The sequence below is a fragment of the Choloepus didactylus genome, chromosome 8 (genome assembly GCF_015220235.1).
Source record: "Choloepus didactylus isolate mChoDid1 chromosome 8, mChoDid1.pri, whole genome shotgun sequence".
Classification (NCBI taxonomy): domain Eukaryota; kingdom Metazoa; phylum Chordata; class Mammalia; order Pilosa; family Megalonychidae; genus Choloepus; species Choloepus didactylus.
The window spans coordinates 38,688,847-38,760,935 of record NC_051314.1 but is presented as its reverse complement, the minus strand read 5'-3'; the positions used below and the strand labels follow the sequence as shown (position 1 = coordinate 38,760,935).

Below are 72,089 nucleotides of genomic sequence, written 5' to 3'. Positions count from 1 at the left end.
CCTGTTGATGGACATTTGGGTTATTTTTTATTTGGGGCTATTGCAAATAAAACAGCTATGATGATTCATTTTCAAGGCTTTGTGAGGGCATATGTTTTCATTTCTCTTGGGTAAATACTTTGGAGTGGAATAGCTAGGTCATATGGTAGATGTATGTTTAACTTTCTGAGAATTGCCAACATTTTTTCCAAAGTGACTGTAATAGTTCACCTAGTCACCAGAAATATTTGAGAGTTCTAGTTGTTCCATATCATTATTAAAGCTTGTTATTATAAGTCTTTTTAATTTTAGCCATTTATATGGGTATAAATTATTATCTTAATCCAATTTTAACTAGCATTTCCCTGATAACTATAAGTGTTGACCTTACTACATGCTTCTTGGATTGTGTGTGTGTGTGTGTGTGTGTGTAGCATCTGTTCAGAAATTTGGCCCATTTTTGAAGGCTGTTTGCTTCTTAATGAATTTTAAGGGTTGTTTATATATTCTAGGTGAAATTCCTTTGTTAGGTAGTTGTGTTCAAAAATATTCATTGATCTGTAGCTTCTTTTCTTTCCTTAATGGTGTCTTTTGAAGAACAAATGATTTTAATTTTGATAAAGTCCAATTTATTATTTTTTCTATCTTTTCCAAGAAATCATTGCCTATCTCAAGGTCACAAAAACTTTCTCCAATGTTTTCCTCTGGAAATTTTATAGTTTTAGACTTTACATTATATTTGTGATCCATAAATATAAATTTGAGTTACTTACACTAATTTACTTAGTAGTTCTTGGTAGGTGTTTTTTGTTGATTTCTTAGGATTTCCTATTCTTGCCTACTTCACTATATAGGATGTTTGGTACAATGTTTAATTGAAGTGGTAAAATCAGTCATTCTAGCTTTCTTAGGAGAAAGCATTCTGTCTTTCATTATTTTAATAAAGTATCTCATTTAATTGTCCTAAGTAACTGTGATAATTAATTTTATGTGTGAACTTGGCTATGTCATTGTGTCCAGTTGTTTAGTCAAGCAAGCACTGGCATGATTGTTGCTGTGAGGGTATTTTGTAGATGTATTTGCATTGCTAATCAGTTGATTGCATCTACCTGTGACTGACGACATCTACACTCAACAGAAGAATTTGCCCTTAGCAATATAGGGATCTCCTCATCTAATCATAAGGCCTTAAAAGCCAGAACTAAGGATTTCAAAAATCGGAAAGAAGAATCTCTGCCTCAACTTCAGTCAGCCAGCTCCCCCTATGAAATTCAAACTCAACTTCAGCATCACCATTTTTAGGGTTTCCAGCTTGTGGCCTGCCCTATGGAGTTTGTACTTGCCAGCCCCATGGTCGTTAGAGCCAATTCCTTATAATAAATCTATCTCTCTCTCTCCATATATATATATGGATATATACATATATATATGTATATATCCTGTCACATATCCTGTCAATATACACATATCCTGTCAATTCTGTTTCTGTGGAGAACCCTGACTAATACATTAACTTATGAGGTAGGTTCTTTTATAATTATTACTCTCCATTTTATAGCTTAGGAGCCTTAAAGTGAACTGATTTGCCTAATGTCACATAGCTTGTGAACACCAAAACAAACACTATCCCAGGTCAATTTACTTGTCTATCAAAACACTTTATTTGTCTTTATTCCAGTTTGTTAATGTTGCCATTATACAAAACATCAGAAATGGATTGGCTTTTATAAAGGGGGTTTACTTGATTACAAAGTTACAGTCAAGGCCGTAAAGTGTCCAAGGTAAGGCATCAACAATAGGGTACTTTCACTGGAGGACAGCCATTGGCATCTGGAAAACCTGTTAGCTGGGAAGGCACGTGGCTGGCATCTGCTTGCTCCCAGGTTGCGTTTCAAAATGGCGTTCTTTAAAATGTTGCTCTTGGGGCATTTTGTCCTCTGTTAGCTGTAGCTCCTCTTCAAAATGTCACTCTCAATTACTCTCCAAAATGTTATTCTTAGCTGCTCAGTGCTCTTCTGTCTGTGAACTCCTTTATACAACTCCAATGATCCAATTAACACCCACCCTGAATGGGCAGGGTAACACCTCCATGGAAGTTATCCAATCAAACATTTTACTCAGTTGATTGAGTCACATCTCCATGGAAACACTCAAAGAATTCCAATCTAATCAACACTAATACATCTTCCACCACAAGACTGCCTCAAAGAACATGGAGTTTTGGGGGACATAATACATCCAAACCGGCACAGACTTATTCTTTGTCTCTTTTTCCTACCATAATATAACCTGGTTGCAACACTGTTTGCAAAACTGCAATGAAATTATAGCAGTGAATACATTTGTAAACCAAAATACAAAAGCACAATGGCATTACTATTGTTATTGCTATTACTGCTACTGAGAGAAAATTCAGAGAATGGACATAATCCTCAAATCGGCTTTCAATTTGCAAGAGTCTAAAAAGACAATGGTTAAGAAACTCTAGCCTACTTAAAGACTATTGTTGCATTATTATAAGATTTTTACCTGTGGCTGACTAGGACCTAAAACATCTTTTGTGAGAAAGGAATTTAAAAGTGAATCCTAGATATTTGGGGGAAATGTAGGTTTTAGGAATGTGCCAGTGACTTTTAGACCTGGGTGAATCATACTCTACCTTCACAGATACATTTTTCTGCACTGACTCTACTTTTCAGAAATCTATTAATTCTATTTATATTCATATTAGGTAAATGCACCATATATATATATATATATATATATATATATATATATATATATACCAACAAACATTGCTGATGTTAGCAAGAAGTACCCTCAAAAAATAATAATCCATTTATCAGTTCAGTTGGCATGAGAAAGATCTGTTTCAAAATAACCTCAGACAGAAACATCTGGTCCCATAAGCTTTGTTTATCATCTCCTAGTTCTCAGTGAAACTTTCTCCTACAGTTTGTAGGTGGCCTGGTATTTCTTACAATGTTCCAGATGGTTTTTCCTGCAGGCAGAGATAACCACAGGAAATTTCTTTAATGTTATAATTCTTAATCATAAATCGGAACATAGTACTTTTGACTTTCATTTCCTCTCAGAACCTTCTCAGATATTGTCTATTCATTTTTAAAGTTTATTGCAATATAATCTTTTTTCACCTCCCCAAGTTAATTACAAGAGGGAAGAAAACATACCTTTTTTGATTATACTTTCTCAAGAGCTATCATAGTTCCTGTTATATATAAATCTTCAGTAAATATGTGAATTGAAGGAATAAATGAATGAATGGTCAAATTAATTAGTTGTACATACATTTCGTATATGAGCATGCCAAGATTGCAAGAGGAGCCCCTCCAACACACATACCTGGTTTTGTCAAAAAAAAGAGGAAAAAGAAAGTTATTTTATGATAATTTAAAATATTTTTCATGTATATCAATGCCAGATCAAGTGACTATACATATTCTTTACAAATTAGTGATTAATGTAAGTAATTACAGAATTGTCTGCAGCTGTTCTATGCAAGAAAAAATGAAAAAAATAATGGCGTCAGTTTTGGAATTTATATTGCTTCTATGGTTTGCTAGTTAAATAGGTTAGTACAGTGACTGAGGTCCATTGAGACCGCCTTCAGTTTCAAGGATATGTTTTCTTTATGATACAGGACTGTTTATTTATAGCTATCAAACCACCAGTGATTTATCAACCCACATTCAAAGCAGGCACCAAGCTGCATGTTTTTAAATGTGAGCTCTAGAGAGAAATAGAAACTAAACTTTTTCACACAATTTTAAACTCTTAAGAGAAAACATAGGGATTTTTAAAAAACAGTAAAATCCTTTCTGGAGAGGTTTTTCTTTCTTGGTGTTGCTTAAGCAAGGACTGTTTTGGAAATGCTGACAGGATCATAGCAAAGGCATCCAGAGGGAAACATATAATATGTTTGTTTATCTTAGAAACCACAAGAACATTGCAAAAGGCCAGAATTTGGCTCTGTAAAATGTTCTGCTAACATGGACAGTAGGATTGCTTGGTTTGGATAAAGTCAAGTCATTTTTCTGTTGATAAAGAAGGACCAAAATCTATATTCTGGCATGTCCCAAATTTATGTCTAGAGCTCCACCCTCTCCCCTGAATTCCAGACTTTAGAGCCAGTGACTCCTCTACATGGAAGTCAAATGGGCAACAAAAATGAACGTATTCAAAACTGCACTTTTGGTTTCTAACCCCTCCACCTCACTCCCCTCACAGTTGTTCCCATTTCACTGAAGGCAGCTCTCTCCTCACAGGGGCACAGAGCAAAACCCCCTGAGCCACCTTTGTCTCTGATCGGTCTCTCACTTGCCAAATCTAATCCCTCGGTGTTTTAGTCTGCTAGGCTGCTGAAATGCAGTATACCAGAAATGGGCTGGCTTTTAGCAATGGGAATTTATTAATGTAGAGCTTACAGTTTCAAGGCTGAGAAAAATGTCTAAATCAAGGCATCATCAGGCAATGCTTTCTCCCCGAAGATTGGCTGCCAGTGATCCTGGACTCTTCTGTCACATGGCAAGGCACAGGGCGGCATCTGCTGGTCTTTCTCTTCCCTTCTGGGTTTGTTGCTTTCAGCTTCTTGCTTCAATGGCTTTCTCTGCTTCTGTTGCTTGCTCTCTGTGTCTTTCTCTATGTATTCATCCCATTTATAAAGGACTCCAGTTAGAGGATTGAGACCCACCCTGGGCCATGCCTCATCTGGACTAACCTAATCAAAAAATTCCACCTACAGTAGGTATACAACCCACAGACTATAAGAGCATAATTTTCAGAGTCCCATAAAGCCTCTAAACCACACTCAGCCATCCCTGTCCTCTTTTGCTTTGCAACACATCCATAATCTGACCCCTTTTTTACCAACTTCTCTGCTACTCTCCCGGTCAAAGTCAACATCATCTCTTTCCTGATTATTGCAATAGCATACCCTATCTATCTCCTTTCTGGGCCCATCCCTGTCCCTCTAAAGTCAATGCAGACAGAAGGATTCTTTCAGAGCAAGTCTCAGAGAGTCATTCATCTGCAGAGAACCCCTCAATGACTTTGTGTCTTATGCAGAGTAAAAGCTAGCCTTTGAAATTGCCTGCACTAGGAGAAAATCTAAGTGACCTTGGGATTGGTGGTGACTTTGGTGATACAATGCTAAAATCATGATCCATGATAGAAAAACATTGATAAATAGGCTACATTAAAGTTAAAAACATGTGCTCTGCAAAAGATACACTAAATAGAATGAAAAGACAAGCCACAGACAGGGAGAAAATATCTTCAAAATATGTATCTGATAAGGGATTTGTATCCAGAATACACAAGGAAATCTTAAAATTCAACAAAAGAGAACAAACAACCCGAGGGCAAAATGGGCAAAAGATATGAACAACACCTCGTGAAAGAAGATATACAGATGGCAAGTAAGCATATGAAGAGATGCTCAACATCACATGTCATTAGGGAATTGCAATTTAAACCACAATGAGATACCACTACATACCTATTAGAATGGCAAAATCCAAAATGTTAACAACCCCAAATGTTGACAAGGATGTGAAGCAACAGGAGCTCTTATTTATTGCTAGAGGGAATGAACAATGGTACAGCCACATTGCAAGACAGTCTGGCAGTTCTTACAAAGTTAAACATAGGCTTGCCATATGCTCCATCAATTGCACAACTAGGTATTTACACAAATGAGTTGAAAACTTCTGTCCGCACAAAAACTTCCACATAAATGTTTATAGCAGCATTATTTATAATTGTCAAAACTTGGAAGCAACCAAGTTGTCCTCAATAAGTCAATGGATAAGCAAATTGTGTGACATCCATACAATGGAATATTACTCAATGATAAAAAGAAATGAGCAAACAATCTACAAAAAGGCATGGAGGAAACTTAAATGCATATTGCTGAGTGATAGAAGCCAGTCTGAAAAAGCTGCATACTGCATGAATCTGACGGTCTGATATTCTGGAAAAGACAAAACTGTAGCGATAGTAAAAAGACCAATGGTTGTTGTATTAGTTAGGGTTCTCTAGGGAAACAGAATCAACAAGAGACATCTACAAATATAAGATTTATAAAAGTGTCTCACACAATTGTAGGGATGCACAAGTCCAAATTCTGTAGGGCAGGCAGCAAATTGGCAACTCCAATGAAGATGTTCGATGAACTTCTCAAGCAGCAAATGAGCATCTTCGATGAACATGTTCAATGAACTCCTCAGGAAACAAACTGGCAACCTTGATGAACTCCTCAGGAAATGCTTCACTGATTAGCCGAAGAAGAAGTGAAGGTCCTCTATCTGTCTCACTTAAAAGTCTTCAACTGATTGGATTAAATCCAGCTGACTGCATTCTCTCATTGTGGAAGACACGTCCTTGGTTGATGTCATCAGTCACAGCTGCAGCCAATTGACTGATGATTTAATAAATCAGCCCATTGGTTTATTAACCAGACACAAATGTCCTTGCAGCAGCAGTTAGGCCAGTGGTTGTTTGGCCAGACACCTGGGTACCATCATCTGGCAAAGTTGACAGATCAACTAACCATCACAGTCAATACCTTGTCAACTTGGCAGTTATACACATCACCTTAAACCATACTTTATTTCCAAGTAGAGAACAATAACAGACATATATTTCACCTAATACTCCACTGTCCTGCGTACAACTGGAAGTATAATAAATCTCTCCAGAATAGTGTGCAAGTCCTTGGGTGACATAACTCTTAAAATTGATTTCCTTTACCTTAAATACTACAAAATGAACAATACAGCTTATGTCATGTGATAAGGGGATAGGACAGAGAAGAAAGCAAAGATATTTGCTTTAGAGAAAAGTAAAAAGATACTCATAACAAAACAAGGAGGAAATATTCATGCCATCATACTCCTCGTTTCTGTAACTGGTCACATGGCCATAGTTCATATTTATCACTACCTTCTTCCACTACCCATTCCATGTTCCCTTAACCCTCAGCAAGCACTTCAGCTGGCCATGGTTCTTTGCCTGGTGGGGTGACCCAAACCTTCATTCCTGAAGTTTCTTGGCCATTGGTAGTCCTGCCTGGATTGGGTTGTTGCAGTTTTTCACTGTCTTTAATCACAGGGCATGGTAGTACTAAGAGACACCCTAAGGGATCTCCTGTATTCCAGGAAAACTCTTCTTTACATCCATTGTGTAGTTGCAGGGCTATTTCCCCTTGATAGTCAGGATCAACCACCGCAGCCATTATAGTAATCCCCTTCTTTGCCTGTTGATTTAGAGGCATAAGAAGCCCAAAGTGGCCAGGTGGCAGTCTTAACTTCCAGTCCAATGGTGGAAGCACTCCTCCTTTTGGAACAAAGACTCATAGACAAGCAGAGCTTAAGCTTGCAGGGACAGAAATCAAAAATTTTCCTAGTGGATTACCAGGAGTGACAGTGAGTGGTGCCACTCCTGTTTCCACCCTTGATTTCTGGACCTGTGAATCCTGGCTATGGGAGAAACAGCACCATAGAGTGGATGCTGATTCAGAGCACACACAGCCTCCTGGAGAACACTGCTCCAGCCCTACAAGGTATTGTCACCTAGTCTGTGCTGTAATTAAGTCTTCAACAGGCCATTACACCATTCTATCAACCCAGCTGCCTCTTGATGATGGGGAACATGGTGAGACCAGAGAATTCCATGAGCAGGTGCCCACTCTGTCACTTCATTTGCTGTGAAGTAGGTTCCTTGGTCAGAGGCAATGCTGTGTGGAATACCATGACAGTGGATAAGGCATTCTGCAAGTCCACGGATTGTAGTTTTGGCAAAAGTATGTTGGGCAGGGAAGGCAAACCCATATCTGGAGTGCATGTCTATTCCAGTAAGAACAAATAGTTGCCCCTTCCGTGATGGGAGTTGTCCAATGTAATCAACCTGCCACCAGGTAGCAGGCTGATCACCTCGGGGAATGGTGCCATATCGGAGACCAAGTGTGGGTCTCTGCTGCTGGCAGATTGGGCACTCAGCAGTGGCTATGGCCAGATCAGCCTTGGCGAGTGGAAGTCCATGTTGCTGAGCCCATGCATAACCTCCATCCCTACCAGCATGACCACTTTGCTCATGAGCCCTTTGGGAAATGACAGGAGTGGCTGGGGAAAGAGGCTGATTGGTAGCCACCAAATGGGTCATTTTATCCACTTGATTATTAAAATCTTTTGCTGTTGAAATCACCCTCTGGTGAGCATTTACATGGGGCACAATTATCATCATGTTTTTTGCCCACTTAGAAAGGTCTATCCATATACCTCTTCCCCAGACTTCTTTGTCACCAATTTTCCAGTCATGTCCCTTCCAAGTCCCTGACCATCCAGCCAAACCAGTAGCAACACCCCATGAATCAGTATACGAATGCATCTTTGGTCAGGTCTCCTTCCAAGAAAAGTGAACAACCAGGAGCACTGCTCGCAGTTACGCCCACTGGGAGGATTTCCCCTCACCACTGTCCTTCAGGGACATCCCAGAAAGGGGCTGCAGTGCTGCAGCTGTCCACTTTCAGGTGGTGCCTGCATATCATGCAGAACCATATGTAAACCAGGCCTGAGTTTTCTCTTCCTCAGTCAGCTGATTGTAAGGAACTCCCCAAGATGCCATAGATGTGGGCTGGGAAAGAGAAGGTAAGGCGGAAGGAGTGGGGGCCATGGACACTTGGGCCACTTCCTCATGCAACTTACTTGTGCCTTCAGGACCTGCTTGAGCTCTATCTCATATATACCATTTACATTTTATGATGGAGTGCTGCTTTGTATGCCCAACTTTATGGCTTGGCAGGTTGGACAACACCCAGCTCATGATAGGTAACTCAGGTCTCATGGTAACTTGGTGGCCCATGGTTAAGCATTTTGTCTCTACTAAGGCCCAGCAGCAGGCTAACAGCCATTTCTCAAATGGAGAGTAGTTATCTGCAGAGGATGGTAAAGCTTTACTCCAAAATCCTAAGGGCCTGCATTGTGATTCTCCTATAGGAGCCTGCCAAAGGCCCCAAACAGGATCTCTTTTTTGCCACTGACACTTATAGAACTATTGGATCAGCTGGATCATATGGTCCAAGTATCAAAGCAGCTTGCATAGCATCCTGAACCTTTCACAGAGCCTCATCTTGTTCCGGTTCCCACTAAGAACTAGAAGCTTTTCTGGTTACTCGGTAAATGGGCCAGAGTAGCAAACCCAAATGAGGAATATGTTGTCTCCAAAATCCAAAGAGGCCAACTAAGTGCTGTGCCTCTTTTTTGGTCATAGGAGGAGCCAGATGCAACAGCTTATCCTTCACCATAGATGGGATATCTCGACGTGCCCCACACCACTGGACACCTAGAAATTTTACTGAGGTGGAAGGCCCCTGTATTTTTGTTGGATTTATCTCCCATCCTCTGCCACGCAAATACCTTACCAACAAATCTAGAGTAGTTGATACCTCTTGCTCACTACATCCAATAAACATGATATCATCAATGTAATGGACCAGTGTGATGTCTTGTGGGAGGGAGAAATAATCAAGATCCCTGCAGACAATATTATGACATAGGGCTGGAGAGTTGCTATAACCCTGAGGTAGCACAGTGAATGTAAACTGCTGGCCTTGCCAGCTGAATGCAAACTGTTTCTGGTGGTCCTTACTGATAGCTATTGAGAAAAAAGCATTTGCCAAATCAATAGCTGCATTCCAGGCACCAGGGGATGTGTTGATTTGCTCAAGCAATGATACCACCTCTGGAACAGCAGCTGCAATTGGAGTCACCACCTGGTTAAGCTTACGATAATCCACAGTCATCCTCCAATACCCATCTGTTTTCTGCACAGGCCAAATAGGAGAGTTGAATGGGGATGTGGTGGGAATCATCACTTGTGCATCCTTCAAGTACTTAAGAGTGGCATTAATCTCTACAATCCATCCAGAAATCCAGTATTGCTTCTGTTTTACTATTTTTCTAGGCAAGAGCAGTTCTTGTGGCTTCTATTTGGCCTTTCCCACCATAGTAGCTGCCACTCCATGAGTTGGGGAACCAACGTGAGTATTCTGCCAGTTGCTGAGTATATCTATTCCAATTATGCTTTCTGGAACTGGAGAAATAACCACAGAATGGGTCAGGGGACCCACTGGATCCACTGTGAGATGAACCTGAGCTAAAACTCCATTGATCACCAGACCACCATAAGCCCCAACTCTGACTGGTGGACCAGAGTGATGTTTTGGGTCTCCTGAAATTAATGTCAGTTCTGAATCAGTGTCTAATAATTCCAGAAATATCTGATCATTTCCTTTTCCTCAATGCACAGTTACCCTGGTAAAAGGCCATAAGTCCCCTTGGGGAAGGCTGGGAGGAAGATTAACAGTATAAATTTTTGGCAGTGTAACAGGGTCCTTCCCCAAGGGTAGCTGGCCTTCCCCTCATTTGGGGGCTCTGGATCTGTAAACTATCTCAAGTCTGGGAATTGATTAAGGGGCCATGACTCTCTGTTTTTGTAATTCAAGGTAGACTTTTGTTAACTTGAGCTAGAATTCTTCTGCTTATACAGCTCATACAAGAATTTAATAGACTTCCCATCTGTTTTACTGCTAGGTACTCCATGATCTACTAGCCAATGCCATAAGTCTCTGTGAGTCAGATTATTTTGATTGCTGCCTTGAGCCTGTTTCCCATTATGGTGGCCATACCCACCTTGTCTTTGATGATTAACTGCTACCACATGGCTTCTGCTGACTCGGGAGCTGATTATCCCCATTGTGTTTAAGGATTCCAGCTCAGTGATAGCAGTTCCCATGGTAATATCTGATCTACAGAGAAGGGCAACTACAGAACTCTTCAGGGATGATGGAGCTAGTCCTACAAATTTATTCCTGACAGTCCAGGGAAAAGCTGTGTCCTGTGGACATTCCAGGGGTGTGTGAGCAGGTCTTCCATGATAAATCCACTCTAACATTCCAATCTCTGAGCCTTTGAATCCCCTCCTCTACATTATGCCAGGGCTGTTCTGGCATTTCAGCCTCAGGTAGTGCCAGTCACCTTTTGATCCATGTTTCAGCCAAGCACCCAAACAAACTGTTAATGCCCTTTCTAACCCCTCAAGTTACAACACTGAATGCAGAATCTCTGCTTAGTAGGCCCACATCACTAAATTCAGCCTTATCCAACTTTATATTCCTTCCACCGTTATCCCGCACCCTTAATATCCATTCCCACACATATTCCCCTGATTTCTGTCTGTGTAGGTTGGAAAACTCACACAGTTCTTTTGGAGTCACACTTTGTACCTCACCCTTCAGGGCCTGTTGGGATTTTAGTCTAGTTATAGGTCTTGAAACAAAGACTAGTAGTGGGACTGGGCCATTAAAAGAATTAGAAGTATCCCTCAAGCCATTTACCTCACAACATTCTGTTGCAGTTTCATCTTGTGAAACAGGATTAATCTCTCCAGACAAAGGAGTGAGGACTGCTTCCTGAGGGAAGGTTATTACACATTGAATTAGAAGTATCCCTCAAGCCATTTACCTCACAACATTCTGTTGCAGTTTCATCTTGTGAAACAGGATTAATCTCTCCAGACAGAGGAGTGAGGACTGCTTCCTGAGGGAAGGTTATTACAGATTTGCCAGTCACTGAAGGGTTAATCTCTTTAGGTGGAGTTTGGATGGCAGGCTCCTCAGGGCAGACTAGAGGTTGCGAAGTTGTTTCCTTAGGGCAAACTGGAGGTGGGGGGAGTGGGATGTTTCCTCAGGACAGACCACTACAGGTATATCTAACAAAGACTCAGCAGAATCCAGGGTTCCAGGGTCCTCACTGCCATTATTATCAATCCATATATCCCCATCCCAAGTTTCAGGATCCCATTATTTTCCAATTGATGCCTTTACCTTAACAGCAGACACCACGTGATGTTGAGATTTTAGTTTACGTTGTAAATCTATTAGTCACACAATGAGACTCTGGGTCTGGTGTTCAGAAATCTCAAGTCTGTGGCCACAGGAAATAAGATTTTCTTTTAGGGCACACATAGAAACGTTTACATCTGTCATTCAGTGCTTAAATTTTAAATTGGAAGCCTTTAGCTCTTCCCTTTCTCTTATAAATTTATCCAGCATATCTAAGAGCAATCAGCCAATATCATTATACCTCTTAACTCTACAAAACTCTGTTAAAGTGTCAAAGACACTGTCACCCAGAGCTTTGCTTCATACAAGAGTATGATTAGGAGAATCAAATGGTGCTATTTTGTGTATCTCCATTGCCAACTCATGCTGTGGACTGTCAGTGCCATCTTGATTATTGGAAATGGAGTCATTAGTGCCTTTGAATCTAATCAGAGTAGAAAACCAATTGTAAAGCCCATTTTAAGATTCTGTTTCTCAAGAACCACTCCTGGTACCAAGTTATATTTGTTAGGGTTCTCTAGGGAAACAGAATCAACAAGAGATATCTATAAAAATAGGATTCATAAAAGTGTCTCATGCAACTGTGGGGATACACAAGTCCAAATTCCATAGGGCAGGCAGCAAACTGGCAACTCCAATGAAGATGTTCGATGAACTCCTCAGGCAGCGAATGAGCATCTTTGATGAACATGTTCGATGAACTCCTCAGGAACTGACAAATTTTATGAAATCCTCAGGAAACATTTTGCTGGTTAGCCGAAGAAGAAGTAAAGGTCCTCTATCTGTCTCACTTACAAGTCTTCAACTGATTGGATTAAATCCAGCTGACTGCATTCCCCTATTGTGGAAGATATGCCCTTCATTGATGTAATCAGTCACAATTGCAGCCAACTGACTGATGATTTAATAAACCAGCCACAAATGTTCTTGCAGTAATGTTTAGGCCAGTGGTTGCTTGACCAGACACCTGGGTACCATCACCTGGCCAAGTTGACACATGAACCTAACCATCACAGTTGTCAAGAAAAGGGGAGAGGAGAAAAAAGTGATAAACAGGTGGAGCATGGGGCATTTTTAGGACAGAAAGTATCCTGTATGGCACGATGCTAGTGGATACATGACATTAAGCATTTGCCAAGACTCCACACAAATTGTACAACACAAATGATGAACCCTAATGTAAACATGAATTTTAGTGAACAATAATGTATCAATGTTGGTTCATCAATTGTAACAAATATACCACACTAATTAAAGATGTTAATACGAGGAGATACTGGGTCTGGTAGGGGTAGAGGGGGTACATGGCAACTCTCTATACTTCTGAAACATTTTTCAGAATTCTAAGATTGTTCTAAACAATAAAGTCCATTAAATAGAAAACAAAGCAAAACAAACAAACAAAACTAGGATTTGACTCCCATGACCTCTGCAAGTTCATATCTTATCCTACCTCCCCTTGCTCACTCCACTCTGTTCTGATTTGCTGTCTGCTGTTACTGGAACCTGCCATGCATCTTCCCAATTTAGGGCTTATTTTCTTGCTTGCTCTTTCCCTTCTTTCAAACCTCTGTTCAAATATTACTTGATCAAAAGGACTTTGTCTGACCATCCCAGATAAAGTAGTATATCTTATTCTCTCACATTCTCTATTACTCAATCTTGCTTCACTTTCCTTCATCTCATTTATCATCACCCTGAATATCTCCTCCCAATGCACTGTCCACTGCATGTGGTGGAATGTTGTTCACTGCTATATCTCAGACGTTAGAGAACAGCTGGGCATGATAGGTTGATAGGTATTTGCTGAGTAAGTATAGTAATTATATGCTAATAAACATATTAGGCCAGGACAGGAAGGTTGGACTATTTAGATACTTTACATAGTATATTATTTCCCTGTAGCTGCTATAACAAATTACCACAAACTTAGTGGCTGAAAACAACACAAATTTGTTATCCTGCAGTGCTGGAGATCAGAACTCTGAAATGGGTCTCATGGGAGCTAAAAAGCAAGGTGTCAGGGGAGATGCATTCCTTTTAGAGGCTCTAGGAGAATGTGTTTTCTTGCCTTTTCTAGGTACTAGAGGCTGCCAACAGCCCTTGGCTTTGGCTGCCAGCCATCAGTCGCACCACTCTGACCTCTGCTCTGTCATCACACCTCCTTGCCTGACTCTCTTATTTCCCTCTTCCTCTGTAAGAGGCCATGTCATCACATTCTGGCAACCAGGATAATGCAGGGTAATCGCCCCATCTCAAAATCCTCAATTTAATCTCATCTGAGAAGTCCCTTTGCTATAGAAGGTAACCTACTCATAGGTTCTGGGGATTAATACATGGATGTCTTGAGGGAGGGAACATTATTCTGTCTACCACAATTACATTTTTAGATTTACTTGTGACTCTGTGCTTGCTTTTGATATCCTGGAAGCTTTATCAGTGCCCTTGAAGCCCACATTGGATAAGTGGCCTGGGAAGAAAGTGTCCTGGTCATCAATGGCTAACATGTTGTTGGGAGTCTTATATACAAGGGATATCTCACCCAGGACTTTCCTGGTTATCTTATATTGGAGGCATATGGGTCTTCCTCTTTTATTTCAAAATTGTTTAACCCCTATTTGAAAGTTATTTTACTGTACTGGATGTTTGTGCTTGTATTTGCTTTTAATAAATTTAGTGTTTTCCCTTGTCTGATTTTTCCACTATTATGCTTTTTAATGTAAAACTGATAGTCTGTCACAGAACTGTGACTTGCAATATTTGTGACAAATGGTGCACTGGTATATATAAACAGATCCACTAAAAGAAATGCCTTAGCAATAAGTGTAGGAGTTCAAAAATGAGCAGCAAAGAGTGAAATCACTGTAGAATTGATTCAGCACCACGTAACACCAGTGCAGCAGGACATGCCAGTGTTTAATGATTCTGTGCACATTGAGGGGCAGGCTTTGACCAGGCTTGGCTGGAACTTTGGATAAATAAGCAACAGATGGGTACAAAATTTTCAGTTTACTTGCGAGATTAAGTGTTTCCTCATTTGCAATGGAAGATAAGGCAAAAATAACTGCAGTTGCAGCAAAACAATACAATGAAGGGGCTTCTTGGAATAACATTATGGAGAAGGGGGAAGGAAAAAGGAAAAAGATAATGGTAATGACAGCAAAATGAGGAACTTCTAGAAGAAAAACAGAGACCAAGGCATGCCTGACTTGAATGATGAGAATGGCATAGTGATATTAATTGCTAGATCAAGAGATTGAAGAGGATTGCCTTAAGAGAAAATAACTGTGTTCTAGAAAATCTGGGTCATTTGATTCTGCCCTTTAGACAGAAAGTGGTAGAGCTTAGGATAGTACAAACGTGTGCAGCGAATTTGCCTAGGTATGATGAGTCAGAGGGGAAGTCACTCTTTCCAACCTTTATGTAAACCACACATTTTTTAAAGTATTAATTAAGAATAATAAACATCTTTATAAAGAAAAAAAATTGTGGGTCTCTTATGGGGACTAACCAGTGAGAGACAAGAGGCAGACATGGTCCAATGGCAATTGAGAGGACTCTCTGATGTCTTGCTACCCCAAGTGTGGACTAAGGATCAGGACCACGAGCTTTCCCCAGGAGCTTGTTTGAAATGCAGAATCTCAGTCCCCACCCCAAACCTGCAATATCAGAAATCCCCCTGAGATGATTGCAGCCCAAGCTAAGAGGCCTGGGGAATTAAAAAGCAACAGCAACCAACTTTCCATGTGGTGGGTTCTGGCTGAAGAACTATACCCTATGTTCACTCATTTAATTCACACATTAACATATCAGGTATACGCTATTGTTTTCCCCATTTTACAGATAAGGAAACAAGGCACCGAAAGGTTAAGTAACTTCTCTAAGCCATGCAAATAGTCAGTGTTAGAGCCAAGGAAATGAGCTGCATTTATCCTTATTTCAAGGGAAAACTATATAAGAAAGGGGAGGTTGTGTTGATATTTAAGGGAGGAGTATTGAAGAATTAGGCCCCTCTCCCCTTTTGATCCTTTACCAAAACTGGAAATAGTTTTGCTGCTGGAAAAGCTGTTTTTGAGTATCTGTCTTGTGGATGAAAGGCCAAATGGTGTCCCCCCACCCAAGCTGTAGATTAAATATCAGGGTAACTGCGGCATTCCCCCTGTAAGAGGAAGGCTGCAGCAGGGTGGAAGCAGGAGTACAGAAGAGATGGGTGCATCATTTGTGGTCTGGCTCTGAAATAAGTTGCCGCCAATGGACTTTGAACACATGAATGTCTCCCAATAGAGGTAAAGTTACTTGTAGTCATGAGAGTGGAATCTGTTGCAAGATGTAACAGAATAAAAGAAAAATTAGGTTTCATCCTTCCTATTCAGCAAACTGTGAACTTCATATTTTTAGGGATGGCAGGACTATGGAATGAGGAGAAAAAGTGGTTTCCTCTAATGTTATCATTAGCCCTGCATGTATCAGATGTAAATGGCTTCAGTAAGCCCTCCTCTATGCCAACCTAAAAGAGATGCACCCAAGGGCATCTCTGGGCCTTTGAGCTTCCTCTCTGCCTTGAACAGCACCCCCTCTAATCTAGCTCTCTGTTGAACTCTTTTATTTCAATCAAAACCCTCCTCAACCATCACCTCCTTAGTGAAGTCTTCCATGTTCCTCTGCTCTCATTCTGCTACCCTTGGCAGAACTGATCATCCCTCTTCTGATCCAGTGCTGTAACTTGCATTTATTTCTATGATGAAATGTAGCCTACTGTATTTCAATTATTTGGTTACATGACCATGTTCACTGTTAAACTGGGATCACCTTAAAGGCAAAGTGATATCTTATTTATCTTGATATCCCCAATGCCTAGCATAGGCCTAGTAAATATTTTTTGCCTGGAGAAAAAACTACTCTGTACCATGACAATCATATTTAAACTCATTGAGAGTATATAGAATTGAGCTGTCCAGTATGGTGTCAACACAATCACATCTTTAATCACAACTTCATTACCTGTGGTTATTAAAAATGTAAATTAATTAAAATTAAATAAAATCATAAATTTAATGCCCCAGTTGCCTTTGCCACATTTCTAGTGCTCTATAGTCATGTGACTATACTGGTATCACAGAAATAGGAAATTTTCATGATTGAACAGTGTTGTTGTAGAATGCTTTTAATTTGCTATGAACAAATACATTCCTTTTGAAATGTAATGGCACTAATTCAGGCTAGTGGGAATTCTCATTATTTTATGGCCCTGAAGCATATTTCAGATTAAACTTTCTGGGAGATGCTGTGGAGGTTCAGTGTGCTCACAGGCAAATTATTTAACATCTCTGGAGCTCCATTACCTCAAATGTAAGGGCTATAATCCTTACTCTGAATTTTCTCTATCTTAATTTTCTCATCTTTGAAATGGGAATGATAATACATTCCTATGGGATTTTGGGGAAAATAAAAAACATAATTCAAAATCACCTAGCACAAAACTGACAATTTATATACACTTAACATCTAGAAATAAATTTCAGTTGGTGTTGCAGTCCTTTCCAACTTTCTACCAAGGGTTATTTCATGTATTCAGTACACTTAGCACTGGTATACTGAATGAATGAGTGCATGAATGAATGGAGTTTGCTTAGCGAATAAATATCCGCATCCAGTTGTTGCCCAATACCAGATGATGAGTCAATATCACTAACGTGATCACTTCTTGAAAGTCCAGCATGTAAGTAAATGGCTCACTCAAAGGCTTTGTACATTTCAGGAAGTTAACTGCAGCAGCTTAGAACTTGCTGTGTTCTGATTCTCATGATTATCATGTTTATCCAGGTATTATTTCTGTTTACTGCCAAATTTATGTATAAAACACAACTGATTTCTGGTTAATATTCACAGTGCATAAACTTTCTGCTTACATTTTGATTTTTAATACTAACCTTACTTTTTTTAACTCATTAAACTGTGCTTCAGTCACATATATAAAATAGCCTGGCAATTCATCAATGAAAACCAGATTCAGCAAAACATTTGACAAAGTTTCATCAATTTTTTTTTCATTTATTAGCACCTCTGACAAATGCAGAAAAGTCTAAAAGAACCTATAATTAGGGTTCAGAAAAAGAGCATTTAGGGTGACACTTGGTGTGAATATCATGCTTGTCTGTGGCTGGTAGAATTTACTCAATAATCCTACAGTTATAATTATAGTGGCTGTGCTAGTTATTTCTCTCTTCTCTGCCCTGCACCAGGAGGAGCCCTCATTTCTCTGTCTTCCTTGCAGGTTGTCTACTTGTGTTTGATCAGTGGGAGGTGTATGTAGGGGATCTGGAAGTAGAAGGAAAGTGGGCTCCCTGCTTCAGTACCTCCCCTCTGGCAGAAGATGCATCCTTCCAGCAACCTGACTCCCTGGGGATAGGCATCTGCCATGGTTGCCCTTCCACTGGGTTCCTTCCCTCTTCCTTTAGCCCTGCAAGTGGAAAAGGCTTTCCATCATATCCATCACCATAGCTCATTTAATCCTGTAAACTGTGTCCACACTCTAGAGCAGTCCCTTCATGAAATTATCTTCATTTAAAACCTCTTGAGTAAATTCTCTTTCCTGCTAGACTCTGACTTGTACAAAGACTAAGGGAGAAAACTCTGGTGCCTGATACTTGATATTTGACTGCGGGGATGTTACTTAATTTCTCCTAGCCTCACTTTACTTTTCTGCAAAATGGGAATAGTAACAGTATTTAATCTATAGGGTTGTAGAGTTAGAATGTGATAATTAAGAGAACATCACACCATTCACTAGAAATTTTAAGATAATATGCTTTTATGTTATGAATAGAGTAAATAAGAGGAAACCGTAAGGGAAAACAGTCTGAAAATGAAACAAAAGAAGACAAATCTGGAAGAACTGCAAAGAATCTCAGCTAGAACTCTAATCAAACTGCAAAAGATTCATTTAATTGTAGGGCTATTTTGCATTCCCCTTTAGGTTAAACTAGTTGAATTTTTTTTTTCAGTATTTGTAACCATAAAATACCCAAAATTGTGAGAGAAACAAATTGTCTTCCCATGTTTTCTTATTAGATGTTGATAGTATACATAAGCTCTTTGATCAATATTTCCTTTCTCTAAATCAGCCTATCCCAAAGATTCTTTAAGGGTCTATGTTGACAGTTGTTTCTAAACCCCAGCAAAAAATTTCTAAACTTCATGGTCTAATTAAAGGCAATAATTATTTCCACTACATCTAGTGACAATTGAAATGTTCAAGAAGGAAGCCTGATTATACACTTGATGGTTTTAAAACTGATTTAGTCATTGTAAAGATCAGCACCCTATGCCAATCATAAAAAAAAAAAGGTTGGTTTGTTTCAGTGGCTGAGAGATTCCAAATAGAGTTGAGAGTTCACTCTGGTGGGCATTCTTATGCACTATATAGGTAACCCTTTTTACATTTTAATGCATTGGAATAGCTAGAAGTAAATACCTGAAACTATCAAACTGCAACCCAGTAGCCTTGACTCTTGAAGATGATTGTATAGCAATGTAGCTTATAAGGGGTGATTGTGAAAGCCTTGTGGATCATACTCCCTTTATCCAGTGTATGGATGGATGAGTATAAAAATGGGATGAAAAACTAAATGAAAAATATGGTGGGGGGGGGGATGATTTGTGTGTTCTTTTTTACTTTTATTTTTTATTCCTATTTTCACTTTTTAAGGTACAAGGAAAATATTCAAAAAATAGATTGGGGTGATGAATGCACAACTGTATGATGGTACTGTGAACAACTGATTGTACACTTTGGATGACTGTATGGTACATAAATATATATCAACAAAACTGAATTTTAAAAAAAAAAAGAGATTTGCTTGGTTCTTCATGCACTTAACGTTGAACATAGAGAATATAAGTTACAATACTCAAAAGTCAAAGGACAGTGGTAGAAGAAATGACCAAGGACTTGAAAAGATGTATTGTTTTTGACAAGAAAGTAGTGCCCACTCTTCAGAAAACTGAGTTTGGGAAAAACTTACAATCAAGCTTTTATGCAATAGTAATTTTGAATGTACTTTTGAATTTATTTTTTTCCAAAATAATGACATAGCAAAAATTTAATATAGCTTGTATTGAATTAACACATTCAAATGAGGCTTTACCAGTAATAAGGGGGATTAATACAGAGCTAGCATTTAATGTTTGACTCTATGTGAAAGGAGTTAACTGCCCTATAAATTACAAAAGATTGATATTCTTTTAATTCCTTCTAAAACTTAAAAATGAAACAGTTTTAACAAATTGTTGACATATACACATTCACTCCAAGTTATACATTTTAGTGATATAAGAATATTTGTAGTAGCTCAGTTAATATCAACAAAGCTCCAAAAAAGGATTCTGAAAATGGCAGGCAAAATAATTTTTTATTAGGCAATTATTTAAACTGCATATTTGGCTTTATGCATAAGTCATGTGGGGAAAACATCCACATTGCAGTTAGGTTTCCAGTATCTAGCTTTCCTTTTTTCTTTAGCAATGACATTAATGGGATTTTGCCAGGTTATAAAATTTAGGGCTCTCTTGGGAGTTATTTGTAGTTTCCGAGTTGAATGGCAGAGCGCACATAGACACATCGGAAGGTGGCTGGCTGGATCTCCCAGTACTGTACTGGGTTGCTGAAAAGGCTCACACCTGAGTAAGAAGCCTTTTTGGTGTTGTATCCAGGTGGGCAGAAGTCATTAGTTCCAACTGCAGAGATGTTATTGTTATGAAGGTAGACAACCTGCAATACAGAATGACTGAGAATGATTATTTCTCTCTACATATATTGAGACCCTTCATGTAAATCCTTTACTTTTTAAAGTGAATGACATCTTCGTCTTTCCAGATACTCAGGCTAAAAACTTTGTCATTACCCTTGACCCCTCCTTTCTCTCACACTCTATAGCCAACCATTAACAAATCCTGCTGGCTCATCCTTCAAAAAGTAACTAGAATTTGTCTCTTTTCCCCGTGTCCACTACATGGACTACTGCCTGGGGAAATATAGTCATGATTCATATGTCTAATAAAGGACTTGTACACAGCATATAGAGAGAAGAAATCTTACAACTCAACAATAAGACAAATAACTCAATTTTAAAAATGACCAAAAGATTTGAAAGAGTATTTCACCAAAGAAGATGTACAAACGAGCACATGAAGAAATAGTCAATATCATCAGTCATTAGGGAAATGGAAATTAAAAGCACAAGATACCTCTACACACAGATAAGAGTGGCTTTAATAAAAGAAACAGAGGATAAGTGTTGGTGAGGATGTGGAGAAACTAAAAACATCGTGCGCTGCTGGTGAGAATGTAAAATGATATATTCCGTTTGATGGTTCCTTAAAAATTGAACATAAATTTGCTCTATGACTCTGCAGTTCCACTCCATTTATCAGTTCAAGTAAAATGAAAACATATTCACCCCAAGACTCATATGTAAATGTTCCTAACAGCATTATTCATAACAGATAAAAACAGGAAATAGTCAAATGTCCATCAACTGCTGAACAAATATCCATAGCCACACAATGGAATACTATTTACCAATAATAATGGAACAAACTACTGATACATACTACAATATAGATGAACCTCAAAATCATTAGGCTAGGTAAAAACATAAAAGACACATACTGTATGATCCATTTATATATAATATTCAGGAAAGTGAATTATATAGGGACAGAGAGCAGATTAACAATGCCCTGTGGGTGGAAAAGTGAGTGAATATTGACTATGAATGGGCAAGAAGGATGTTTTTGGAATGAAAAAAATGCTTAAAACTGGATTACAGTGAGGTTTGTACAACCATGTAATTTTACTAGAAAGCATTGAATGATACATCTAAAATTTTTTAAAAAAAATAAAGGAAAATAGAGTAAATGAGATCTCTTGGAGCCTCTGGAAAGGAAGGTAAAATGGATATCTGGGTAGTCAACTAGAGATGGAAAATGACCAAATGTTCAAGGCCCAGGGCCAAATGAAAATGTGGGGCCTCTTGATAAAAAAAATTATTAAGTACTTAAAGGCAGTGACAACAGAGCATTAAACCAAGCATGAGGCACTTCCAGACTTGGGAACCTGTGCAAATGTCTATGAGGTTTGCAGACATTCAGTGTACATTACAGAATAGCAGGTTTCATACTTTTTCTCTATGATCCACAATAAGAAACATAGTACGTATTGAGGCTCAGTATATATGTACTTATGCATATGAAACTAAAATTTTATGAAATAGCTACACTTACTCTGTCCTTTCTTTTCCTTCTTCTAGTTCCTCATCTCTCCCTCCCTTTCCTTTTACCTCCCTTCCTCTCCCTCCCTCTCTCCCCCTATACTATGCTAACCTACCCTATCCTACTCCATTCCATTCTTTAAATATTGTCAATGAACCTAGTAAACTGATTTTATGAACCAACTAATCTGTCCTGACTGACAATTAAATAACACTGATCAAGAGGCTGGAAGTGATTATACTGAGATCATAAAAGCAACAACAACCTTTGAGAGTGACAATAGCTTGTTTCATGAGGTCTTCAAAGCATCTTGATTTTACTTGTCTTTGAAATCTGCCTACTCCCCACTCTACCACCAAAACCAAAACACTCACTGGAAAAAACCAGATTCAAATAAAATGAACTTTAAATTTCATCTTCACTCATATAATTCAGAAACTAATGGAATCAAGCTAATGTAAATTTTGTTATGTCAATTCAATTTGGAGCTCTAGTCACAGAGAGAAGATCTCTCTGTAGAAAAGAGATCAGGAATTTATTGACGTTGACAGCAGAATTAAAGACGGTTCTAACTTGAACCCCATGCAAAGGAGCTTAGATACTAAATAACCAAAAGAGCCATATAATAAAATGATTTTACCCATAAGACAGCATCAAGAAATAGTTTTTGAATCACCAAGGTAAAATTAAGTAATTATGTCCATTTCCAAAAAAACAAAATCTTAATATGACCTTTTAAATAAACGTGAAAAATTAGATAAGGATAAAGAAATAATAACATTTATGGACAATCATGTTATTTATTTTTTTAAAATTGAATAATTTGAATAACTTTTTATTTCCTCAAATAATAATGGGACTCATTGTTATTAATGAAATTATTATCACTATTTAAACTAATAAACATATATTAGACATTTTAGATTTACAGATTTCAAAGCTCTATTACCACTGTGGACCACTGAATCAAATTTTATACATATTAATCTATTATTCCTTGATAATTTCTATAAAATTGATTCAGCCACACTAATCATTCCTATTTGCGCTAAATGCATCTGCTGAAACTAAAAGTTTAAACTGCTATTTTATTCCAAAGCAATGTATCATACATAATTGAGATCCTCTTGTCTAACTTTATTTACTATTTATGTTGATTTATGACTTGAAGCTCCATAAAAGACATTACATTTTGGTATCAAGGATTACAGTAAATTAAAGCCAATAATCTTCATTTTAAAAAGATTAATAATTTAAACCTGTTTTTAACAAAACCAAAATTATTATTTATGTGGAAACATCAAAAAAAGCTTTCTTCAAAAAGATTCTTAAGCAGTTTCCTACCTCCTGGTATCCCAGCAGGGAGGGTTTGCCCTTTGGATATTCTGCACCCTATTTGGGAACACCTTATTACCTGGATATACTTGTGATCCGCCAACCCACCAGGCACTTTGATAAGCTTGTTGTTGTCCAAGTGAAGCTCCCGCAAGTGAGGTGCGTTGGACAGAGAGCCATTGTCGACAGCAGAAATGTGGTTGAAACTCAGTCCCAATCTGCAACAGAAAATATCATTAATCCACACACCACACTTGGATGCCTTTATTACAAGTAATGTGTGAATGATCAAGCCAATATACAAAGTGCATTTTGTTTTAATTTTGCACATAGTTTGGTGTGCCTGAAGTGCTTTGTCCAACCTGCATCCAGATGGAGCCCATTTGTTCTTAAAGTCTCAGCTCAGTGGTTTTCTCTGCAACTCCTCAGACACTAGCAAACAGGATAGGTGTCCCTCCTAATTGCTTGTAGAGCATCCAGTTGTCATCCCTCATGTAGAACTTAAGGGACTCTGTCTTAAAGGCCTGTGTATGTGTGTGCCTCTCCATGGTGAATGTTTCTTGAGAATAGTGGCTATCTTGTGGTATATCTGGTACTAACATAGTGCTAGACATGCTCAATAAATTGCTGTGGAATTTATTCTCATGTATAATGAACATAATAAATACATTGGAGAGAGAACTAAAAGAAATAGTACTATTATTTTGACTCACTTTGAAATCAAGCAATTGTCAATATCATTCAGCAGAGGAGCATATACTGTTTTCTCTCTATTAGTTCCTGATCACCAAATGGAATAATTGCCCTGCAACAAGGTTAGGGCTTCAGTGGATGCTGCTTTCTTCTTTTCACAGTTTTGATTTTTGGCACCAACATACTTCTCATGTTCCAAAATCAGTGAGGAGCAAACAACATAAGGATTTGATGGTTTAATAGACATTTCTCTTGATTTGATTCCAAAAAGAATGTCCTAGATAAATTCAGGAATTGGAAAAGTTTGCCGGGCCAATGAGGCAATCTGCTCTAATTTAATGAGTAGAATTCAAAAATCCACTTGGGGAGAAATCTGAATTGCTATTGGCTTTTTCGAAGTCTATTAGCTCTTCATGCTTCTCTGATACAAAACATATGGCATTAATAGCGTGGTGGAGAATGTCAAAACCTCCATAACACTTTCTGGGTAAAATGAACTTTTTGTTTTCTAAAAAGGCACACATACTTTGAATGATTTACAATATTTTAGAACTTTAGAATATTGTTCATCCTTACATCATCATCATCATTATTTGTATTCTAAGGACAGTTTTACACAATAAACAATGCAACTTATCCGCCCATATTTTTCTATAGCTAGAGGGACATAATAAACAAAGAAAGGTAGGTGATACATAATACCATTGTTGTCAAAAATATTTTCTACATTAGAGACTCTAATTAAAATAGTTCTAGATTAAGGGTTTCTTATTATTTGAGACACCAGAGGAATATGTTATAGTTAGAATTGAATGTTTACATCACCTTCAGCCCTCACTATCCCCTGGATCATTGGAAAATATTAACACCAGGGGTAAAGCTGCATTATACTTCCATCTGGTCTTGGGTATTTTTCAAAGATACAAAGATATACCTTGTATTTATTTATATACCATGAAATTTATATACAAAAAGAAGATATGCCAATTTGGCTCAATACTCTGCCTCTCTGTAGGAACATTCCACAATATGTGTGGGTCAAGAGCAGGATGTTCCTTGAAGGCAAATGAAAAAGTTTTGCCAGCATTCTTCTCTTATTACTTAATCAGACTGCAACTCTAGAAAGATTGAAGTTACGCTGGAAAATAGGATAGGCATTAATGATCATTTATAAAGGAAAAAAAAAAAAAAGTTAAGAAGGGCCAGAAAAGAAAGAAAAGCATTTCTTTTGTTGACCTACAATAAATGTTCAGTGACATTTTATTTTAAACTCTGCAGAAAACAGGGGGTTAGAGAATCTCATCACAACTATTCTAATACTGTACTGTGGGATTGCCGATATTTCCACATCTCTAATTTAGCTTTAACTTTAACACATTCTCAAGTTCTGGATATGTATTAAAATTTACCTAACTTTCAGTTTGATGTTAGAATATATTGAATGAATATAATGGTCTAATCAAGCACCTTGTACATAAGATATAGCCTAATTAATCTAGATACAATATGGTATTCATAAAATATGAGGCTTTTGGAGGTTATGAGTTGTATGCTATTTCATTGAATTTTTTTAAAGAAATAATTGGAGAATCTTGATAATTGAGGTTGTTAGAAACAACTACAACAAAATAAAGGTGTTACAGTTAAAAATCAGTCATCATGTTTTGAATTCTGAGCATGTAGACATTACTATACCTAGCAATTGTAGAGATAAAATGCCATAAAAGGTATTATTACTTAGCCAAATTATTCAGTCCTTTCAGGCTACTTGAATCAACTTTGGTGATTTTGTTGCCATCAAGATGTAGTTCAGTAAGGGAAACAGGAAGACCTGGAATACGGAAATACAAGATGCTAATAAACACTTGAATTACGGAGTGTAGAGTATCCTAATGAGGACAAACACCATTAATTTTTTAAAAGACATGTTGCAAGGAATCCATTTGGCTTTCCATCTTTTTCCTCTATCCCTTCTATAATAATATATGTTTTTTGAAGTAGTGAGAGCCCTTGGTACTTTTCCCCAGATTGATTTCAACAAAAACCCGAACCCATGTTTATCATGTAGTAGATTTTTGTCCTAGAAATTGCTAGGATAAAATTGTAGAACTGACACTCAAACTCTGACACTCATTAGGCCCCTTCCTAATGTTAATGGGCTTAAACTGCCATAAATCAAAGATTTAAAAAAAACTCTGAAATGGGGAGATGAGCACTTGAACTATAATAGAGCGGCTTCTTATAAATTAAACCTACAGATATACATAACCAGGAAATTTAATAATGAGCATCATTAATAACTTAACACTGATATACTGTGCAGGCTGTAGCCCTTAATTGACTTTTCCATGGATACATCAAATGCCTTTGCCGCATGGATGTGTGAAAATAGCTAAAACTTACTTAGAACTTCTAAATCAAGACACTTGTTTAAAAAGGAGTGCAGAGGCCTATACTCAAGTGATCTGCCATATGTAGAAAACCTGAGGAGATAATTTTAAACCAAAGTACCCACTAAATCTCTGGAGAGTACTTCTGGAATGCTATGATTTCCAAAGATTTAGTAATGTAAACATAAAAGTTTAAATATTTTATTTTCATTTCCTCCTGCCATCTGAGGATGAATCATGTTTTTATACAGCTTCTTAAGCAGCATATTGTTCCACTTACAGGAACTGCAAAAACTACAAAGAAAATAGTAAATTGGTTACATGCTCAAAATTTTGGCTATTGTCCATAAAGACAAAAATCTGAAAAATCACATGTTAACTTTTGGCCTGACATTTTCATTAAATCCCACCAAATTCTATTGATAATAGCTAATGTTAAAGTTTAGTACATTGTTTATTTGAAATGGTTATTAGTTTCTTTATGACTATTTTGGGGAGATGGTAGGGAAAGGAACTTCTATTTGTTGTGTGTCTGTAATGTGCCAGATACGAAGCTTGGCACATTTCGTAACTTAGCTCATTTAATTTTCTCCATGTATAAATTATTCATCATTAACCCCATTAACCCCCTTCATGGATGAGGAAACAGTGATTGATTCAAAGCAGTTACAAATTTTGTAGGTTATCTGGCTCCTTAACAAGGACTATAATATGCAGATGGCCAAAGGAAGTTAAAATAGCATGCTCTTAACTGGAGTAAATGGGAAAAAAAAATTGCATTATTCTTATAAATAAATCTTTGAAACTCACAGTCACTCTGAAAATTAGGGATTTCAGCCACTTGATTCTCTAAGAATAAATAACGGTGAACTCTTCTAATACTCCCATGAATAAAATAACAAGTATCTAACAAAGCAAATTGAATGTGTATTCTTTCTTCCCTGGGACTGCGAAAAGTTTAAATAACAATAACAGTGACAATAGTGCCTCTGTTTCACTGGTTATCGTCACATCCATCAGCTTTTCCTAAGGCTTCTAAGCGTCTCCCATTATGACGGGTCATTTTCCCAAAGGGAAAGTCATAGCCAAGTGGAAGTGCGATTATGAATGAACACTTTCCAAAGGACAGAAAGAGCCAAGCAAGTTGATAAAGAGACTTTGCCACTGTAGCATTTAGCTAAAGAACATGTACTCTAGTTATTTCTTTTTCTTTTATTTTCTTTTTTAAGTTTAATATATTGAAAGCTTACCTTGGGCCTATGTATATTTACATAAGTCTTACATTTATTAATCTTCAAAAAATTCTAGAAGATGGGTATTAATAATACCTCCATTTTATAGATTACAAAACAAACAAACAAACAAACAACAACAACCAAAACTGAGGTTTAGGATATGTTGAATAATTAGCCTAAAGTTGCAGAGCAACTAAATGGCTGAGTCGGACCTCCCCTCCAGATTGTTCTACTGGACGGTGTTACACAACCTTGTGATGGTTAATTTTACATGACAATTATGGTGTCCAGATGTTGTTGCCAGGTATTTTGTAGGTGTGATTAACATCTACAACCAGTTTACTCCAGATAAAGATGACTACCCCGGATAATGTGTGTGGGCCTAATCTGATCAGTCAAGGGCCTTAAGAGTAAAAAACTGAGAAAGTCTGTATCAAGACTACGGAATTGAGACCCCTCCGAGTTTCCAGCCCACCAGACTCCCATATGGATTTCGGACTTGACAGCCCCTGCAATCAGGTGAGTCAATTCCTTAAAATGAGTATCTTCATATCCATCTATCTATCTACCTATCTATCTATCTACCTACCTATTGCATATTATGTATATATATACATGCATGTATATATGTATATACATGTATATATGCATGTGTGTGTGTTTAGGTATAAATAACACATAAATCCTGTTAGTTCTGTTTCTCTGGAGAACCCAGACTAATTCACATTTCTCCTCTATACTCTATTGCCTTTCTGTTTTCATGAGTGATGGGAAAGAGCATGTGGAAACTAACACTCCCTAGGAGTTGAGTGATATTCAGGCATATGGGGGCTAGCCCAGGAAAGATGGTCTCATATGCTAGATAGGCGTAAAAATACTAAGGATGGAGGACTTGGGAAGGCAGCAGAGTGAAATGGCTAAACACATGAGCTCTGATATCAGCCCAGCATGATCCCAGTTCTGCCACTTTCTAGCTCTGAGACCTTGAGCATAATTTATTTCATCTCTTTAAACCTCATTTTTCTCACTCATAAAACAGGGGATGATGAAACCTACTATATAGGGAAGTTTTGGGAATCATATAAAAGAATCCATGAAAAGCATTTAATACATACCTATCTCTCAGTAAGTCTCAATAATTGTAAATGCTATGATTTGTACATTATTAACTGGTAGTTAATAAAAGCAAGCTAGAGATGATGACAAAGAGAACCTAGGATGGAAAGAAGACATAAAGAAATATAGGAAAACAGATTACTAAATGATGAAGTTGTTACCAAAGGATATTGTGATGGATGGATTAAAGGAGACAGCAAAATCAAACGCCGTGCTTAAGGCAAGTAATCTAGCAGCAGGAAGTAATGCGTGGAAAAGAAAAGCTTTAAACTGCAGCTCCTTCACCTCCTATAGCTAGAAGGATTTAGGGAAGAGATTTTGTATTTGATTGTGTGTCATCATCTATGAAATATACAGAAAGTAATACAACTTACCCCTTATCCTTTCATATATATATGAAATATATACATACATATTTTTATATATTAGGTATACATACATATGAAATCACTGTACTGGGGATAATGAAAGATCATTTGTTATAACATGCAAAAATTGGAGACAACATGAAAGTGCTTTATAAACTAGAAATCAATTTCTATCCATCTATCATCTATCTATCTATCTATCTATCTATCTATCTATCTATCTATCTATCTACCTATCTATCACTGCCAGTCATTGCTATCAAAAATTAGGGCATCAAAAGCATGCTCTGTAGCCAAAAGACCATGTAGGGAGCAAGGAGTGGTAAGAAAGCATTCTCTGAAAGATGTACTCTCAGGAGTTGATGTTTTTATGGAAGTACAATAAAGGATAGTTGGTGTTTTCTGTGGGCAAGTACCAATTGCCTACCTTTTGTATTCCATCCAAGAACAACATATCTAAGTGGAGAAAAGGACAGATTAAGGAGAACTAGAGAATGTAGAGGGGGCTCTGTGAGACTGAAAAATCTGGGACAGGGAAAATGTGCAAGTGAGAGGAATTGTATAGGATTCATGTATTTCATGCTTCTTAAAGATTTTTTTTTTTTTTTTAATGTGCATTGCCTGGGTATCTTTTAGCAATGTGAACCTACCCCCAAGACAGCACTTAAACTTCATGGTGATTGCCATTTCCTCGTCTGCTTTGCTTTAGACTATAACTCCTTGAAGGCAGGCTTGTATCTTATTCACTGGTCTATGTCCAGCAGGCACTGCCTTAGCATAGTGAGTGTTCAACACATTTCTAATGAATAATAGGAGGTAATATTAATCCACTATTCATCTACATGCCAGATAATTCTCTAATTAATTCTTTAAATTAAAAAAAAAATGAGGTGCATATTAACTTACTCCCACTTTACAGATAAAGAAATTGAGGCACAGAAGTTGAATAACTTGCTCAAGATCCTGGAGCTAATTAGTGGCAATCTGAAATAAAGTAAAATGAATCCTAAACACCCAACTATCACCATTAAATAAAAATGAATCCTAAACACCCAACTATCACCATTAAATAAGAGTGGTAGTAAATAAGCTACTGCAGATCTTCTCCTTCAGTTAGCAATGACTGGACTGTCCTAAGGTGAAAAGGAATTCACTAAGGGATTGGTGACCCAAAATAAAAATTGGCTCAATCTCAGAAGTACTTTTCATGTATCTTTTTTTTTTTTGGCAAAGTAGCACTAAAGCACTCTATTTTTTAAACATCTGTACTTTTTTCTTTGTAATATCATGATTCTATCACATAAACCTTGTTCACCTTAAGTTACATCTCAGAAGGGACTTGTAAGTGAAGGAGTCCAGCCCCTCTACAGTAAGCCTGGATCACCTGGTCACTCAGGCTTGGCAGAAACACTTTCAGGGATAGAGAGTTTACTGGAAATAAAGTTGGCCACTTGAGCCACAATCCAAATTTTGCAAACAATTTTTTTAAATGTCAAAGCCTTTGGATTTAGATTTTTGAAGTTCTTTGAGAGTTTTCTATCACCTTGAGGGATGGAGGTTATGTTGGTGTCAGCAATGCGGATGTAGGAGAGCTTCTTCATTCCTTGAAAGGCTCCATTTTCAATTCCTGAGCTCTTCAGCGGGTTGGTGCCCAGTTCTATGAATTCAGTAAGTGCAAGAGTTTAGAAGGGCATTTTAGGATATTAAAAATCAAAATAATATGTGTCTCAGCAAGGCATTTACCAGAAATTTGGATTAATAACAACTTGAATGAAAAATGCAAGAGAAATTAAGGGTCGTGTTCCTTGGAGCAAGGCAAAATGGGTAAAAATTCCCTTGTGAAAGCCAAAAACAAAAGCAAAACAAGGAAAGAGCAGTAGCAAAATCAATAACAGCAAATTCTTTAAAGTGCATTAACAGATTTGCCCAGAAATCAACAAAAGCAAGTGCTCCCAAGTCATACTTTTGCTGGGGTTGTTACTTACCTAAGAGGCAGTAAAATGCCATTAAAGAATTTGCATCTAATATTTTGTAAGCCAATTATAAAACTACAATTTTTTTTACCACAAGTATAGCAAGACATAATATATTTTTAAAGCAGAAGACCTATAGAGGTTTAGAACACAACAAATCCTCACAATGGAAAATTATCCCCAATGACTCTAAGCACTACTTAATTCCATCTTGAACCTTTGGCTTGTGTTAGGATAATTCAACCCTAGAACTTTCTCCCTGTTCTCGCATCCTCAAGGGTAAGAAAAAAAATGTTGCTCTAAGGCATGGAATCAAAATTCTATTTCTCTTGCACTTGCTGCTGTAATTCATATAGGCTTAATATATATAGGCTATAGCTAATTTACTTTTTGCAGCATAAGACTTACTTGAAATTTCTTAAGGTGAACCTTGAATACTGGTCTTAAGAGTTATAAGAATATTTGTACCTATGACGATCATCTGGTTCAGTCCACTGAAAACAGATTTCCGTACTTTGGTGATCTCGTTCTCATGGACACGCAGCTCCTGAAGAGTTTTGGGCATTTTTTCTGGCAATTCCTTCAGCTGATTCTTAGACATATAAAGTCGTTCCAATTTCACCAAAGGTGTGAATGCTCCAGGGCTGATTTTGCTAATTTTGTTGTTGACAAGAATCAATGTCTGAAGATGGCAAACAAAAACAACAACACTTTAAATCACAAATGTTCCACATACATAGAACAAGCACCTAGTATATTCATTGCATTCATGAGCCTAGCAGAGAAGACTGGAATATTGCAAGAAATCTGAAAAATAATAAGCAGATGTGATTCATCTACATAAGAAGTTTATAATATTACAAGAAGTTTATAATATGAGAACCTGAGTGTTTGGAGTAAAGGAGAGGGAAAGGCGATGTGATACATAAATATGTACACATACATACATACACATTCATACCTACATATAAATACATATATTTTATAGATATGTGTGTGTTTGTAGGCATATGTGTATATTTTTTAAAACAAAAAATGCTCCTGAAGATAGAAATTATTAGAGTATCTCAAGTTATCTGAGAAGAATCCAGGGTCAGAAGCATCCTTTCCACAATCAGCTTCTTTCCAACCTAAAATTCTATCTTCACTGACTGGTGTCATATATTCCACTACAAAAGAGTGGTACTAATTTATACTATCACCTGTAATGCAAGAGAGTCAAGTTTCCCTGCAGCCTTGCAAAAGTTAGATATCGTATGTTTCAAAAAGTTTACAAAGTGACATCAATTACATTGTTGCTCATTGCTTTACTCTGCATTTCCTTGTCACTTTAAATGTTATACAAATGTAAGGTTTTTTGTTGTTTCCTATCAATCACAATATTTTTTAGGGAGAAGAGATTTCCTAATAACAATATATTTTATTTTTATTACATTTTGATGTATTATAATAATTGGATTAGAGAATACAGATCCATTCAGATGCAGAAAGTTAATATTTTTCGTCAGAGTTTTTTTGTTTGTTTGTTTGCCTTTTTTACCTATAAAGTTTGTATGGTTTTTTATGGTCAAATATGTTAATATTTTTGGTATTTTTAAAATTTTTGTTTCTGAGTTCTCTGAATATAGAAAGTTATCTCTGATTTATTTTTGTTATTATACATGTAGCTGTTGCTAAACCTATTTTGGGGCTACCTCATTCTGTTTCAATGATCTATATGTCTGTTCTTGGACAAGAACCATACTGTTTTTATCATCTTTAAGTTATTTTACAAATGAATCCTAAGAAATTGTGGTTAAGTTTATCAACGTCCACAAGAAACTTGCATTTTCAGGTGTAGTGGACTTTTTTCATATATGAGAATGCAGAGGGGTAAAAGAGAACTGGAGTAATTGAGAAGTGAGAACTTCCAGTCTTGGGAATGCAGGAATGTTTTCTGAGGGCAACAGTACATCCTGACGTATTATATGATTTGACTAATTAAAATTTCTTATTATAAGTCACATAATCTTTTAACTAATCCTAAAAGATGCATTGGTTAATTTATACAAAATCCTAATAGATTCCAACAAATATTAAAAACAGTTCAAAAACTTGCATGGCTTAATGCCATAGAAAATTGACATTAACAAGCAAAAATGTCAGAGAAATCAGAGGAGCCAGAGGAGAGAAGGGTGAGGAAACTTGTATCAATACCAGACATCCAAAATGGTGGATGCTTAATGACAAACACAAAGTAGGCCTCAGTTCCATCCATGGAGGAAAATTCTGAAAGCTGAATATAATTGAATATATTAAACATAGTCTGAACATCTGCTTTATCTATGTTAAATGATAAAACAAGACTGCTTTAATAATAGGCACATTTTTCCCCAAAGCTACTTATGTAGGGCTTAAACTGTGCCTGGTAATTTTCTAAGGGCTTTTACAGTTACTATCATGTTTACAGGCAATTGTTAGTATTCAGATTTGAACCAGACTGCTCCTGAGTTTAAATCTCAGCCCCGGCTCTTTTATTGGTGTGTGACTATGAGCAATAACAACCTCTCTGTGCCTGCTTTTTCTCCTCTGTGTTGGGGGGATACTAAAAGTGTCTGCTCATAAGAGTAGTTATAAAGATTAACAAGGTTAATGTATGTAAAGTACTAAGAACAGTGCCTAGTGTATAAAAATTTCTAAACAAGTTCTTGCTATCTTTCAGACTTTGAAAAGTTTTGCTGATTTTTAATTTTAAAAGAACCTTCTTTATCAGATTTATGGTGCTATATTCAAGGGAACATATTGAATATTGACAATACCATGCTTCTTTTTTTCCATTATTTTATAGAATAATCACATAGTTTTCCTACCCTATGTAAGCATAAAACAACTACTCTTGTGCCACATGTATCACTCACCAGGAACCACACAGTTGTAAACTGATAAAATTATTGGAGGGGAAAAAGGGACTCTTTTTTTTCTTTATATCCATACTATTTTAATCCTTGCTAAATTTCATTTCTCCCCTTCCTTCTCTTTCATTTCTGGCTTTTCCTAGTTGAAATTATAATGTTGATTTGCATGATAACCCATGAATGAAAGAGTAAGACATAATAGCTGTTTATCATCCTCTGAACTGTTGGAAGCTCTAATAAACTCTCTATTCTGGTGTATTCTTTGAAGTAGAAATACAGAGAAGACCAAGACGATGACGGACTAAAAATTCTTAGATGGAGACTTGGATAAAGGAAGAACACATTATTACATATGCCAGATTTAACAAGAATATTCCAGGAACTAGGTTTCTCTTATTTAAGGAAATAAAAGCTTCAAAACAAATTATTCAGATTATACTTAAATATGCAGGAACTTAGAATTAAAGTAATAGGATTTTCCTTCATTAAAAGGTAGCTTTGTGATCAACTTATGAAAATATAAGGACGCTTTTAAAAATATTTTCTTTACTGAAACCAATATTATTCACTTTTTATTATCACTTCTTTAATCTTATACCAATGATGGTATCACCATCAGCTCTCTTCTGGTGAAATATTAGCATGAAAGTAAACATGAAAGAGAGGAGGAAAGTACCGGCTGGAGACCAGTATCTCATGAGTGGAGATCGATCTCATTGGTCAAAGATTTGAGACCTTTAGCTCAAGCCTTATCTTCCATTGTTTTCAAATCTGTTTCTTTCACTCTAACAAGCTTGTACCCTTATTTTTCTGTTACCTGTTTTTTTTCCCATCTTTGCTTTCCTCTTGCACAGAAAGCCCCTATTTCTTCTCTCTGCCTTGCAAAATTCTAATTCTGCAAGTCACTTTTGTTCCCTATTCTCAAAACACTAACACGTAACCTTAAGTACTGCAATTTCTGATTTTTCCCTTACTTTACACACCTAACACTTACTACTTACATCATATTGCTCTTATATTATGTTCATGCTCCCAACTTTAAGAATGCATTTTTATGACATTTATTAAAAGAGCTATGAACTCTTATCTCCACAGATAGGTCACTCATTACTGGGACATTCTCTCCATTTCTGAAAGTTCTAATTCTTTAAAAGCTATTATTTTTTTAATGTTGAACTCAAATATGTTTCCTGAAAACTTCCACTTGCTCAGACAATTCTGACATTTTGGTATTGAAGCAAATAAATATAATCCTTCTAGTGACCCACATCTCCCTCAATTATGCCTGTGGGACAGGATTTCCATATCCTTTATCCCCGGGATCATACTTCTCTGGATATTCAAAGATAAAAATCCTTCTTAAAATGCATTGCCCAGGACCAGACTGAATACTTAAGGAGTTGCCTGACCCCAGTAGAAGACAGTCACAGGAGACTTTTATATTCTTTCCTTTTGGCATTGAAATCTGGCTTACTTAGGCTAAATGTGCTCTGATATTTTGGGGGAAAAAACCACATCACATCCTCCCACAGGTAGAGAACTAACTGTACCGGGTAAAAAAATTTATGAGGATTTGGATGCCCTTAAGTGAAGAGACAATGCATTTTCTCTTACAGAAGGCTCCCACAAGGCTTAACCCTAATGATTGGGTTGGTCATTGTCCATTTATAGCAAACTCTTCCCTCAACTAAGGTCATTTTCATTCTTTGCTTTTCTCTGTGTCCTGAGAAGCTGAGCTCTGGGGATGGCATCACCCAGACACTCACGTCCTCCAGCTTCCAGCTAGTTTTTGCCAGAGGAGACACATCCAGGAAATCAGGAGGTAGAAAACAGCCCCTCAGCTGGCTCTAAGACCCACTAGTTCCTTCAAACCTAGGGGCAATAACAGCTTTGGTGCTTCATGATGCCTTGTTGCTTCCCAGACCCCTTTGTAAATAGTCCCCTAAGCAAATTTTCTTCCCTGAAACCCTACTGAGAGTGCATGTGCTTTCTGCTGGAACCCTTACTGGTAGACTGTGAGTGTTACATCTTAATACAGTAGACACTTAAAGAAGCAGCATGCATAATCTTTAATTTAAAGCAAGATACATATAAATAATATATTATTGAAGATGGAATTATATTCACTAAATAAAATATGGGATGATTATTCCTTGTCCTCTTGGTACCAATCTTTGAGCCATTAGGAGATCCTTTGTACCTCTCAGAAAATGAATGAAAAAAAGAAAAAAAAGAAAAGCAGCAAAAAACTAAATAAAATGAGGTAACACTAAGAGCAATCCACTTTGCTTTTTGTTCTACTATTGAAGTACTATCTAATGGGTAAGATAAAGATTTATAGTCATAAAACAAGAGAAAAATAAGATACAAATATTTTATAAAGTAAATACTAAAGATTTATGGGTATGTGAGAAAATTGGGTGACTTTTTTAGGGGTTAATGATTATGATGCTCTGTTCCTGCATCACCTGCAAAAAAGAGAAATTAATGAAGATTCATCTCTGTGCTTATTTATTACTCTAAAATACTCTTGATCTCACCTAGGTTTTGTTTTGAAAAATGCTTTGAGTCATACCTTGTTTGAGCTCAAAATAAATAAGCAACTAACTAAACAAATCAGATCCTTACATGAAGGTTCTTCAGGTTCTTAAAGTCTCCATCTTTGATTTCGGTTATTTTGTTGTTTTGTAGGTCCAGCAGTGTTGTGTCAGGGGGAAGGTCCTTTGGCACTTTGTCCAGACCTAACATGGGAGTAAAAGGAATATGAAGTCAGTTGAAAATGGACACAAGACTACAAAATTGCAAAGGATGTATTTACAAAGAAATCAATGTTGCAATGATAGTTTTGCCAGTAACTCATTTTTCTCCTTCTAAGAATTATCTCAGTTGTAATTTAAAATATTTGCTTTATCTTTTCCAAAGAGTTCAAATGATTTTTTTTCTTTAATCATAAACCAAAATATTTTCTCCAAATAATTTACTCTTCTGCATAAGGGGAGAATTTGTATTTCTTTAGGATCTCAAATCTCTCAGCACACTACATTTTTCTGCATTGTTCTCGTATTAAAGAGTAATTCCTTTGATTAGTGTTAAATATGAGTGATTTGTAAATTGATACATTTCTCTTATAACTATTCTGTCAATGGAGAAAAGCTCTAACAAAATCTTTAAAGATCTTTTTTGTTACAAGTCTACACTTACAGCTAAATTTAAATGAGCACATAACCAAATTATTGTGTCAACAGCTTGGAAATTTATCCAAGCTTTTTGCTGAAAAATTCTTTCCATTTTAACCAGAATTACAAAATATTATCAATTTTAGTTATTTGTATGACCAATAGATATATGACTAATTAGAATACAGCAAACTAGATTTGTTAGCATAATTTTTTTAGACTTTATATTTAGGTCTAACTCAGTTACTGTTTGTAGTTTATAAATGTAAACATGTTAATAATCAAATGGTCAGTGGTAATAAAGAATGTTTCCATATAGTCATCCAACTAGATGTAAAAGGAAGGACCATTTTTATTCAAAATATATGGCATTTTGAATAAGTCATCATTATGAATGCTCACAGAGAAAATATTAAATGTACAGCTTTTTGCCTTTCTTCCATTGGCTTTGTTTCATATTGACACAAAGTGAAACAAAAGTTTGCTTTTCTATTAACTCAAGTTATTGTTATCATTTCTATATTTTAATATTGTATAACATAAATCAAAAATGTTTTTCAACCTTTGGTGGAAGCAATTTCTCCATTATATCTGAAACCTGAAGTAGTGAAGATCTTTCTTTCATTCATTCAACAAAACTTTTTGAGTACCTCCAAAGGCACCATCAATTTATTAGAAATGGGATACAGCAGGGAATAAAATTTAAATTCTTCATGGAAAATATAACCCAATCTACAGTTTTCAATTATAAAGAAAATTATAATGGCATGCACTTGTTATTTGGGGAATATTCTTTCAGATTTTGAGTCTCATATAAGCATATGCTGATAAACTATCATGGTGCCACATTTCCCATCTTAATTTCTTTCATGAAAATTATAGAAAATATTATATATATGATCCCTTATTTCTGAGTTCTTTCAAAAGAATTTTGTTCTATTCCCAATTACATTGCTCTGTTTATAATGGAAAAAAAATCTGTTACCCATTCAGTGACTAGCTATTTAAAAATTTGTATATCAAAATGTAGGCTGTTTGACCATGTATAAATATATTCCAAGAATGCACTACCGAAACAATTCACAGAGAAATAACAAGATGAAGTATTTTCAATGATAAACAGCAAACCATCATAACAGCTATCTTGTAGGAGAATTTTTAACTATACTATAAAATCATCATCACTGCCATTTTCAGAAATGTCAATTTACTAATTGCATGTAATTAGGAGTGATGGACTTCTGCCAAATCTTTGATAATTAGTGTCCTCCAACCAAGAAAAGACACATTTCCTTTCTTCTACTTTTAAATATTTCACGTTTTAAAAACTGATTATGATAGCAGTTGCCAGGTTATGGTTTGATTAGTTTGGTTTGACCTTAGTAAGAAACTACCTTGCTCAAAATAAAAAGTAAAAAAATTTACTTTTCTCAGGAATCAGGGTAACTAAGCTAGTCAAATCCTCTCCTTTTACAGGTAAAGTAACTGAAACCCAAAGAAGTTAAATTACTTACCCTAGGTACACCTCCTGGATAAATTAGAGCAAGGACCATCATGGTTTGAGACATCATTCCAGAACTATCTGATGTGTCATTTATGCATTTAAACATTGTGCATATGTTTTAAGGATACTGATCTTCACTTCCCCTTGAACACACCATGCTCTTTCCCAGATACTCATTTTTGTTCATTCAATATGTGTTATGGAGTGCTCTGACTGCTTACTCCCTTCTACTTCCATTCTAACAATATGTTAAAGTTAATCCATAATTCTCATCTCCTCTTTAATGCTGTTCCTGATCATCCCAATAAAAGTGATCTCCCACCTCCAAACCCCTTATGTACTACATGTTTATAAGATTGTGGTACATTGTTTAGTATGTTAGTCAACACCATTATCTGCACCTGAAAATTATCTGCACCTTTTGTCTGATATGTGTCTGAGGAAGACTAACTTTCCTCATATGGAATATGCTTCTCCTGGGAAGGATCAATTATATGCCTCTAAATGGAAAAACAAATCCCCACTCATGGATTAGTATTGACAGGAACAAACAAACAAACAATTGATCCTGAATCTGAATAAGCTTCTAAATCTAACTCCTGGTTTACAAGAAACAGAGAGGTCAAAAGAATGTGCTACAGTTTATTGAAGAAAAGGCAATGAACAAAATTCCAATCGCTGCAACAAATAAATTCTAAGGGAATATGAAAGGCTATAGGTGAAACTAAAGTGTAATAAGAGATTTAGGAGGTATTTTAACCAATTGCAATGTGTGTTCCTTATTTGAATGATTCACACAAACTGCAAAATAAAACATTTATGACATTTGTAAGATTATTGGAAATGTGTACTTGTAAGGGTATTTGATGACATTAATAAATTAGTTATTTTAGACATGATGATGGTTAGTATGATTATGTTTTTTAAGAGTTTTTATCTTTCAGAGAAACATGCTGATATATTGTTGGATGAAATGATATAATATCTGGAATTTGCTTCCAAATAATATGGAAGAGGGGAGGTGGGTGGGAATAAATAGGTAAATATTGACATTGCTTCTTAATTGTTGAAGCTGGGTGGTAGATACACAAGATTCCCGTATCATATCCTGTAGATTTTGTATATTTAAATTTTTCCATAAGTTTTTTTTTTTTTTTTAATAAAACAGTCATTTGAAGTTCAGTCCTACTTCTACTTGATCCTTAAAATCACTGAACAGTTGCTGTAAGTGCTCCGCACCTGTTTCCTTACATCTTTCAGAATTGCGTGAGTGGTCAATAAATTCTAACATAAAAAACTCTAATATAGGGCAGTGCAAGACCTTGGTTACAAGGACTAAAGAAAACAGTGCAGCTGTGATTATCTTGCTGATTATTAGTCCATATGTCTGTGAGGAGTGATAGTATTTTTTCTGTTCAATATAATATATACAATGTGCATTATCCTGGATACTGAAGTTTGATTCACAGGCATGACACACAGAGATTTGTCATCTAAAACTGTTGGCCCTGGGCTAGGTTTTCTTAGTCAATTTCTGGTCTTGTTGCATTCGTCCTTATTTCCAAGCTTTGGAGAGCCTGCCTACCAAGCTCCACTATTGGATGGGAGCCACTCCGGTGAGAACATGCTCCCTGACAAATAATTAGATCCCCAAAGCTGTTCCTGGTCAATCTAACCCTATTTTAATGGTGGCAAGTGCTACACTCTTTTGCAAATCTGTAAAATATCAGTCTTTCTTTACCTTATGATTTTGTTTTTTGGTTTGTTTATTTTTGGTCAACAGTATCATCTTTAGAGTCAGAATGACTTGAGTAAAAACCAGCTTGGCCACTAAGTAGAGCTGATTCCAACCTGCAACTTAGTATCCCTCTGCTTCTATTTCCTCATCTGAAAATGCTGAGCATGTTGTGAACTGAGGTAGAAGTGTACTAAAGCTAAGGATTATTTGGTGGTGATTAAAATATTTGTTTCTATTAAACATTGCTTATTTGGAATAAAATTAATTTTCAAAGAGTATTAAAGCAGGCAGTAGTCTATGGAAACAATCTACCTTAATTTGTTTTAATCTTAAGCTTTCAAATAAACAAAGTTAACAGATTTTGATCTTAACTATATATTATTAACTATATATTATTTTATTAACTACATTATTTTATTAACTATATATGACTATTAACTGTATGTGATTTAACTAAATTTTTCTTATTGATACTGATGAATTTTATTGCTGATCATAAAAATGACATATAGAATCATAGAAAAATAATATATTAACCATTTTTGATGAGATATCAATTAGCCATGTAAAATTTGCTTCAAAGAAGATGCTCTATGGTGGAAACAAAGTCACAGAGATGTGACTCAATGCCTTTCTTACCATCTTAAGTAGAAGGTTTGAGTAACTATGAAGTTAACTTGTAAGTTATTTAGAATATAATTGATTTTAACAGTTAAATAGTTTGTCATCATTAAACAATGACCTTCATAGGGACATGTAATATCTGTGCAGCTTCTATATGTTATATAATTTATGCTTTTACTTTACATTAGAAATGCATATAAATCTGAATAAGTGTGTAGATAACGGAATTTTCCAAAGATGGCATTAAATATATTTTCCATCCCATATGCTGGTTTCATAATCCAATCTTGTCTCTCCTGCACTGAGAGGTGGAGCACAATTTCTCTCCTTCCTAATGTGGGCTGGCCTTATGATGCCTCTATGAACTAGTAGAATGTGGCAGAAATGGCACAGTCATGACTTTTTAGGATAGTTCAGAAAAGGTTATGCAGCTTTCACCTGATTCTTTAGGGATGCTTGCTGGGAGGTGGGGTGTGGAGAAGCCCAGAGTCATGTTAGTCTGTTTACCCTGAGACCACCATACTGGAGAGGCCACATGCAGCATTCCAGATGACAGTGGAGCAGAGATTGCAGATGACAGCAGTATAAACTGCTGACATGTACATGAACTCCCATGAGTGCTAGCACAGGCTAGTCTTCCCATGACTACAAACCCAGCTGACATCTGACCACAGATGCATGAGAGATTCCAAATGAGAACAGTCCTTCTGAGCCATTCCCAAATTTCCTGACCCTCAAATCAGGAGCAAAAGAAAATTATTTTTTAACCCATCAAGTTTGGGGTAATATTTAGCAGCAATTGTAACAGGAACAAAATGATGTACTAAATTTAATTATTCTTCAATTTGCAACCTCTCATATACATCTAAATTTTTTAATTATAATGCAATATTTTCAAGGCTAGAATGAATTATTTCTTCACTTTCCCAAATTCTGTAAAAGGAGTGCCATTTTCTTTAAAATACGGTTATTTATTAAAGTAAATAAAACTCTTTAAAAATATTTTCAGAAAGTCATTTCTGAAATAAAGGCTAATTAGAAATGTACTTTTTCTTCTGATTGTCCTAGTGATGAACAACATTGTTCTGCTTGCAAATGTCAGCAATCTGATAAATTTCATGTTGAGAAAAGGCCAGGTCATGCTAAAACATCAAGCTTTTTTTTTACCCTGTGACAGGGGTCCAAACTCCAAGATCTATTATAGCTGATTTCCAACAATGTTCTCTGTAATTCTGCCTTCAACATAATAAAGAGAATGGTGATCTACTTCCATTTTTGGCATGTGACTAAAATAATATTTAGAAGCCTCAAGCCCACCAAAAAAACCTTTCTGCTCAAGGTTGGCATGTTTCCTTTTTAAAAGTCGCAACTTTGACTGTGATGGAAGTTAAATTGGGCTTCAAAAATGGAAGACTCTGCCTTTAATTCCATCATCTTTCCTAACTCAAGGAAGGTTTAAGCATCCTAGTTCTATAGTTGGCCTCAGAGGAAAGAAGCAAGTGTGCACAGCAGCTCAATGACTTTTAATTCCCAGTCAGCCATGTTTGCTCCCAGTTTCCAGCTTGATGGGATCAATAATATTGTAGAATTATGACCTCATTTAATCAACAAGCCATGCGTACATTCACTTATTCACTTATCAAGCATTTGTTGATGTTTGAGGACCTACAAAATATAACACATGTTGTTGGGCAGAGGATCTAGAAAGATAATTATCTCCACCTCACCCTCCTGGTAGAGAAAGCAGATGTGTAAATAGGCAATTTAAAGATTTTGAGGTAAATAGAGTAAACAAGGCAACTGCAGATAAGGGCGAAAGCACAGAAGTAGACAAATTGCAGAAGTTGCCTCAAAACCATCTGCAGACTAAGTCAAAGCTTCATTGAACCTTGAGGGTTATGGTTTGGTTGCTACAGGACTTTCTTTTTATTGACTGGATTACAAACTGGTGTAGTTCTTTGTTATCTTTATTTTCAAGGAAATGTATAGTCTTCTTGCTACTCTTTTTAAGGAGAAAAGTTAAGATTAAAATATTTCATGATTTTCCTCTTTCACCCAGGGAATTGATATTCCAGCTAAACTTCCCATCCTGTCCCCTGAGCCAGGGACGATCTCCAAAGGAGAATGCATCACAGCTGTAGACTCAAGCATGGCAAAATGCCTTGATCTCAAACAGCTGCCTTTCTCTTCCTCCTGGGACTGAGAAGGAAAGAAGGGATATATAAGTTCTGTCAGGACAAGGAGACAGACACTTCCTTTGGCCTTCTTTGAGTCCTTCCTTTCTCCTCCCATCTTTATTCTTTGAGTCAGGAGCCTTGGCTATCTGGGTCACATTTGAGCCTTACTTGCATCATCTGAGGATCTGCCATCCCCACTTCTACCCAGTGCTAATTCAGGCAACATAATGTGCATAACAAGAAAAGAATAGCAAACTTTTCCTCCAATCCCCAACCTCCTTCCTTTACCAGCTCTTAGAACTGGGCCTTTGATGCAGCTGAACTCTGAATGAGAATCGCCCTATGCACCCACTGCTGGATAGCCAGGCATAAACTATGAAGAAACTGAACTTCTGGCATTCTGTCTACAAAACAGCCCTGATTCATTCTGCTTGGTGGATTTCATGGAAAATGTCCCTTGTTTTAGGTTTTCTGTTGGAAACCCAGTTGCCCTACAACAAATTTTTCACCAGTTCAAGTAAAATGATTAAGGAGAATAAAGGAAGCAACCCAAGAGTCCATCCCACAGATGACTAGATAAACAAAATGTGGTATTTACATGCAATGGAATATTATTCAGCCTCAAAAAAGGAATGAAGTTCTGATACATGCTTCAACATGAATGAACTCTGAAGACATCATGTTGAGTGAAATAAGTCAGATACAAAAGGATAAATATTACATGATCTCACTTATATGAAATAATTAGAATATGCCAAATTTTTAGTCAGAAACTAGAAAACAGGTTACCAGAGTCCAGGATTGGGATAAGGAATGGATAATTAACTCTTAATTGGTACAGAGTTTCTGTTTAAGATAATGGAAAAGTTTTGGTAATGGATGAGTTTTTAAAATTAGAATATCCTTTGTATTATGAAGCAAATGTTAGGAAACGTTAGTTATTTATAATGCTTACACATGGCAAAATAAAATTTTCCCATCTTCTGTAGCCTTCAACAGAGGTCTAAGTATGCTATTTGTGAATCAAAATATTCTATTATTATAAAATAGCTATATGTTTCATTATTCTCAACTCAACTAAACCAATTGTGTTCAAAGGAATATTGTTATGGAGAACACCAAATTGCTTGATAATTGTGTGTAATTTTCTGACTTGTGACTATTTTTAAAATTGGAGAGATGTGGCCCTCTTTGAGAGAGGGGGGAAGAGGTGCTATTTTGTATCCAGCTTGACAGCCTACACACTAATCAGAGAATCTCAAATTTGAAAGAAAGATAAAAGAAAATATCTGAAATAGCCTCACATTGTTAGCTCACTTTGTCTGAAATGGTAAAATAAATAAACAGCTACTGTGATAAGCATTTTTTCATGTTTTCTATTTCTACCCTATGAAATAAGATATATTCCCATTTATCAAACGGGAATTTCAAAGTACAGCTAGTAAGAGGTAAAGCAGGATTTGAGTTCAAAGGTGTTTAACTGCATAACCCAAGTTCAATCACTATTATATAATTTGAAAAGGTATTTTAAGTCTTTTGAAATTTGTTTTTAAGAAACTTGAAAATGATGCTGAGGCTTATTTGACCTATCAGTGCAAAGCTGTGTGGGTACCATAAGCAGCTGAAATCTGCATTTGATCCAAACATGAATCACTCAACCAAAGGATACACAAGGAAACAAAACTGTCTTTCTTTGGATCCTAAGCACATGCAAGAGAGCATCCAATCTCAATATTAATATTAGGACATTTTTTAAGGATTTGACAAGAATGAGCTGCACTCTGAGTTTATTTTAGCTAATGCATAGAATTCTAAATCTGCTAATTCTGCATTTACTTTAATATTGTTACTTCTTATCAATGCTATGGTTAAAAATAAATTGTTTTATGTTTTAAGAAGATAAAGAAAGAAGATATTGGTCTTATAAAATTCTGCTTCAAATGAGAATAATCAGCTTATAAAATTGCAATCTAAATTGCACCGAGTTCAGCAAAACAACTGAGTTACTATCTATGGAGAGTTCATTACTTGGACAGGCGAGGACATATATTTACTTTCTCAATCCCCTACACCCCAGAAAAATGCATTATAATACTACACTGATTAAGTTAGAACTGGGGACTAGAACAATAAGTGTGTCTTTAGAAGGCCTCAAATTTTCTTGTGGAGTAACTACTTCTTAGTTTTGAACGGACATTTAAGATTTGCTGTTTTTTTTTAACTTTGTCAGAAATACTTCTCAGTGGCAAAAATAATCATTTTAATTTAAATATTATAAATATATAGAATAATAAATATATATTTATTATATTAAATAATATAAATATTATATAATTCTTATATTAATTTTCTTATCTAGTTGGATAATAAGATGTCCAAGGACTATTGTCCTTTCAACACTGTAGTTCCTCTCCTCTCATTAAAAGCTCTGGCAAGGATAATCCTTAAGAAAACATTAGCCTTTGATACAAACAAGCATTAACATTTCTCTTTCCAAAGTGCACTGCATTTTTCTTTATTATAACAATTCAAGAATCACACTCACTAAAGAACATAAAACCAAGAATAAAATAAACTGCATTGCTTTTACTGTACATTAGGTACTCCATTTCTCCTTCCCTGCTTTTTTCCTACCTTTCTTTATCCTTTACTCCATATAATCATTATAAAGAAAAAAATGTATTGAGCTATATTATGAGCCAAGTATTTCACATATATGATATGACCTCAGAGACTGACTGTGGCTTTTCTGCAGATAAAGATTTCAAGGCTCAGAACAGCTTGCCAAGATGGGAAGGTGAACAAGAGTTAGGTAATGAATGGAAAATGTGAGTGGAGTTTTTGTTGTTGTTAAAGACAAGTGGATTGCTCTTTCTTTAAGAAATGTATTTTCTGCTTTAGAATTATCTGATTAAAATTGTTGACATTTAGATATGTACCTTAGAATTAATTAAAACTAACAGTAAACAGGAGGAGCCCATTGCTCATTGGAACTCAGTTCTGCTAGTTAAATATGGTTCTTAAAAAGAAATAATTATTACAAACTTGGCTACTTTCTTACTATATAAAAGTCAGTGAACCTATGTGTAACAAAGTAACAATACTTTGGGCTCTTAGAAAACATATAGCTATAGAAAACCTTGTCATCCAAAAACAAAACAACAACAACAAAACCATACAATGGAGTCCCGGGTCAATGCATTTGATGTCTCCTAAGGTGACATTTTTCTGTTTAGTTTTGAGCAATAAGCTTGTGCCTTTTTCCTGAGAGAGATTTGTAAAAGTTTCCCATAATGCTTTCATCAGAGTCAAACTTTATGAACTATTTATCGTACAAAGTCAAACTATATTTACGGAGAAAATAAAACTTCACTGAATGACTGGCCAACTCTTCCGCCCTGAAAATATTAACCCTGACTGATGATTATATGCCACGATATTATTGATGAACCCTTTAAATCTTGTTCTCAGAGGCAAAGTGAGACGTAACTCGCATCACATTTCTTTAGAACTTGGCCATTTTAGTAACTTCAGAGAAAGTACACAAATAGTATACCTGTCAAATGCTTCAGATTTTTTTGACCCCATTATTTTTCTGCCCAATACTTAACAAAGGTTTCTGGAGAATCTGATGGTAACCTAATTTCCCTCATAGAGACTATACAATTCAAAAGACAATAACCTTACTACTCTTAATATAAGAGTAATATTATAATTATCTTATATTTATATTTATATTTATATTTAAATAATTATATTTATCTTCCTCACCCCTCAGGACCTCAGAGTCTGTCCCATTGTGGGCAATCAATATATTTGTTGAATGAATGAATACATCCATTAAAATAATCCTGCCACCTTTGAAAGCCTTCCTAATATACTTTTTGTTGAGGTTTTAAGTGTCTACACAACATATGTCAGCATTGAAGAAGCTATCTTAAATATCTGGTTTTCAGTTGTTACTATATAACATGCTTTATGTGGTCCTAGGTTCATGTCCGTAGTTTATTCCAACTGTAGAAGTTGGTAGCAATTATCACAATTTTCTCTGCAAAATACTGCTAGAAAGTATGTTCTAAGGCAACATGGGGCTTCTGGCAGGCGTGCCCTGCTATCTTATGGAATTGCTTCCATAAGGGAATACATGGCAGCAAAATCATCCTCTGAGGTTGTTTTTTTTAATTGTTATTGTCTCCAGTAAGAAAATTTACCAAAATAGAAAAAGAAAAATGAAAAAAAAGTATGTGATTCAGCTGTCAGATAAACCAAATTCATTCCCCTTTGGCCTATCTCCACTCCCCTTTGGCCTATCCAAAAGGGGATATTTATCTTTTGGGTGTATTGCTCTTAGATTTACCAAGCCAAATGTTTCCTAAAAGATGATAAATCAAACAGTATTTCAAGTGCAAGGCTAAAGATATATACTCCATGATTATATTGAATATTTAGATCCTAACTTAATTGTAAAAATTTACTTTGAAACTTTCTAAAAAATATAAACAGATGAATTACAAAGTGCCAAAGGTAAAGATAAAACTAAGAGCCAGGGATTAAGAGATTATTTTGGTGCCTGAGAGATAAATTGTTGTTGTAAAACGTTACTTGCTTTTCTCCTGATAACTGCATACGTTACAATTTAGAAATGTTCAAACTCTGTTATCAGGGCTAAGTCAAGAATAGAAAGACTGTCCAGGTTTTCTGAGTATCTAATGCTCCCGAAAACAAATCATAGAATTAAACCACCTCTCTGGAATCATAGAACATAAGATCTTCTTTTGTTCAAAAGTTTATTTTTCATATGGGGGACCATGAAGCCCAGAAAAATAAGTGATTTGTCCAAGATTGCAAAGTGATGGTGCTCTGACTTAAAAAAGAAAGAAGAAAACAAAGACTCCTAACCTCAAAGCTCCTTCTTTTTCTACCCAATTCTGCTTCCTTTACTCCTCATTAGGTGGCACTGTCACTTGCATTTGGAATTGCAGAGATTAAAAGTGAAAATGAGAACCTCTCAGAGAATTCATTCTCATGAATAACATAAACAAGGTAGGTAAACAGAACCTGCAACCCACTCACCCAAGTCAGAGCACTGGACAACTCGAATATGGCATTGACAGCGGAAGGGGCACACTGGTCCCAGGGGCTCTAATTCATGGACATCAGGAAGTTGCACATCTGGGCCTATCCCAGAAGCTTCATCTTCTAGCATAAAGTCAAATAAGCCTCTCTGCTGAAATGGTCCTGCCCAGGAAACTTGTGCAAGCAGGAGAAAGATGATAGTTGCCTTCATGATTTGCCTTATCTATCTTCACAACCAGGGAACCTAGAAAACAAAGGAAAGGTTTAGGAAGAATGCTGTTGCTGAGCTCATGTGCTATTTCTTGCATAATGTCTCACAGAAGAATGAGCATAGAGGAAAGTGTAAAAAAGTTTCCATTTATTATTAGGAAACAGATTAAAATGTATTTGAAAGGCAATATGGTACATTATAGACTTATTTTCACAGGTGTTTTCTTCTGATGAGAAAATTGAATATCATTTAAATCTGCTTGTTTGCATGCTGGCTCTGATTAAAATGAAATACTTTTTGCACCATTTGCAAAATTGCCATGATAGTAAACCATGTTGGACTTTTCAGTGCTCACTCAAAATAAGCCATGCCACAGCCAAGTGAAGTTTTGTCTGTACACATGAGTGGTTTCCAATTTCTCCTTCAGAAATATCTTTGGAAGCCAATCTCATCTCTCCATTCCATTGTAATTACTTTGGTCCAAAATCTTCGCATTACTCCCTAAACCACTACAAGAGCTTCCAACTGGATCTTCCACTCTCTTGCCTCAATCATGTTCTAAAAAATAAATTCATCTTCTACTGAAAACCATTTGTTGCTTTCCCATGGCTCGCCAATAAGTTACACAGTTCCTTGTACTACCTGTAAGTCCATTCACACTTTGGGTCAATTTTTGTTTCTAGCCATATTTCTCCCCATCTTCTCTTCACCCCCAATCCCTGCCTCAACCATGACACTCAAAACTAATTGTCATTTAAGATACCTACCTTGTAAGAGTGTTGTAGAGAGTAAAGGTGATAATGGGCTTCCCTTCTGTCCTTCCTGGCTCATCCACACAGGAATGCTGCTTTCTCCCTCTTGTGTGCTCCCAAAGCACTTGATCTTACCACTTTTAAAGAACTTATCACATTATATTGTAATTTGTTTTGAATGCTTGGTCTGTCCCCCTAAGTAGAGGATGTACTCCTTCAGGGCGTGTCTTATTATTCTTTGCCCTGTACCAAGGCCTTGCAAAATATTTGCACGCAAATGACTCAGTTGACCATCAATTTATTAGCAATAGCAATTATCCAAGTTGTTCTAAGCCACCAATCAATCAGTTTTTTTTAGAACATAAAATAATGCTTTTTTGTTTTTTCACTAATTTCTGGTACAATAAAGTTATCTAATTGAAAACTTCAATTTGGTATAAGCAAGATTCATTTTTAAAATGGAATAGTTAATTTCCCAAACAGAGCAAAAGATCTTTTTAATAAACCAATTAACCCATATGGGGTGAACCCAACTGATTTTTATAGTTTTATAGTTCTTATAACATATTATCTGGTTTTACCAATAGGACTATTGGGGGGAAAAAAAAGGACAAAACATCTGAAGATCTGAAGTACAGATTTGCCGAATCCATACAATATTTATTTTTTCAACAGCATATATATATATATTGCTTATATAAATATTGCTGAGTTGGTTTAGTTGGCTAAAGCGAATAGTTAATTTTTAAAATAAATTTGAATGACAACAAGCAGTTGATCATGTAAAGAGCCTGCAGTCTATTTTTGAGCTGATATATTTTTAAATCTCATTGAAACTGTTCTAAGTATTCCCAAAATATACTGCAGACATGACTTGCCTTTAGGCTCCTTATCTTTATTTTGGATCTGTGTACTTACAAGAATTCATGTTAAAGTTGCACATATACAACTAGAATTAAATAATTTTTTGAGGTATTGGCTGTTAGTAACACATAGAAAAAATAAATAAATATATGGATGTCCTAACCTTAATGCATCTTTGGAAATTTTTGCCTAGTTCCAGTACAGAGGAAGCAATTGATTTTAAATTTTTTTACGTTTTTGTTCTTAGTTTATATTTATTAATATGGTATGTATAAGGTAGCATATATACAACTCAGACTTATGTCTTTTCATTTATAAAATACCATAAAGATTATTATTCACTCTGCCACTTTAAATTCAATATCAAGTTTTTTTCTAGGAGCCTATTGCCACTCAGTTACTTTATTGTCCTTTTAAAGGAGACCCTATTGTTTTGGCAGCATTGGATTGGATCCAAGGGAGTGGTTTTTCTGTCTGTTTCACATTAAAATGCAGTGTTTATGGTTTACCACAAGTTTGCTAGCCTTGCATATTTAATCTCTTACAATTTTGGAAGAAAAACAAAACAAAGTAATTGCAGATTTAATAAATAGCAAAAGGAGTTAATTCAGATGCTGCTTTTTGGTCTTTTCTCCAGAGCAGAAAATGCCTGGTTGTTTGACTAACAACTCATAAAAGGAAATGTTGAACATTAATTCAGAGAAATATTGTAATTTACATTTGTTTACTTTTGTTAAAATCCTGCAAGTTCTTTACATAATGTGTTTTGATAAAACTGATTGCAGAAAGCAGTTTAGAGATTCAATTACTTATATCACTTTCATTTGTTAGTGTGTGTGTGTGTGTGTGTGTGTGTGTGTGTGTGTGTGTGTGTGTGTATTTTAACCCTGAAAGTCCTGGGGATAGAATGGTATGTCCAGAAACTTCATACAAATTACTCCATGGAATAACTTCTTGGAAATTAGTGACACGATACTTGCAGATCAGCATCTTAAAACAATTAATGACTTAGTCATTTCCTTCTTTCCTTAATAAATCAAAAAAATAAACAACGAACAGCAGTTGTTCATGTAAAAACCAAGATGTCTATTTTTGAGATGATTCACTTTTTAAATTTCATTGAAACTGTTTTAAAAAATTCTCAGAATACAGACTTTTTCCTAAATGCTAATTGCTAATATAATTCTGCTACTCTACTAAAGCCACTGCCATGATTTACCAATGTTTTATTTAAAATAATAATTTCTGGCTCCAAAAACTCTTTCAGCCCATTAAATTAACTATGTCGCCGAGATCAATGCTTGTATGATGTCATTTATGCCTTTGGGGTGAATTTCAAAGTTGAAATTCAACCCTCAGGTGATAAATAAAGCTATAAATAGAGAGCAAAATTTAAACCCACCAGCACAGGGTGAATAAAAAATGTCAATAGAATAAAAATAATTAAGGTATATTTTTTAAAAAGAGCACCATTTTCCATAAGTCGGAGCTGCTAAAAGAGGCATTTGGCTCTTTTTCTGGCCAAAACAGCAAGAAGAAAAAGCCACAGGTATTTCATCACTGAGAGTCCTCTTAACTGGTGGTCATCATGTTACCTTATCTTGAAATTAGAAAGAAAAATAACCCACATCCTCATTTTATAATGAATGCATTTTATAATAAAATTCCATTTGCATCAAAAATACCACAAGGGATATTTTTCTGTACATTTAAGAATTCATGCTGCTAAGTTTGAGAGTATTGCAGGTCTCCAATAGTCAGCACAAATATTTCCAATGTTTATTTTCACTTTTCTTGCAATGATTTCTTTTTCTTTTCTAGGGTTGCAGAAATATACATTAGACCTCTATGGCTAATCACCAGAGTTCACTTCTCTGCAGTGTGGAAAGTTCTCAAAGTATACAAAAGTTCAGGAGAGAAGAAGTCATTAAATACACAATCCAAATACAAATGGTATGCTAGTCGAGAATACTTTTCTGTTAACGTTTCCTAAAGACTAAACATTTCATTAGTACAAATATAAAACAAGTCAACATAGATAGTCATGGTGTTGGTTACAGCTTTTTAATACATACTTTGCAAGAATATAAGAGAAAGAACTAAAAAAATGCATTCAACCATTTTACTAAATATTTAACTTCCGTTTAGAAGCAATATCTTTTTTAAAATGCTACGTAAAGATTATTAAAAGTTTAGTACTATCATTTCTTCCGTTCTTCTCACCAAATAATTCCTTTTCCTCTTAACTTGACCGAAGTTTTATTGGTTTGTAGAATAGTTCAGGACAATTACTGAAAGCCATACCTTTGAATCCGGGATTTGCCACAGGAGCCCTCAAAGCTGAGATGTAATTACACTAAATATTCATCCCAAGCAAAAGAGTTTGCAGGTGTAGAAAGGAGGAGGGGGTAGGAGCTGCTCTGTGACTGTCACTAGGTTGAAAACCTCCTGCTTCTACTCCATCGCACAGTTAAAAAATAAAGGTTTCCCTCAATGAACACAATCCCGCTGACACCCACATTAGATCATATGGTAATGATATGTCTCTTGTATTGTAGCCAGAAACTTTATCGGTCTTTTTCTCTCCCCATTTACTTTATAATCCTTTTGCATCTGTTTACAATTCTAAACTGTTTATGTAGTAAAGCCGAGCAACTTGACTTGAAATTTGTCTTTTGTCGTTTCCTTTGCCCAAAAATATTTTAACTAGAGGGTCTGTTTCCCCACCCCCATCCCTACGCCGCTATCCACCCTTACTTGCCTTGTTTATAAGGAACATTTATCATACTCTCCAAAGGACAATTTTTCGTGCTTTCAGGATGTGTAAGTTCAGCAAAAGGAATGAAATTAACCTCGTAGTTATTTTAAATGAGGTCTGTGAAAATAAATATGTAGCCTTCTGTGAAAATACTTGGGTTCTTACTTGCCTTGGAATTTTTATGCAAATTCAAGCACTATGCTATGGAGTTTTCCTGTGTATTTTGAATGTATTTCTAAGGCATCCTGGAAGAAAGCCATAACTTTATATGAAAAGTATGTCACTTATTACTTTCATTACTCATAGTTTAAAATCTTTCCTGTTGCCTGCCAGCTTTTATTTTTGTTTCAATAAAACATGCAAATAGTAGATGTTGGTCACAATTTAATTTAGCCTGTATTTGAAAAATGTGATTTTCATAGACTTTACTTTTATTTAATCTGGAGTTTCGAAAAGGCAGTGGATTCTAAGACTCTTTCCAAATTTCAGTAAATGGGGGTGGGGGGTGGGGGGTGGAGAAAATGCAAATACAAGGAAATGTATTTATTTAGCCTCTGGAAAGCTTTTCTGAGTTTTTGTAATTCCCTTGCTAGATGTTAGCTCTCTCTGTGTAAGTCCCTATGTTTTGACTTGTATCTTTATGCTCTAGCCCCTAGGCTGTTCCCAGCTGGAAACTTGAAATCATCTGTGAAAAATGAGAGAATAACTCCCCTTTATATCCCCCAACCTCTCTCCTTCCCCTCCTCTCACACTCTAACTCTATATTCTACAGCAAATATTCTATTGCTTTGATAAAATTGAAGGAATTAAATTCTTGAGTGGGTATTTAATGGAGGGGGAGGTGTGTTACAACAGTGTAATGTGCTTTTTTCCCAATTCCAGTCTCCCCAATTTTAATATCTTACCCCACTCTCCCTCTCCCTAACATTTAATAACCACGTATCCAGTTATTCTAATGGTTTATAAAAGGGCAAATATTATTTTGCTGGATACTGGTGCAAAGTCCCTGATCATCTCACCGGGAATTAATTAGTTTCCTCCTCTGCACACCTATTGCATGGCTTTTATCTCTTTTTTATGACACAGAATCCCTTCTACCTTGTATTATAGTAATTCATATATGTGCTCTACTCCAAGTGAGATAGCCTACTGTGCTCGTATTTGTAGAGTCTCTGCACCCAGCATAGTTCATGATAGATAGTAAATGCTCAAGAAACTTTTGATGGATGATTAGATGAAAAAAATCAAAGCATCAGTTATGGATCTTACCTTGGGTGACAGTTTTGCCCAGCCTGGTTTAGCTCCTTATTTTAACTTAAACCTATTGAAATATATGTTGCAAATAATGGCAATAAATGTTACCTGAAAAAAGAAGGAAGGCAGAGGGGGATTAAAAAAGAAAGTTGAAGGAGGCTAGGAGGAGAAGGGAGAGAAGTAAGAGGAGAAGCAGGAAAAAGTAGAGAAGATGACGTTACCTTGATACATAGACCATTTTACATTTATAAATCATAACCATTTTGATTAAGGTTCACATCCTGATTTTTCTCCCATAGTAGCCCTTATGAACTCTGGCAATTTAACATTTCTGATTCTCAGTTTCCATATCTGGAAAATGGGTGAAAAGCAGTACCTACTTCATAGTATCGGTGTGAAGATGAAATGGAAAAAACTATAGGAAGCATTTAATTCAGAGCATAGTCTTATTAGTTAAGTTCTCTTTGAATGTTAGACTTTTACTATATTCTGATGTTTTCCACAGCAATCTTTTGAGTTGGACAAGGGAAATATTATTTACTATTTCCATTTTAAGATAAGAAAATTGAAGCCCATTGTCTTTCCCAAATTCACAGAGCTCTAAGAAGCAAAGCAGAAACTAATATCCATTTTTCTCTCACATAATCCAGTGATCTTTTGCACTTTATAATCCATTTTAAGAAATATCAAACTCTATGATAAAGATATTAATTACAAAAATTCGGGGGTAACATGCCTTTTGAGGCTATTTTAAAAGCAGTGACCAAGTAATATACTTTATGCAATTTATTTATATTTTTGAAAAAATAGAAATGTAAAGATTTCCATTTTTTTTAATTTTAATAACCACCTTACTTCCAAAATCCCAAGCATTTTCTCATACATAATCTCACTTAAAATCTTTATGTTTAATCAGATGTTAAGTTACATATATTGTCATACCCATTTTTAGGTTGAAGAAACAAAGTCACTATAAAGAAATATGCAGCTCAGCTGCAAAGAGGTTGTAGCACTATCACCAGAATCCTGGTCTTTGCAATCTAACTTGAAGCAGAACAATTTTGAGGCTGGATTTAATGCCTGTGTAGAGATTGCTTAAGTTCCTCCTGGCTTGGAATGTTTGGGTAGGGTTCACTGAAGCCTTGGCTGTTGTATAGATACTTGAATTACTCAAATTCAGAGCACATAACCACATCTGCTGTTAAAACCACTTAATCCGGGTTTCTACTGACAATCCACTGGCTAACAGGGTAACTATACTCTGCATCTTGTCAAAGTTCATTTCAAGGCTAGTCTTTCTTTCTCATCACCTCACAAATACAAGTGATTTAAACTATACCTGCGTATTAAGGATGTGAAGAATTCCAGAGCTTAGAGAAGTCTCCTCCTGACACCCTTTTATTTTCTAAGAGGTCTGGAAGCAAGTGAATATCTTCACTAACCCAATGTGACTGGTTTATTCTTAGACTGACTCTTCAAAGTCAAGTCAGAGGCTGGAATGAACGGTTGTCTTGCTCTATACTTTGCCAACAGACGGATTTCTCCCCTAGCCACAAAAGAAGGGTAGGGTGGAATTGCAGACAGCCATGAGTGCAGGGTGGCTTGAAACAGAATTTGGTAGTTGTAAATTTTTATCTTGGCCACTTTCTTTCTTCCCCACATGCCTCTAGTCTCCTGATCCAGCACCATTGTGTTCAGTGTCCTTCTGCTGGCCCCCTATTCCACAACTATGCCCTACACATTTATCTCAAAAATCCTGCATGACACAATTTCCATTGTTGCTACTGTTGTTATTATCTAACCATTCCTTGGAGGGTGCGGTTCAATTCTTAGTCTATTGCAAGTCTCACATAAAAATGCACTGTTTTGAATTTTAGTCTTTAAGACCTCAGTTAATATGATGACATATTGTACTTTAAGGGACTGAATTGTTAGATGGAGAGAGGAATACGAATAGCTCTATTGGTCAATATGATTGACTTCCCAACATATATTCCACTTCATATAATTAGCCCATTTAATTATTACCCCATTCCTCTTTGCCAGTTAGTTTAGGAAAGGATCATTGATTAGTTTAGGAATGGGCCATCAATCCTGGCCATTGATGTCATGAAGGGAAGTCAATTGTTGGCATTTCATTAAGTTGAATATTATGAAGACTTGGACCCTTTTCTTCCCTGGATATTTTTATATTTTGACTCAATGCCTGGAACTTCTGCAGCCACATTGTGATAATGAGGAGACACAGGCCGGTGGGAAAAGTTGATCCACTGGGAGCAGAGGAGAGATAAGACAGTATTTTTGAGTTGCCGAATCAACGCCTCTGGGCATCATGTTACATGAGATGAAATATTTCCCAATAGTTTAGGATTCAGCAGGTTTTTTTTTTTTTTGTTTTTTTTTTTTTGTTTTGAAAGGGCTGAATAGTAAATATTTTAGGCTCTGCAGGCCATAAGGTCTCTATAGCAACTGCCACTATACCACAGAAGCAGTCATAGATAATAAAGTAAATAAATGGGTGTGCCGGTTTGAATGTATTATGTCCCCCAGAAAAAGCCATATTCTTTGATGAAATCTTGTGGGGCAGACAGAATAGTGGGGATTAAGTTGCAACGTTTGAATTAGGTTGTTTGCATGGAGATGCGCCCCACCCAATTGTAGATGATAACTGATGCGATATTTCTATGGAGGCATGGCCCCACCCATTCGGGGTGGGCCTTGATCAGTGGAGCCATATAAATGAGCTGGATCAAGGAGAGAAAACTGAGTGCAGCTGTGAGTGATGTTTTGAAGAGGAGCAAGCTTGCTAGAGAGGAATGTCCTGGGAAAGAGCCCTTTTGAAACCAGAACTTTGGAGCAGATGCCAACCGCATGCCTTCCCAGCTAACAGAGGTTTTCCGGACACCATTGGGCATCCTCCAGCGAAGGTACCCGATTACTGATGTGTTACCTTGGACACTTTATGGCCTTTAGAAAGTAACTGTGTAGTCAAATAAACCCCCTTTTTATAAAAGCCAATCCATCCCTGGTGTTTTGCATTCTGCAGCATTAGCAAACAAGGACAATGGGTATAGTGGTGTTCCAGTAAAACTTTATTCATAAAAACAGGTCAAATTTGATCCAAAGGTAGTAGTTTGCTGACTTCTAGTTTAAGCCTATTTGTGCTAGGGTTTTTTGTCACTGGCATTTAAAAGCACCCTAAATCTGTTCCTGGGGATATTTAGAAAGGGCAGACGCATGATCACGTAAAAGCTGAATTACTAGAGAGGGCTTTCAAGTTTTTTCCAGCACAGAAATTCAATTATTTTAAACATGATGTATAATGGTTATATTGATGAGTTGAATATTTTTGGCAAAGCAGAGCTATGGCAAAATGTCAGGGTCAATTAATCTCTCGCATTTCTATTTCCACTGTTGGACACAAAAACTACAAGGGTTCTCTTTTGGCATTTGTAACCTCAAAAGTATAACCTTGCCCTTCCACAGTCTTTCTAATATCCATTGAGCATTAGCTCAGTGAAGGAAGCTCCGTGATTTTGGTTTGTTAAAGCTGCCGAAATGCAATATACCAGAAATGGGTTGGCTTTCAACAATGGGGATTTATTAACCTACAATTTGCAGATCTTGGGCCATGATAATGTCCAACTCAATGCATCAACAGAATGACTCCTGGACTCTGAAGACAGGCTGCTGGCATCTGGGACACCTCTGGCTCATGGCAAGGTACATGGTGACATCTGCCTGTCCTTATCTCCCAGGTTTCATTGCTTTCAGCTTCTGGCTTCAGTGGCTCACTCTCTCGGCTTCTCTGTGCTCTTCTCTGTGAGCATCGCTTATATTTCATCTCTTAGCTTCTGTATGTGTTTTATCCTCTTATAAAGGACTACAGTGAGAAGATTAAGACCCACCCTGAACGAAGTATGTCACATCTCCATTGAAATAACCTAATCAAAAGGTCCCACCCACAGGAAGAGATTCAAAGAACATGACCTTTTCTAGGGTACATACAACTTCAAACTACCACACTCAGTATTGTCTTTGGAATGAGAAAAGCTATTTGGAGGATCTCTCTTGGAACTTAGTGTAAGCAAGTAGGAAAATGCAGTGACTACAAATTTCAACAGACTCTATAGACTATCTGCCTGGTCAAATCCTGACTGTCAATTTAAGAGCTCTGTGACCTTGCGCAAGTGACTTAGCCTCTCTACAGCTACAAAATCTGTGTAACTATAGCATTACCTCCTTCACAGGTTTGTGGTGAGGTTTATTAAAGGTTAATACATAAAGCATTTAGAGCTGGGCCTGAAACATCTCAAACAATGCATAAGTATTGTTACTTTTGCTGCAGCAGTGGTCCTTGTGGCGGTGGTTGTTACAAACCTTTCCTTGGAAGCCATAGTCCAATAACCAGACTCCATCCTTTTTCTAGCCCAAGGAATTTTCTGCCTAACTACCGAAGAAATCACCTAAACCATCATGTAGTTGGAAGTCAAGGACGTTGCAGTTAGATAAATTTGATTTTAAACCTCCACTTTGTTCTTATTAAATAACTGTCTGGCTTTCCCTATGAATAACATTTTACTGGGTTCCAAGTCCCACCAAAATCTAATCAGGGCTTTACAGAATCCATTGGTCCCAGGTTAAGAAGCTCTGCTCTGAACACTAAAGGAGAAATGAGGACAGAGACAGGGATGGGATAAGTAATTTATCGAGAGAAGGAAAAGGTACAGAGAGATGAACGTCCCTTTCAGTGCAAGGAGAATTTCAATTGTTAATTCGTTAATTCTTTCTTTTATTGGGTGCTCAGGAGCATCTCCTTTGTCAGTCATGGTCAGATGGTTTATTGATATTTTCATACTATTAATCAATCAGTTTGAACTTGGATAACAAGCCAACAGTTATTGACTATCTAGTAGTATGTGCAAGGCACCTACTTCTCTCTGCTAAATATCACGAAATAATCAGTAATCAGTTAGCAAATACTGACAAAGAATATATGGGAGAAAACATTAACGCTAGACTCTATGGAAGATATCAATAAATACAAAGTACAAAGTAAAGGGTATGACCCCAAAGTATTTACACTGTCATAAGGAGATGAGACATGAATAGAGAATATATATGTATATATGTTAATAACATTTTAGGGTTGTAATATTAGGAAATGTATAACACATTACATAATTCCTGGTAAAGGAAAGTATGATATAGAGAAAAATAGTTATCAATTCAGAGGAGGGAGGGGGAAAAGATCACTTGACACCTGAGTGGTAGGTAAGTGTTTATGGAGAATAAGGTACAATTTGAGCTCAGTCCCAAGGGATAAAAGAATGTGCATGGGGTAAAATAAGAGAGAAGACTTTCCAGGCTGGCGGAACAGCACTATGAAACCCTCAGCAGTAAGCAATTAAATCAGTTTGGCTTAGTGGACGCTTGGTTTCAAAGAAGCCCTGAGCTCCTTCAGGTAACGCTGTGGCTTTATCATCACTGTGTCTGCAACAGCTGTCATGGCTTCTGACATGTCAGTCACCCAATATCTTTATAGAAATAACCAAAGGGGGATAAGGAAAGAAATGAATGTATAGTCTGGCTGTAGAACATGTGGAAAGACTCCCGTAGGGGGCTTATTCACTTATTCATTCATTTGTTCAGGACATATGTTTTAGTGCTTAGTATGCGCCAATTACTGTGCTAGATGCTGGATGTTAAGGAAGGTTTTGATTGAGATAATAACATGATAAAAGTTTTATTTTAGTATATCAGATTTTGCAAATATATGCAGAGTGGTAAAACTAGAATGAAAGAAACCACTCGGGAGGGTATTGCTCTAGTCTCAGTGTATTAATATCTGAGCAACAAGAAGATGAACAAGGCAAAAATAGTGTCTTTGTTTGGGAAGCTGCTGTATTATAGTAATGATAAATGTTCAAAGCATTTCTTCTATGCCAGGCACTGTCGCATGTACTTTACATGAGTTATCGTAATTAAAGCTCATGGTAACCCTATCAGTTGGGCCCTGTACTGATGACTTTTCTGAGGTGGGAACTGAATAGAAAGGAGATCAAGGAATTTTGCTATTGAGTGATGGAGCCATGTACTCTAGACACTGTTCTGTTCAATACTCCAACCAGTTGCTTCTGTGATATAAGCAATACCAGGGAAAGAGTTGACTATTGGAGCTCCTGCTTTGCTTTATTGTCACCTCTGAGAAGAACATTCTTTGAATGGAAAATAGCAACATGCAGACATAATTAAGTTGATACATACTAAAATCATATTTTATGTGAATTCAAGCTTTAGGGTACTAAATAATTTGTAGCCTTGATATTGACTCTAGTATGAAGAAGTATGGAGAAATCATGCAATCTGAATTAAGGGATGAAAGAAAGAAGGAAGGACTAATACAGAATCTTCCTTTGGCTGAATTCTCATATGGGGAAGGACCTTGGGTTGAATGAAGGTTTCTTACACTGAGTTACAGAAGAAATGTTGGTATTTGACATATGAGACCAGCTTTGTAGCTGTTTGTATTGGAAATGGGTGGAAACTACAAAAGAGAAGGATAAAAGCCAGGCACCACCTGGCAGACCACCACGCTGCCTAGCGCTTCTGGAGGTTTGCATTATCAGTTGACTAGTGTCGCTGGAAATAAGGCCTGTTATCATAAACTCTCCAAAGCAGACTCTTTAGCAATGCTAATATTCCTTTTCAAACAAAGAAAAGTATCCTGTGTAAAGATGAGAGCTGAGGCCAAACAGGAGACAAAATAAAATAGAATAATATGCAATGCCTGAATTGTAGGAAGTGAAGACAATCCTAGATTTGTAATTTCCTTGAGCACACAGATCCTGGGACCCAACTGTCCACATTTCATTTTCGGTTCTGCCACCGACTGTCTATGTGACCTTAGGTAGTTTGTCCATTAATGCATTGATAAAAAGTGTCAATACTTGTAACATATTTGGAACAGAACCTGTCCTATAAGACATGCTAAGTTTATATCGAGCAAAGAAAATTTCAAAAGGGGCTGAGGATTTTAAAGATTGTTTTCTTCTTCTTCCACTTTATTCATTCTCTAGCCTGAAAGCCATGTTCTGTTTAGTTAGGAGAATTCAAATGCAAGTCATGTCTGTGCAGTGCGTATTTATGGCATGGCACTTATTTGGTTGGTAAATATTCTCCTTTCAATTTACCCTGTATCCTAGGAAAAGTAAATGCTCCACCATGGAATACAGACCTCCAGAATTTAAGTAGGCAAATGAAAAGTTTTATTCTATATCTTTAGAGCTGTACAATAAAATAATGAGTTAGAGAAGTTTTTCTGAGATAGTTACAGCCTCTTGGGAACAATTTGATTTGAGTTGCGTTGTCCCTCTCATGGCAATAATTTGTCCACTGTAGTTTGCCTTGCTATTCTTTAATAAGAGTTATTTAGCTAACGATTCATGAGATGAAGTTTTGATGAAGATACGTATTAACATGACAAAGTAGAACGTGCCTTTCTGTTTGAAGCATATAAGCATTTTTACTTTTGGAAACAATCCTGTATCTTGAATAAATCCACTACACATACCTGAGGAAAATTACCATTTAGAAATAATTTATGTGCCTGTTCTTTATAGAACGTTGTCTGAGGATATCATTTATAAAAGCATTAAATCACTAAGATACATGCTTACTATATAATTATGAGCCAGTGGGGGTAACAAATGAAAATTGAGGCATGATGGCATTTGGTGGTTCAGGTTTAATTCTCTTTGGTACATTTTTCATCAAAAGGTTGGCGTCTCATGAAACATCTTCATTCCTGGAGGACAGTTTCAATAACTTCTCTACATTATTCATGGTCTGACACAATACAGAATCCAACAAGAAACAGAATACTTAATTCTTGCTGTAGGCCAAGAACCATTTTGTGCTATAAAAACAACTCTCTAAATAGGTGATTTCCTTCTGAATGATAAGAACAGTATGTGCTTTTCTGAGGGGAGTGAAACCACGTAGTGGAAGCTGCTGAGCTATTTACAGGAAATACTGTGAGCATTTTTAAATTTTAATTCCATGTGGTTGCAAACTTTGTTGCCAGCTGGCAATTAAAAAGTGATGGCATCAACATTACATTAATGAGCATTTAATGATACCTTTGCAAATCCAAGGCATTCAGGGGCTTTTGGTGAGCTAGTTTCTCTTTTAGACTTTAAATGAAAGGAGACTGGAGAGGGAAGAAACTCTCAGAGGCAATGAAAAAACCAACACTATATTTCTTCAAGGGAGAAGCTTCTTCTAGAACGTAAGCCCTGGCTTCGGTAAATAAATCCTGATAGACAATATGGGAGCTTTCTATGATCATAGAAATTTGGTGTAGTTTAGAGACACTTAACATTCTTTATTTATAAATTCAGTACCAAACAAAAGCTGTCTTGGGAGAGACAAAGGTTACTTTCATTCACAATTCAAAATCCTCACTCAGTTCACTCCGAACCTAATTCATACTAAGACATCCTAGATTTGGCTACAGAATGCATGCTTCATAAAGCATGGAGTATTTGTCCTTTTTGCTCACTGTTGTATCTTTTATGCCTAAAATAGATATGGCATGTGGTGGGGTTCTGTACATATTTGTTGAATATTAGCCCTTTAGGATCTAAAATTCCATAACCTAAAAACACACAAATTCAATTCTTCCATATTCTGTCTATTTAAACAACTAGAAGAACCTCTCTTTACTGGCAAAGGCCTGTTAATTGGCATAGGGTAAGTTTTAAGTTCCACTCAAACTGAGCATCCATGCCAAGTGGTATTTTGAAGACCTCAGTGCTTCCAGTTTTCCTGTCTCTGCTTGAGAGTCTGGACTTCACCATTCCAATCAGCTCTCCTCAGAACCCCACAAATGATCTCTAGGCATCCACCCATTGCATCTGCAAAACTCTTTGTGATTCTATTTCTTTACTGCACCTCCACTTCCATCTCCATATCCCAAGGCTTCTCCAAAACTTCATCTTTTCCATCAACGCCATCATTTTCCCCATAACTCAGTGATCCTCAAAATTCAATCAGTTGATGAGCAACTTCATAACTTACCACTCTTGCTATTGTTTACTTAATAATTATTGGTCTAAATAAAAATAAAGTGTGCAAAATCATGAGGCTGTATTCTAGTCACATTTTTGTTATATTTTAAAATAAATACACACTTGCTATAGTAAAACTATTCTTGTACCAACCAAAATTACATAGCCTAATATCAATGGTATTATGTTCTACTTTTGGGAAAATATTTTAGTAATCCCTGACCCAATGTTCTTAAATCCAAACTCTAAGACTCTATATTTAACTTACTTATGGTAATGAACAACCCATAATGCATGCCAGGCAGCTAGATGTCTGAAGGGGACCATCTGAAGCCCTCTCCAGTTTGCTGGGGTGAGGTCAGAAACGTATCTTGAGTTCCTCAAGCTGGTGAGGTCATCCAAACCTCTGTCCCTAATGTCACAGGGTATTAAAAAGGCAGCATTAAAAAGGCCTCATTAATTTCATGACATGGGTCCCAGGTTGATTACCCATCATGATCTTATTGTATGAAGTTACCTGGAGAAACAGTGCCAGACCATGATTCATGGACCTAATAGATTGCCTTATTCAATCTCTTTTCTCGTTTCCAGACAGCACCTCCATATTTTTCCTGATACTTTGGACACTTATGTGTATAAAATCAGAGCTGTCTTAAACTGAGTTTCCAGAAAGCAGACATGAGACAGAGATTGCTTGCAGAAAGTTGATTCAGGAATGCTCTCAAAAGCAATACTTGTAAGAAATAGAGGGGAGCTGGATTAGTCAGAGAAAAAAGTTGAACTCTATGCAGTCAAAACAGAAGTCTCAGCTGATCCCATGGAAAATTCTAGAGCTAGGAGAATTTTTAAATTGACTAGAATTCAACAAGGTAGCCATGTTTCTGTAACCCAACATTGACCTGACACAGAATGCAAATTGCCCTTGGAAGGAAGCACTTTAAGAAGTTCATTCCATTATCATCTGGCTTCTATTATTTTTAATGAAAATTCCACAGACTTTTTCATCATTGTCCCTTTTTGTGGAATGAGTGTTTATTCTCTAAGTGCTTTTAAGAATTTTTCTTTATCATTGGTTTTCAGTAATTTGTTTATTATGTGCTTTGGTGTTGTTTTCTTTGTGTGTTTGCTCTTCAAGATTCATTGAGTGTCTTGAATTGGTTTATATTTTTGAACAAATTTTGAAAAAATATTAGCCATTAGTTCTTTAAATAAATACTTTTCCATCCACTTTCCTTTTGGACTCCAATTATACATAGGTAGGACAGATTTATAGTTTTTCACAGGTCACTGAGTCTCTATTTTTTTGACTTATTTCTATTATTTGGTTTTGATAGTTTCTATTGTTATGTCTTCAAATTTGCAGTTTTTTGTTCATTTTATTATGCATCTGCTAATCTGTTCTTAATGCCATAAAAAGATTTTTTATTGTAGATATTATATTGGTTACTTCTGGAAATTGTATTTGGTTATATTTTATAATCATAATCAGATTTTCCTTTAAATTCTTGAATACAACTATTTTAACAGCTGTGTGCTAATTCTATCATCTCTGTCCTTTTCTTTGTCAATTTCCAATGTCTTAAGTTTTTCTCCTGATTATGAGTCACATTTTCTTTCTTCTTCATATGTCTAGTAATTTTTTATTGGATATTGTATATTGTTAAATTGAAGAAGTAGAAAATATGAGTTTTATTGTTTTCCTCTAATGAGTGTTGAGTTTTGCTTTGGAGGCAGTTAATTTTCTTGGAGATTAGGTGTGTTGTTTCAAGGCTTGGTAAGGTGACAAGGAAATCCTTTGCTTTTTGACTGATTTAGCCCTCCTCTTAAGGCATGATCCTACTACAGACTCTACTGAATGCCCTGTGGATTCAACAAGGACTTTTTATTCTTACTCGTCAGAACTCATTATCTCCCAGCCCCATGTGAGCTCTGGAAATTTTTCAGCTTACAGATCTTGGTGACTTTTGCTTTCTCCAGTAGTTGTTTTCAGCCTTGACTCATGGGGTTTCAACCTTGGGATGTTTAGCTATATGTTACTTGAAAACTCAAGATAACATTATGCAAATTCCTGGAACTCTTTCTGTGTGAAGATTTCTCCTCTCTAACACTTTTCCCTGCAAACTTCAACTGCCTTGACCTCCCTGAACCCTGATTTCTGTCTCCTCAACTCCGAGTGACCACTGTGTTTTGCATAGCTGCCTCATTTGGTGCCATGTGATGGAAAGATCTTTCAATTAGAGAACTGGGGTGATTATAGGATTTACTTTGTATTCTTTAATCTCTGTCTAGCATTATAGTCATGCATTGCCTGTTTTCGCATGCCTGATTACAGTTATTTAATATATATTGCTTAGTTTTCTAGTTATTTACAGTGACTGGGCTGGAACATGTGGAGAATGACCAACATTGTTCTTTTTCCACATCATGCTTACATATGGAAAGACTGAACTTTATTATAACAGAGTGATCCCAAGGTCATCAGATATCTCATAGTGTAGCCCAGGGCTCCAAGAGACTACAATGGAAGCTGCTAGTCATTCCAAAAAGTAGGTCCAGAACTGGCACAATATAATTTCTACCACACCATATGCTCAAGTCAGTCACAAGCAAGCCCATATTCAAGGGGAAGGGAAATAGACCTCACCTCTTGAAGGGAGGCTGCTAAAAGAATTGGTGGATATCTTTAATCCAACACAGGCACTGTTCTCAGACATTTAAGAAGTCTCAGGTCATTCTGTTTTTTAATCCTTAATCCTTTTTCTCTTTAGAAAGTTTAGGAATTTTCTTTCTCTCCTATTGCTTTGAAATTTATTGGTAATATGCCTTAGTATTACTTTGCTTTTCATAGGCCTTACAATTTGGAGACTCATGTCCTTTAATTCTGGGAAATTGACTTGAATTATGTTCTTTGATGCATTCCCCCTCCATCATTGTATCTGTTCTTTTCTTTTGTAAATCTTACAATATGCATGTTAGACATCTGAACTAATTTCCCAATATGCTTACATTTTTTATTAATTCTCCTTTTATTTATTTATTTATTTATTTATTTATTTATTTTTAGTGCTGGTTGTTTACTTTTTAGGACATTGCCTACATATTTTCTACAGATTTTTCTTTTGTGTTTTTACATTTGCATTACCCCCATTTTTTTTTTTTTTTTTCCAGGAGCTCTTTTTTGTTGTCTGGTTGTTCTTTTGTTTGAGCATTTCTTTTCTGCTTCATGGATGCAATATTTTCTCTTAAACCTCTAAGTTTTTAAAACATTATATCCCTGAATAATTTCTGTTTCCTGTGTTTTCATCCTGTTTGTTTGTTTTGGTCTGCAGAGGTTTTCCCCAGAAAAGTAAGCCTTTTCTGTTTGCTCTTAATCAGTGTTAGCATGGTATATCTTTCTCTATCTCTTTACTTATAATGGTCGGTATTTTTTTCAAGTTGCTTTCTAGTAGACACATAAAGTTGGGTCTTGTTTTTTTTATTCACTCTGACAATCTCTGTCTTTAAATTGGTGCATTTTGACCACTCACATTTCAAGTTATTATTGACATAGCTGGTCTAATAAATAACATATTCCTAACTTTTTTCCTATTTGTTACATTTGTTCTTTGTTTCTTTTTTCCCCTCTTTTCCTGCTTTCTCTGGTTTTAATTGAGTGTTTTATATTATTACATTTCATCTCCTCTATTAGAACATAAATTATTAAAATAACTTTTCTCTGGTTGCTTTAAAATTTCCAGTAAACATCTCACTAATTTTCAGTTAAATAACACTCTATCTTTTTACTTGTAGTGTAGACTTGAGAACAGAATAGTCCCAATTCCTCCCTCCTGTCCCATATGACATTGCTGCCCTTCATTTGACCTATCATCTGCTATATTCACCCAATACATTGTTACTATTATTACATTAAATGGTTATCCTTTAGATCAATTAAGAATAAGAAAATTAAATATTTTATTTTACCAGCATATTTCTCACACTCTGCCTTTCTTTATGTAGATCCAAGTTTATGCTGTCATTTTTTCTCTGCTGGAAGTAAATATCTTAAAATTTTTTTGCAGGAGTGATCTGCTAGCGAAGAATTCTCTCAGGTTTTGTTTGTCTGAGAAAGTCTTCATGTCTCTTTCAGTTTGAAGGATAATTTCACTGGACATAGAGCTCTTGGTTGGTGTTTTTCCTTTTCTTTTAACTCTTTAACTATTTTGCCCCAATACCTTCTTGCTTGGGTGGTTTTTGATGAGAAGTCTGCTGTAATTCTTATCCTTGATCCTCCATAGGTAATGTGTATTTTATTCCTGTGCCTTATGGCTTCTTTCAAAGTTTTCTCTCTTTATTTTTTGGCAGGAGGGGGTGGGACGATGGGGTGGGGCAGTGTTGGGATTTCTGCAGTTTGAATATGATGTAACTAGATGTAGTAGTTTTTTTTTTGTATTTACCTTGACTGATGTTCTCTGAACTTCCTGGACCCATGGTTTGGTGTCTATCATGAATTTTGGAAAGTTCTCACCCATTATTAATTCAAATATAACGTTTTTTCTCCTCTGGTATTCCAATTACATGTATATTATCCCTTTACAAATTGTCCACATTTCTTGGATGTTCTGGTGTCTTTTTTGTTGTTGTTTTGTTTGTTTGCTTTTTTTTCATTCATTTTTTTTTCTCTTTGAATTTCAGTTTGAGGCATTTCTACTGAACCATCTTCAAGCTCAATGATTCTTCTTTCATATGTCCAGTCTACTGATGAGCCCATCACTGGTATTCTTCATTTCTGTTACAGTGTTCTTTGCTTCTTTGGGTCTTCCTCAGTTTTTCTATTTCTAGGCTTATATTAGCCAATTGTTTTTGCATGTTGTCTACCTTCTTTCATTAGTGCCCTTAGCATATTAATCATAGGTTTTTAAAATTTCCCTGCCTGATAATTCTCGCATCTGTGTCACATCTGAATCAGTTTCTGATGCATGCTTTGTCTCTTTTGACACTGTTTCTTCTTGCCATTTGGCATGCCTTGTAATTTATTGTTGCAAACCAGACATGCTGAATCATGTGATGGGAAATGAGGCAAATAGGCTTTTTTTTCCACTATTTTTTTTATTAAGATTGTTCACAGACCATATAGTTATCCAAAGATCCAAAGTGTACAATCACTTGCCCCCAGTACCGTCATACAGCTGTGCATCCATCGCCACAATTAATTTTTGTTCAATTTTTAGAACATTTTCATTACTCTAGAAAAGAAATAAAGACCAAAAAAGGAAACTAAAATCCTCCCATACCCTTAACCACCCCCCCTCCATTGTTGACTCATAGTATTGGTATAGTACATTTGTTACTGTTTATGAAAGAATATTAAAATACTACTAACTGTAGTATATAGTTTGCAATAAGTATATATTTTTTCCCTATATGTCCCTCTATTATTAACTTCTAGTTATAGTGTCATACATTTGTTTTGGTTCATGAAAGATATTTCTAAGATTTGTATAGTTAATCATGGATATTGCCCACCACAAGGTTCACAGTTTTATAGATTCCCATCTTTTAATCTCCAGCTTTCCTTCTGGTGACATACATGACTCTAACATACATGACCCCTTTCCACCATATTCAAGCACCATTCAGCACTGTTGGTTATTCTCACAATGTGCTACCATCATCTCTGTCCATTTCCAAACATTTAATTTCAACCTAGTTGAACATTCTGCTCATAATAAGCAACTTCTCCCCATTCTTTAGCCTCATTCTATATCCTGGTAACTTATATTTCATGCCTATGAGTTTACATATTATAATTAGTTCATATCAGTGAGACCCTGCAATATTTGTCCTTATGTGTCTGACTTATTTCACTCAATATACTGCTCTCAAGTTTTCTTCATCAATCCATTTTTTTAAAGACAGTTTTGTTCACATACCATACACTCCATCCTGAGTAAAGAATTGGTGGTTCCCTGTATAGTCACATATTTGTCACCATCACCACTATCTATATAAGGACATCTCCATTTCTTCTATAAAGCAGGAGGAAGAGTTAAAGAAGGTAGAGAGACAAAAGATAAAGAAAAAAGAAAGAGAAAAAAATAAAACCATGACAGCTGGGAAGCAACAAAAGGAAAGATAACATTAAACTAAAATATAATAAAGAGTCAGACAATATTACCAATGCCGAGAGTCCCATACCCCTCCCTTATGTCCCCCTCTTATATGCATTTAGCTTTGGCATATTGCTTTTGTTACATTAAAGGAAGCATAATACAATGTTTCTGTTAATTATAGTCTCTAGTTTGCATTGATTGTATTTTTCCCCCAATACCTCCCTATTTTTAACACCTTGCAAGGTTGATATTGATTTGTTCTCCCTCATGGAAAAAACATATTTGTACATTTTATCACAATTGTTGATCACTCTAGGTTTCACTGACTTATACAGTCCCAGGCTTTACCTTTCCTCTTTCCTTCTGGTGTCCCACATGTTCCTAACTTTCCTCTTTCAACCATACTCACAGTTATCTTTGTTCAGTGTACTTACATTGCTGTGCTACCATCACCCAAAACTGTTTTCCAAACCTCTCACTCCTATCTTTTCCTATCTGTCTGTAGTGCTCCCTTTAGTATTTCCTGTAGCACAGGTATCTAGTTCACAAACTCTGTCATCGTCTGTTTGTCAGAGAATATTTTAAATTCTCCCTGATATTTGAAGGACAGTTTTGCTGGATATAGGATTCTTGGTTGGCAGTTTTTCTCTTTCAGTATCTTAAATATATCACACCACTTCCTTCTTGCCTCCATGGTTTCTGCTGAGAAAGCCACACATAGTCTTATCAAGCTTCCTTTTTATGTGATGGATTTCTTTTCTCTTGCTGCTTTCAGGATTCTCTCTTTGTCTTTGATGTTTGAAAATCTGATTATTAAGTGTCTTGGCATAGGCCTAATCAGGTCTATTTTGTTTGGGGTATGCTGCACTTTTTGAACCTGTAATTTTATGTCTTTCATAAGAGATGGGAAATTTTCATTGATTATTTCCTCTATTATTGCTTCTACCCCTTTTCTCTTCTCTCCTCCCTCTGGGACACCCATGACACCTACATTCAAGTGTTTCATGTTGTCATTCAATTCCCTGAGCTGTTGCTCACATTTTTCCATTCTTTTCCCCATCTTTTTTTCCATGTGTAGGATTTCAGGTGCCTTGTTCTCCAGTTCCTCAGTGTTTTCTTCTGCCTCTTGGGATCTGCTATTGTATGTCTCTATTGTGCCTTTTCATCCCTTGTGCTGTGCCTTTCATTTCCATAGATTATGCCAGTTGTTTTTATGAACTTTCAATTTCTACTTTATGTATGCTCAGTGTTTTCATTATATGCTTCATCTCTTTTGCCATATCTTCCCTAAACTTTTTGAATTGATTTAGCATTAGTTGTTTCAATCCTGTCTCTCAGTTGAAGTGTAAGTTTGTTTCTTTGACTGGGCCATACCTGCATTTTTCTTAGTGTAGGTTGTAGGTTTCTGTTGTCTAGGCATCTTGTTTCCTTGGTTACCCCAATCAGGTTTCCCAGACCAGAACTGGCTCAGGTCCCAGAAGAAGGAAATATTCAGCACCAGATTTCCCTGAGGGTGTGTCTTAGAAGATTGACACATCCTGTGAGGCTTCAAGGTATTGTGCTTTTCCTAATCTGCCCAGCAGGTGGCACATGTCAGCCTGTCCCTCCCAACTGGTATAAGGAGTTGTGGCCCCTTTTATTCTCAGCTTAAGTTGTTACTTGTTTGATTGTTTTTCCCCAGGCCCTGGGATCTGGTTCTGAATGGAAGGTGGGTAGTAGAGCTGGGCACCACCTCTTTCCTCTTAGGGAAAATACACCCCCTAGAGAATTTTCATTTGCATTTAATAGGCTCTTTGTCTCTCTGATTCTGCTATCTCCACCCTTTTCTGGGCCAGAGTTTTGTGAACTGAAAATGGCTAAGTCTTTCTCCACTGAGCCACTCAGGTTGAGAGACAGAAAAAGGGACAGATGGGGCCCTTTCAGGCTCAGTCCATGGCCCTCAGTTTTACCCACCAGCCAGAGATAGCATCCAGTCCTCTGGGCTCTCCCTCCCAGCAAAGAGAAGTCCACCAGCTCTTTAAGGTCAGTCGTCACTAAAAGCCTCTGTCTGTTTGTTGGGGGGTTGTAGCTTGTATCCAGAAGTCCACGTTTGTTAATCAAAACCCCAGTTGGAGCTGGACTGAGGTATATTTGCTTGTTCAGAGAGTGCTGCTCTCTATCACAGCAAGGTTTTGCAGTTTAGGCTGCTGTGGAGGGAGAGGTATCCCGGCTCTTGTCTGCAGTTTCTACTCAAAGATTCCACCCTGCAATCTCAGGCATTCCTTCCAGTCCAGGTTGGTGAATAATATGTGGAAAGTCACGGTTGTCCCCCAGCAATTATTCCAGATCATTTACTAGTTATTCCTGGTTGTTTATCCAAATAGGCTTTTCATGTGAGGATTTACTTCACTTTGCATAGGAATTGGGCTGTGTTAATGTTTGCTGTGGCCTTAGGTGCCATAAGCTTCAAATTTCTCCAGTTCCCTTGTTTCCCATTTTAGCTTCCTTAAGTACTGTTACCTTGAGAATGTTTGCATTGCAGCTCTTTTAAATACAATCCACTGTATTGCGCTGGGGCCTTATTGGTGCAGTGAACAGGAGTGAGGAAGAAGAGGCATTCTATAATCTCACGGTTAAG

At 36.4% G+C, this 72,089-nt stretch overlaps 1 protein-coding gene across 2 annotated transcripts; it reads right to left on the bottom strand.

The window, feature by feature from the left end:
* Positions 1-19,952: 19,952 nt before the first annotated feature.
* DCN (decorin) lies at positions 19,953-52,823 on the bottom strand. Of its 2 annotated transcripts, none has more exons than XM_037847622.1 (8): positions 52,602-52,823; positions 48,468-48,714; positions 36,804-36,916; positions 31,750-31,963; positions 30,852-30,965; positions 25,937-26,030; positions 23,586-23,724; positions 19,953-20,669 (listed from the first exon to the last, which is right to left on the bottom strand). In XM_037847622.1, the coding sequence occupies exons 2-8, from the start codon at positions 48,679-48,681 to the stop codon at positions 20,475-20,477; spliced, it is 1,083 nt and encodes a 360-aa protein (XP_037703550.1). In that variant the 5' UTR covers positions 48,682-48,714; positions 52,602-52,823; the 3' UTR covers positions 19,953-20,474. The 2 variants fall into 2 exon arrangements, with proteins under 2 accessions (XP_037703550.1, XP_037703551.1); XM_037847623.1 differs by lacking the exon at positions 52,602-52,823 and adding an exon at positions 49,449-49,598.
* Positions 52,824-72,089: the final 19,266 nt, after the last annotated feature.

Excerpts from the sequence above, each read along its gene's own strand:
- DCN (XM_037847622.1), bottom strand. The coding sequence starts at position 48,681 with ATGAAGGCAACTATCATCTTTCTCCTGCTTGCACAAGTTTCCTGGGCA. Across the intron at positions 36,917-48,467 it reads TGTCCAGTGCTCTGACTTGG|GTCTGGACAAAGTGCCAAAG; the intron begins GTGAGTGGGTTG and ends CTCCCATGTTAG. Across the intron at positions 26,031-30,851 it reads CATAACCTCCATCCCTCAAG|GTCTTCCTGTTTCCCTTACT; the intron begins GTGATAGAAAAC and ends TCCGTATTCCAG.